Below are 72089 nucleotides of genomic sequence, written 5' to 3' on the forward strand. Positions count from 1 at the left end.
GCTTGAAACACCACGCACCATTCCTTCTTAGTTCCCGAGTTTGCACGGCAACACTTTGACTTAAAATGTAACTCCACTGAGCCGCTTTCAATACTAATGTAAAGGAGTAGCAGAGGTGAACTCCACTAACACAATTCATGGCAGTGTGCCTTTATTTATTTATTAAAGGTGCAGCTTTCACTTTGAGCTTGCATTTCTTTGTTCAGAATCAGCGCCACTTTCATGCCCCCTGATTAGTTAATTAAATACTATTATTTTTGTGTTTTCCTTCATTACAGAAAATTAAAATAAACACCTGGCATAGTATGAATGCAGCTCATTACAAGGAGAGCCCGGGTGCTTAATTTTGTGACACAGAGTTTATCATGATTATATTGTACACTATTCCGGTGTGGTGGGACTGGCTGACTCACTCCATTGTGGTTATGAAGATGAGCATCCAGATGCCCTGTGCAGAGGAACAGCTGCCTGTTCGTTTTCACTACACCCTGGCACCGGCTAACTCTCTCTCTATACCCTCCCAACTCCTTTTTTTTCCGCCTTCATCGCTATCGTATCCCTTCAACTCCGATCTTAGCACATACACATTCCAAAAGATCAGGCCCTCCCTCCCACTCGCTGGCTCCCCCTGTAGGGCATGGCTGGTTATCAGCAGCTCTGGTGCATCTTCAGGTACCCGAAATCGAAATGTATAATCCTATTCATGGCAGACTCTGTACTAGAATCAGCTGCCTAACCAGTGATGTGGTTTTATGTCTTCTAACATTGTGACGCATTCGACTCATGTCCCGCGTTCATTCTTTCCAAGGAGAGCCAGTCACTTTCTTTCTCTGGTTTCCGCTCGATTTTCTTCTACATACGGGATGCTCCATTTCCTTCTCCATCATGGGTGTAGGATGACCATTGCCAGGCACTATTATTAATTGATATATACAATGCTGCAGGGGAGATTGTTCTATGACCTTCATACCCCCTCACCCTTTCCCTCACCCTCACACCCCCTCACTCACCCTCTCTCACCCTCACATATACTCACTCACCCTCACCCCCCTCACCCTCATACCCCCACACCCCCTCACTCACCCACACACCCTCACTCACCCTCACACACCCCACTCTCACACACCCTCACCCTCCCTCACCCTTACCCTCACAACCCCCCACCCTCACACACCCTCACTCACCCTCTCACCCTCACACACAATCTCACCCCCTCAGCACCACCACATTATCACTCAGCACCACAACATTATCACTCAGCACCACCACAGCACCACTCAGCACCACTACAGCACCACTCAGCAGCACCACAGCACCACTCAGCACCACCTCAGCATCACTCAGCACCATCCCAGTATCACTCAGCAGCACCACTCAGCATCACCACAGCACCACTGAGCACCACCACAGCACCCCTCAGCGCCACCCCAGCGTCAATCTGAGCAACCATTCAACAACAACTGGTTTAAATATGTTCTCTCAATGTTTCAAGCTTTATTACAAATGTCACAAAAAGATGTTAATATTTCACTTCTGTTCTTGGATTTTCGTCACAATAAAATACACTGAACATAATCTTCACAAAAGTTATTTACAAAAGTTTAAGCTATTGCCATTATAAATTAAAATCACTTTTATTTAAGTATTAATTATTTAAAACAATTAAAAGCCATTGTAATTTGTAATATCAATACATCTAAGTCACGAAAATACAAACATGTTGCATTACAAATACTATAGGTGTCACATTTGCAAAAGTTAAAACTATTGGCATTGTAAATGACAAAGCTATTAATTTAGCTATTTTCAAAACCAACACATAAATAAAAAAAATTGTCATTTACAAGACCAATAGCTAAAACTTTCCTAATGCGAGACCTATTGGCAACGCCAGTGCTTGTTATTTTAACGTTCAATATAAGGACTCTTTGATAATGTTTTTTAATACAAACAGTATTCCTTTTGACTATCCTTCATATTTTTATTTTATCTGTCCTCTACTATGCAGCACACTTAGTCAGTCTCTGACGCAGATTGAGGGCCTCATTTATGAAAACTGTTACATTGTTGCGATAAAACAGCGATGCGACATGCCATGAAGCAGGCATAAGGTTTTGACGCAGTGGAGTCCTAGATGACTCGCAGTGAAATCTCATAGATTTCAATTCAACACCTCTACGACCCTTTTTTGCGTGAGAACGCCCACCCTGTATACATTATACCTGGCGCAGGTATAATGTGCCTAGATGCGTAACCTTGTAAATATGGTGAAACATGGCACATTATTTATTCTGTTGCTTCATCACTGAAAAAAGTGATGCAACGGCAGCGCAAAAGTTTTGAAAGGACTTCACAAATAAGGCCCTGAATTGCAGGGGTGGATAGCATAACATTTCTCCACTATGCTCTGCACCCTACATAGGTCCAAAGGTTGGTACTTACATACGTCATAGGCCGTGATGTGGAAGGCCGGAAAAGTATGAGGATTAAATGCAGAATATAACCCTAGGATGAGATGTTTACCAGGGGAGGAAAATATTTCATATTCTATGTTTATCACTTGGAAAAGAGGCATCACGTGCACAATCGATGTTTAGCAAATCAAATTATGGCTGTTTTGCCCTTTCCTCTGATAAATCGCACTATGTTTCAAATGCCAGACAGAATATATCAGGAAGCAACTGCAGTAGTGAGATCAATTGTAACTTGTAAATATTATGCCCCTGCAACTCTTTTTTGTGTAAACGGAGCGAAATTAGACCCTCAACTCGGAATCAGGGCCTTAGTCTTTGTTGATTAGCTATACAGCCAGAACGTTATAAAAGGAATGATATAAACTAAATAAAAAAATAAACGCTAGCTGCATATCTTTCGCAGACATTGTTACACGCATAAAACCAGTGCACAGACTGTATCATCTACATATTTTTGCTCCTGATTATCTTGACATGTAATGTTTTTTTTTTAAAGTTTTTGTCTATTGCATTTTTTCTTCTTTTCTTCGGCATTTGGAGGTCATTTCTCTCACAGTAGCACCATTTTCAGAATAGGCCTTTCCTTGGACATGTATTTCTTTTGAATAACAATAGTATGACCTTCATTCCAAAGACAATAGGCTGGATAATCCATAAACCATTGAAATGCCTACATTACCGCTCTCCCGCTCTCCTGTCTCTGTAGTAGAAATTTGCAGTTCGCTAATATGTAGAAGATTAACATTGAGACCAGAGCCGTAACTCCAGGGCACTTATTGTAATATGATGGTGATTTAATCCACTCCCTCTGAGAGCAGAATTCGAGAGCTCAATATTCACATTCTAAAGCGTGGAAATGTATTTTGGTTCCACTGGACATACTGAAAGTTACATAGGGGCAATGACTGGAAATATGTGCTCGCGTTTAACCTTTTGCAAACTTACCTTCAGCTTTATTTTAAAAGCTTTTTGATATTCCGTTTTTTATATGCTCAACTTGCTGACTTTGTTCCTGGAGAAAACTGCAAGACTTCAGGTACTTCTTTATTGCAAAGGTCACTGCATCAGTTAAGTCCAAAGGTCAACGCAATTTATATGACCAAATGATGTGTATCAACAAGAAAAGGTTGCCCTCATCATACTTGCACAGTTCACAACACACAGGTCATTCATTCGATACCCTCCTCTTAGTCAAGCAAGCTCAAGGCCTAAATGGTTTCCGTAATAATCGCTTTGGTGAGAGATTTTGTCTCAATAAAGCACTAGAATAGTAAAATAGCCTATGGGGAAAAAAAAGAACCTCCGAAGTCCAATGTGAATATTGAGATGAACGCCCCTGCTTTTTTAATGAGAACTGAATGTGAGCAAATGGTCGGTAGCGAATACATCGGTAATACCAAATTGATTTGTCACCTAAAGCTTCATACGGTGCTTTTTCTAAGCACTGAAAAATTTAGAGATGTTATCATTACCTCATTTATTGTTACTAAATGTACCCAACTTCGAAAGGTGGAGTGCTATTTGTGTATAGCAAGGATATGAACCTATCAACACACTGTATTGTTGCCCCCCCTCCTTACCTAATGAGCAAATTGTCTCCATCACCATTCCTGACCACCTATCCAAGTTTACACAAATCCCCTGGTTCCTATATGGCTTCCTGAAACACTTATGTCCTGATTTCAAATTTGGCAGTGCAGTGCTGGGTCCCCCCTGCCGCTGCACCGCCAAATCCTCGGTCAGGCCGCATGCCAGATTGCTTTTTATGTCTGCTGGGCTTTTTTTTTTTAGTTCCCATGGTGGTGCCTCAGAAAATGGGCACCGCAATGGGAAGGCCAAAAATAGTTCCTGCATGGAAAGTCTGTATAGTCCATGCCGTTCAGGAACTGGTGTGCATGAGCCTCCTTGTGCGCATCCACATGGCTTGAGGCACCAGGGGACCCTGTAGGGCCCACCTTGTTTCCTCTCTGCCACAGTTTTCGTGGCAGTGGAACTGCAATAAAAAATATGGCACATAGGAAACTTGTAATATGCTTGGGGGGACCACTGCGGTCCCGCCAAGCATATTACTGCCTCACACCGCTGCACCATCGTCCAGGGAATGGGGGTTATTTGGCCTTTGTGGTAAGGCAGTGACGGCCTGACTGCCCTCATTTTAATAGGGTGGTCTGGAGACCACCACCACCATGCCCTCGAGAGTCTGGCTGTCCATGGACCAACAGACTCGTAATCAAGCCCTTAGGCTTTGCCTATTCTAGAAAAGGAGGAAATCTGTCCTCATCACTTCCTTTATGTTTTTGTTGCACAGGAATGACTACCTATCTTCAATTGGCTGCAACATTGACACCTTTACATTGGGGAAAATGTAGGGCCAGATTTAATAAAGGATTGTATTGCCCATTGTTCCGGAAGGAACAAGAAGAAATGCTGGTACCACTCTTCAGTAACACAGCAACCGACCGTTCAATGGCCTTAGTAAGCCTCAGAGTCCAGTGGAAATCAGCATGTCTCACAGGCTTCCAGACATATTGTGCCATAGCACATTTTCTTTCTTTGTGGCTACACACGGGTATACCATATGATCCCACGTACGACAAGGATAATCAGAATCCCTCTTTTCGTGCATTATTTACCTTTTTATGAGTCCAGGAGTGCCGGTTGTTTCTTTCATACCATTTTGGCCTTGAAAAAGTCCATTTGACGAAACACATGGCGACTGTCAGTGTTTTGTATATGTGATTAAGAAGAAAGGAATAAGAAAATAAAGAAAAAATAATACATGATACAGACTTCCTGTGATTACTGTGTTGGTTACTGCCTTTGAAACACGATGGACTAATTTTTGTGTGCCTCGGCATATGTGTTTAAGTTTGTAACTCTACAGAGATGTCTATCTCTAGAGTGTATCTCCTTCTGGGTGGCAGGAGATGTATTGCCTTGAAAGCACCACCCTTTACTATACAGATGCCCAAACGATGTCTGGGCTGACTTCAATTAATAGGTGTGCATTTGTAAGTGGTCATTTCCACCTCTGTGTGTGTATCTGAATCAACTTTGCAGTCCATCCCTAGTCTTCCTTTTTTCCAGACTTGGTGGTCCTCTTCGATGTAAATTGTACCTAGAAACTCCAGGTACTGTGTGATCACTGAACAGAGGCTCCTGGAAAGCTTGTGGTTCTGGTGGGAAAGCCTCGTTCAGAATGTCGTAGTTCTCCTTGTCTGTTTGTGTCCAGATCAGCTGTGCGTCACTAAAAGGCACAAATGTGTGCACTTTCAACGTCTGCTATTCCCTACTTGACCCACTGGTCATAAGGCAATGGCAAAGGTATTCTTTTGCAATGGGTTGCATGGGCCCAATTTTTTCGATCAGCAACTTTCACAGCCATCTGTCTAGCCAGCAGAACCAGCTCAGGACCTTTTCATCTGGGCTCCTAAATTTTCTTCCTCTGAAAGTTCTTGAAGAATACAAAATCAGCAGGCTGGATGTTGTGGCCAGGTCCCTCTGGTTTAGGAGGTAAGGAGTCTTGCACCTGTTGGTGAATAAAATGCAAACTTTCCGATAACTGCCCAAGGTATTCAAGCAATGCAGGATATTCAATATCTGAATATTTCTTAGGCCTATGGACGCCCCAGACATTCACTGAGCATCCAAACACTACCTCAAATGGAGATAAGCCAGTTCTAGAATGTGCTGTAGTTCTAGTTGACAAAAGAGCCAATGGAAGAACAACTGGTCATTTCAATCCTGTCGTCTCCTGAATTTTTGCCATTTTCAGTTTGAGATTACTGTTGTACTTCTCAACAAGACCTGCTGACTGCGAATGATTGACAGTATCGAATTTCTGCTTAATGTGCAAGCCTTCACATATTACCCTAATCACTATCCCATTTAAATGAGACCCGTTATCACTCCAGATAACGAGGAAAATACTCTTTAACCCCTTCGGGGCTGATGACGAGCTGAGCTCGTCATGAGCGTAACCTGCGCTACGCTGATGACGAGCTCAGCTCGTCACGTAACGTGGTGTTTTGAAAATCGCAGCGCGCAGCGGGAAAACCGCTAGCGCGCATGCGGTTAAGGAGTACTTTTGCAGTTGTGATGGCCATATTGTCTTTAGTGGGGTATGCCTCAACCCATTTACTCAACATGCATATAACCACTAGGACATACTTGAGATTCTTGCAATGTTCCAGCTCAATGAAGTCCATTTGAAATACTTCAAATGGGAATGTAGGTGGTGCAAAGTTACCGGGTGGTGTAGGAGTACCTTTTCCTGGATTGTGCCTCATGCAAATCATACAACTTTTCACTAAATGTGCACCAGTGTTGGAAATATTATTGTTACACTAAACCGGGGCCAATAGTTTACAAATACCTTTTGCAGTGATATGAGCTGGACCATGAGCCATAGTAACCACAGGGAGCACATATGCATCGGTAACATTCATTTCTGTTGTCCAGACAAATCAATCCAACACCCTTCTTCATCTAATCGTGCTGTACTCTCATGCCACACCGCTAATTCTTCCATCGTGGCCTTACTTGGTATCTCTTTCACAGTCTCAACCGAATTTTCAAAAATGGCGTTCTCGGGATCCCATCTAACTGGGCCTGCAACAAACATTCTTTTCAGCTTCCTTCGAGCACTTTCCTTGGCTGTCTGATCTGCGAGCGCATTCCCTCTGCCCACATCATCTGTCACTTTCCTATGGGTGCTACACTTCACAATTGCCATTTTCTTTGGGAGTGTTAGTGTGGATAACAATCACAATATTAGATGTCCATGTTGTGTCTTAGGGCCATAGGAAGTAATGAACCCTCTCTCCGCCCACAATCTCCCAAAGTTATCTGGACCCCCGAATGCATACTGGCTATCTGTGTAAATATTGAAAACCAATCCTTCACTCCATACACAAGCTCGTATAAGGGCTACAAGGCCTGTCGCCTGAGCTGACTGATAGGGGACTTGTGATGTCTCTACCACTGAATGCAATGTAGTAATAGACATTTGTCATCCGAGTGGGATGGGTATGCCCAGACGTGGGTCCCGTGCTCTCCATGCCACTGGAGTCAAGCTATTCTGGCTGATGAGGGGCGAAGCCCCGAAACTGGTCCTAGGATGCCTATTTCCAGTCCACGGAGGACCTGGCCTGGCAGTTAGGGCTGGACTGTTCCCATTGGGCACAGGGTCAAGACTGATTTGCATATGGCTGGGTTCAAACTGAAATCATATGGTGAGCAAAAAATTTTTGGATTTAGGCCCACAACTCTGTACCTGGGGTGAATGCATGACATTGTTCTGTATGTTGTCCATCAATTGTTCTTTTGCAATGTTGTAATAGCATAAGCTGTGGTAGTGGTGCCATCTGGTAATTTAAAACAAGAGCCATCAACATGTAGTTCTCCCTGGGGATCAGATAAGGGAACATCAGTCAACTCTACCCGCCCATTCTTCTCTTCCTCTGTTCGGAAAATACAGTCATGTTTGTTGACTGCATCATTCTCAGAAGGGAAGGGTAGTAACGTGGCTGGATTCAGAGTGGCACATCTTTTGATCGTAATATGCTCAGCAAACAATGTCAATTCATAGCTGGTAGACGTGCACTAGTGAGCTGATGTGTCCTTGTTTTATTAAAAAATGTATCCACAGCAAGGGGTACCATAACTGTGAGGTCAGTATCATGTACAAGTCCAGCCGATTGTCTAATTGAAGTGGCCACATCCGCTCGCAGACAGCTCAGGAGGGCCCTTGAGACAGGATCGAGCACAGCAGAGAAATAAGCGCAAGGTTTCTGTCTATCGCCAAATATTTGGGTCAAGACAGAAAGAGCACAACCAGCCATTTTATGGACATACAACGCAAACAGTTTTCTATAATTAGGTGTGCCTAACACTGGAACAGAGCAAAGTGCAGCTTTTAATTGTTCAAAAGATTACTGACAATCTGGGTCACTATTAAAGATTACTGCGCCAGCCCTAATTGTCGCTGTGCGCCAGATTAAGTCTGTGCTTATGTGTGTTTGCATATGTGCGCTAACACAATATGCGCACAGACGTAAACGCACATAAATAAAGAGTTCAAAGTCTGGGCCAAACACAGTTCAAAGTCTGTGCCAACATCATGACGGCATTACAGATCGATCCTCTGTGATGGCATACTTTGCCGCACAGCGACAATTAGCGCTGGCGCAGTCATCTGTAATACGGTCCCTGGCATCAAAGGCAATGGCTCATGCACTGCTTTCGTTGTTAGTACAAGCAAAGATTTGGTGCACTGCTTTCATTGTTAGTGCAAGCAAAGGTTTGATTAGTAAAATTAGGGATCCACTGGGGACAGTAAGAAGTGATGCCTATAAAAGCACGCACATCTTTTTGAGCTTGTGGAAGGGGCATTTTAGTGATAGTACTGATGCGTTCTGGGGTTATCCTCCTTCAACAGAAGGTGACCTAAATAGGTGACCTTTTGTCGACAGTACTGTAATTACGAAAGGGAGACCATAAGTCCATGACGTACCAAATGCAATCATAATTTTACCTTACTATCCTTGCAACCTGGTACTGTTTCAGAAGCAATTAGCAAATCATCTTCATACTGCACCAATACATTACCTTGAGAAAGTGAGAGTGAATCCAACTCACCTTTTAATTCTTGACTATAGATGCTAGGACTTTCAGTATAGACAGAATCGGAAACTTTTGCCAGCTAGTGTAAATCCGAACAAATACCTTCTATCTGGAAAAATAGGAATGCTAAAGAACGCATTTTTTTGATCAATCATGAAAAAATAACTTAGCGATAGATGGAATCAAGGTTAAAAGTGTAGTGATATGAGGAACCACTGGGAATTGTGGAACTACTATTTTATTCACCTATCGCAAATCAATCACAAAACGATATCCATCATCAGCTTTATCAGGGGAATCTGAAAGCGCCATGTTTAGGACTGGAAGAATAGGACTATTGCATATAATTCCTGCAGTCTCTCCAACAACTCTCTTGCCTTTTTGATCCTGAACAATTTGAAGAAGGGCCCGTTCTCCCACCTGTGGTATTTTATACTGAGGAATGCAGGGCAATATGGCATTGTCCTTAACCTGTATAGGGGATCTAGTTGTATCATTGAGTCATACTGCAAATAACTTCTCTTTTTATGACAACAATCAGTTTCTAGGATTTCCAATGGTTCAGTGATCTGGCACCAAAACAACGGACTCCCCATCCTCCTTCTTCGGCACAACTTTCGGCAATATTATATTATAACTTACAGTGCGTCTCTGATGTTGTGTTTCTTGTATTATTGTGCATTCCATACCACATGGTATCTTGATGAATGTTTTGAAATCACTTGATTACCCATGTTTTATGTAATGGTTACTTACTGCCTCCTATTTGTCTACTATAGCAGACGGTAATACCATACTAGAGATGTTTTATATTTTGTAATCAGGACTTACTTGATTATTGTCTTTCACCCTGTCCTGTATTGGCTTAGAGGGTATCTCCTTTTCTGGTTTTTCTACTGAAATAACACCTTTATCTTCAGATCCATATATTTCTTGTCATTTTTGTCTTTCTCTTCATTATCACTATGCTCGTAATATTGGGCCATATTTAAAGTCACAGAGGGGGGGGGGGGTGTGGAAGAAGTGCTCTCAGACCCTTGAAGTCTAGATATTATTTCAGGAAGCAGATTAGTGACAACCCTTTCAACAAATAGACAAACTCCTCCCTCCATAGACATATCCTGCCCACTGTAATCCAGAAGCGTTTCTTCAAACCGAGTAAAATAAAACAAACAAACTTTCATCTTTCTTCTTTCGACAGTCTGTCATTCTGTCCCAACTAACTTTCTTGGGTGGAATAAGTGTGTGCATGTATGCTATTATACTGGTGGGATAGGCAAATAACTCAGCACATGGTTTATCTCCAGGCTCCCAATCCCGGTCCCAACACTTAATCGCATCCCATGTGCCTCCCAACTCAGTGACATGGTCTTGGGTATGACCTTCTCGCCAAATATCAACTGGAACTAGTAGACCACAAAATATTTCAATGTCAGCAAGGGTCTTTACAATAGAAGAGGCAGCCTCTCTCATCTCTTTATAGTAGGTAGTAGGATTTGTTCTAGGATCTGGCAAAGTAGCCTTAAGGGCCAGAACTTCACTCCTTTTCCCCGAAGTATAAGCTCATTGTTCCTGAAAGCTGGCAGCCACAGCCGGTCTGGTAACCTCACCGTGTTGGTCCACCACTTAAGAAATTGCTGGGTGATAAATGTGGTGAACTTGTCAATCAATCAATCAATTCAATTTCAACTTTAATAGGTTTCAGCATATAAAACCATAAAGTTATCAATACATCAAAATATCATAAAAAATAAACACAGTTCCTCACAAATAAATTACTCTCCACCATGGTCCGTAGTAATCCACAACATAAGGTGCTCAACTAGATACAAATAATCTTAACCCTTAATTTAAGAACCCACCGGCTGTGTAAATTTATCCCAGGGCTTAATCATAGTTAACATTTAATCGGGGCAGGCCCTGGCCTTCACCATGGATTTCAGGTAATTAAGGACAAAAAAGATAAATTCATCCTGCAGCAGTTTTCAAGACAGGAGAGCTGGGCAAGCCTGCTTAAATTTAATCTTTAATTGAACTTCTCACATTGGGAACTGAGTGATTTGAGTGGGACTCTTATCATGTAGTCTGCTTCTATAGGAAAGCAATTCGGAGAAATTCCCGAACACTTGGTCCGGTTCCATGTTAGTTACATAAACACAGTCTCTAATATTGAATAATACTTGGGGAGCCTCCGTTTTGGTATGTGAGTACCAAAGGTCAATCAGTGCAGCAGACATATACTTAAGGGTAGGTTGCTGAATGAAAGATTCAAAATCTCGCATGACCCGCCAGATATCCTCAAGACTGTACATTGCATTATGAGCCCACCATATGGCCTGGTCTGCAATTACTTTCTTCTCTTTTTACCCCACCCCAGATCACCTTAATGGACATAATTGTTCTCTAAATTTGGTCTGATCTCTCTCTTCCGGACCAAGCACCGGTGTGTCAGTAATCAGTGACAATGGAGGATGAATAACTGGAATGGGAGTAACAGGTATTGCTGTAGTCAGATATTGTAACGAAAGAGAAGGAGTAGGGGGTATTTTAACAGGGGCGGCAGGTGTGACAGCTGTAGAGGCGGATGCACCTTGTGCAAGTTGTTGCGGAACAACAGGGTATATCCGTTCTGGAACATATGGTGGCGGGGTCAGATATCTAACAATGCCTCCATAAAAGTATCCCCGTCCTCCTGAGCCATTTAGGACCTATCAATTTAAAACAGAAATCTCCTGTCTCCACATTCTACCCCTTTTTCCTGCTTCTCCTTATCATAAGTGACAGCCTTCTATATAAGAGTCTGTATACCATGCTTTCTAGCATCCTTCTCCATCTATAATCACCTCTGTTTGGCCTCCTCCTGCTAAGTACGAAGGGAGTCAAACTTGGACTGTCTACTACACCTTTTAACCCCTTCCACGCTCATGACGAGCTGGGCTTGTCATGAGGTAGCCTCCTTGCACGCTCATGACGAGCCCAGCTCGTCATGTAACATGCGTTTTTAAAAATATCAGCGTGCGAGCGGAATTCCGCCCGCACGCATGCGGTCAAACAACTGTTCTTGTAGAAATCTCATGTATTGTTTATCAAAAGAGCCCGTCAAAGGCCACTGCAACTCTGCATTGTCCCTCACATATTTGTACCATAACATACTAAACATAATAGGGCTAAGGCCATTTTTTATATACATGTCAAAATTAGAAGTACCCTCTAGAGGTGCAGACTGGGATTCTGCTAACCGTGCATCTGTAGAAAAACAACAACAACACAAACTCTGAATCTCACTAAAACCTGGCATTGCTAATAAAATGAAAGCAAAATTGTTATTTTATCTAGCAAAGTATTTGCAAACACTTCTCGCCAAAACAGTCCTTAGACTGAAACAAAACTAAATTACAGTGGTACCACATCAACATAGAACCGAAACAGACTCACCAGATATCAGAGGTACATATAAACAAGTACTCTGCTGCCGACTCTTCAGACCAAACAGTCAGATCAAGGGTTTTCCATTCAGGACCCCAGTCGGAATTACCACTGGGCAAGACACCCGCCGGTGGGACAGAGGCAGCAGCTGCGAGAATTATTTCTCCTTGTTCAGGTATCCCTGATCTGTCAGTCCGACCTGATGATGCCCTCTGTGGAAAATGGAGGGGTCGTGGCCCGAAGGAGTGCCTGTTAGGGTGCCAACTGAAGAAAGTGACCAACTGAGGGCCACCTGGGTCTCCATTGACCACCTTTCAGCCTTCCACACCAAATGAAGAGTCAGAGAGATAGTGGAGAATATACACAAAAAACTAGTTATTTGTATACACTCAGAGCTGGGTCCCATCTGCACAGTCTCGAGAGAGTGCTACAGAGGGAACTGAGGAACAGTAAGCATAAAGATACATTATGTACACTGCATGGTTAGTTAAGAACACATCCACAGTGGAATTTTCAAAGCAGATGTTGCTGGACAATGAAAAACAAAACAAGGGTTTCTGCTTTTGTATCTTGTACTACCCAGACAGTCCAAGGCCATTTCACCCTGGGCTGCCAGACAGGTGGGAAAGTGGCTTTATCTAGTGCGAAAGCTATGCACTGGGACTAACAGTCCTTTATTGCAGAAACAAAACTTAGCAAAGGGTATTTCTCGGAACTGAAAAAGATTCGTTTTGAACATCACACAAAATGGAGTCTAAAACAGAAAATGGTGCAGCGGATGCTAATTTATACATGGTATTACTTGAGCATCAATGGGTCTAATCTAACAAGGTTGAAGAGTAAAAGGTGGTAGCCCCCTCCAAAAGCAGGCGAGTTAGACATAGAGTCCACAGAACATTTTTGTTTGATTCAGACACTGAGGTAAATGATTCAGAAGAAGAATATCGAAATGGTGCCAGTGAGCCTACTAATTTGTCTGAGAGTAGGAAGCAGCAGGATATCTTTGGTTCTCAAAGGAAGATTAAGGGGAAGAGAAAAGGTCTCGATTTGAAGTGGGTCTTTGTTCATGCTATGCCACCTCTCATAGGGGAAGTTAAAGGAGACTCTGGGGTCTCCCTACTGTGAACGCTACAACTCTGGAGCTAATCCATCAAACAATCATGACGCATAGGGAGTCGATACGCACATGTAATCGCAAAGCCAGTCTTGCAACTCGCAAACTTGACAACACAGTAGAGAAAATGTCCAAAGTATTCTCTTCAATTGTGGATAGATCAAACTGTTTGGAGGTGAGGACTACAACGTTGTAAGCAGTTGTAGACATAGCTAAAGGTCTTACTGAAGGTCATGAGTCATGACTGAAGGACATTCAGTGAAAGCTGGAGGATCAAATAAATCAGCAGAGTAGAAATAATCTAGGGCTTCTTGGGATTCCAGAGGGAAAGGAGGGAGAGGACACAAGATCTTTTCTGATTGATTTATTCTAGAGGGCCTTCCTGGAACTCCAGAGATGGAACTGGTCACATGGGATACAGTGGGTTCATTCTTTCCCTATAACTATAAAACAAGCTAATCAGGACCCGGCAAAATCTAAAGCAATATTTTTTTTTCCTGTAATTTCTTGTTACATCTGTTTTCACTGTTGCACTTTTTGAAAAAGCATGCTTAGATGTAAAACGCACTGTGGATGACTGCTCCCTCTTTGCTCGTCCGGATTTCTGCCACGCGATGGCAGAACGCAGGTGGTGTCTTAGACAGTTGATTAAATCTTTCCAGGATAAAGGGGCACAGGCTTTCTTGATTAATCCTGCAACGCTTAAAATTATCTGGAATAGCATGACTCTGGAATATACAACAGAGATAAAGACCAAAGAATTTTTGGTGAACAAGATGTCGAAACTGCCACATGCACTACATTTAGCTGGTGTGGTTTAAGGGCACTAGGGTGTAAATCGGCACTGAATACTGAAAGTATTGTGTGGAGTGTGTTGCTAACACAAGTAATAAGGTAGAGATCGTAGAGCACAGTTGGCTTTATTATGTTTTATGAAGTGATTAAGTGTAATGGTGGTGTACAAGGCAGATGCTCTACTTTGTGGGAGCGGGCAGGGGTGCTCAAACATCAATAATGGACCATGCTTGGTCTGGCTGCTTCACATGGGTGGGGGGGCAGGGAATGGGGAGGGAGAGAGTAGACAAAGAAGGGGGTCAGGGTTGGACACAGCAAAGGGAAGGATGGGGGAGAGGGGAGTGTAAAGAGATTTAAAAGGGTATAACCATGATCATGTGCAATATAATGGAGATGCAATTTTGGAGTGTCAGGATTGATTTGCACAGGGTGACTGCTCAGGTTGAGCTGTATTTGATTGTTTGTGCACATGGATAAACTGATTATTTTCACAGTAAATGTTCGCATGCTGAACAATAGGAATAAAAGGTTAGGAGTAGCAGAAATACTTATTGTTTGGAGGCCGGATATAATCCGTGAGCAAGAAACTCATATTCCTTGGGCAAAGAGGGATTTACTTCAGGTTATGGGATATTCCCTAGCAGTGTGTACCTCTCAATTTGTTAATACCAGGAAGGTAGCGATACTAGTTGAGAGAAGTTTGATTGTGCTCAAACGGAAGTTGGTGGATACACTTGGCCGATGGGCGATCATTGAATGCCTGGCAATGGAGTTCCCATTTATGGTATATTCGATTTATTGCTCCAATTTGGATGACGTAAGACTGTGGGATGAACTGACAATTGAGCTGGCTGGGTGGCCAACCCCATTGATAGTCTGTGGGGACTTTAATATAAACCTAGAAGCAGTTATGTTAGATCAGAGAATAACTAAATATCTGGAGAGGAATCAGCAGGTAATGAGAGCATTAATCCTGTTTAAGGAAAGCAACAGGTTAGTAGATATCTGGAAAAGGAAGAACCCCTATTTTCCAGCTAATACTTTTTTCTCATTACCTCATCAAAAATATGTTTGTCTGGACTATTTTTGGGTGTCTGCGGGGTTGGTGGCCAAAGCAGCCATTAGGAGACTGCCAAAAGTCTTTTCTGATCATAACCCTTTACTGCTGAAGCTCACAGGACTAGGTAAGGGCAAGTGTATTGGCAAATGGACATTTGACCGAAAATTGCTTTTAGATGAGAACTATGTAGAGGATTTGAGAAAGTGAATAGTGGAGTTCATGAATGTTATGTTATGTTATGTTATTTATCTTTTGTATAGCGCACGGCTACTCAGAAAGAGTGTCCCGGCGCTTTTAGTAAGGAGGGCTGCATCATAATAACATAACTCAATTAAAATAGAAAAAAAGACAGAAGGCCGAGCGAACACACAAAAAGCGGACTACTGGGAGAACAGCCAGGTTTTAAGGCCTTTTCTAAAGGCAAGAAGGCTGGTAGCACCCCGCAGAGTGAGCGGCAGAGAGTTCCACAACTGTGGCGCTATTAGTCCGAAAGAGCGGCCACCCAGGCGAGCTCTCTTCACTCGCGGGATAACCGCCAGGAACAGAGCTTCCGACCTCAAAGAGCGAGTCGGGTGATAAAAGGCCAGTCTCTTTTGGAGATACTTTGCTCCCACCGCGTGGAGGGCCTTATAGGCCAGAGTCAAAGCCTTAAAGGCAATCCGCTTCCGGATTGGAAGCCAGTGCAGGGTCTTCAACAGACCCACTGCACTGGTCCGTCTGTTAAATCCAAAGATAGCTCTCGCGGCAGCATTTTGCACCACTTGGAGCCGCTGCAGCAGATACTCTGGCAGGCCCAGGTAAAGAATGTTGGCATAATCTAACCTGGACCCGATTAGAGCCTGCACCGTCAGCTTCCTATGATCCTCAGACAACAGGGGGAGGAACCTCCGCAGCATCCTCAGGAGGCCAAAGCACATGCCCGACACCCCGAGGATCTGGGATTTCAACGTTAGTTCCTTATCCATCTTGACCCCCAAATTCTTAGCAATTTTGGAAGAACAAGACGGAGGGACATATTGAGGGGCCACCAAGCCTGCCAGTCTGGCTCTGTATCACACCCAAAGAAGAGTACCTCTGACTTATCGGAATTGCACTTGAGGCTGTTCAGTTGGAACCATTGAAAAACAGCCCCAAGGCAATCCCGGATACTCTCCCCGTCAAAGTCTCCTCCTCTCTTGCACGAGAAGAGGAGCTGGGTGTCGTCGGCATAGGATACGATCTGGGCCCCATACGACTCCGCCAGCGCCGCCAAAGGGGTCATGAAGATGTTAAAAAGGGTCGGGCTCAAAATAGAGCCCTGTGGGACCCCGACTCCCAGAGGCGGCATCGCGGCGGAATCTGGCGAGGCCCAGACCGTTTGCCGGCGGCCAGCTAGAAAGGAGGAAAACCAGCCGAACACCGTCCCCCGCAGACCTATCTCATAGAGTCTAGCGAGCAGGCCATCATGGGGGACGGTGTCGAAGGCCGCCGACAAGTCCAACATCACCAGCATGGCTTTGCCCCCCGAGTCCCGAACTCCTTTAATGGTTTCTGAGACCTCAAGGAGCGCAGTCTCTGTGCTGAGATGGGGACGATAGCTCGACTGGGTGGCGTGCAGGATCTCATTGGTCTCAAGAAAATTGGAGAGCACCACCTGAACGTGCTTTTCCACAATCTTCGTGAGAGCCGGCAGCAGCGAAATAGGCCTATAACTGGCAGGGGCCTTCGGGTCCAGGCCTGGCTTCTTAAGCAGCAGAATCACCATCGCCTGCTTCCAGGCCTGCGGGACCACTCCCTGGCTCAGCGAAAGGTTCAACAGCGGATTCGCCAGCGGATTGATCACCTCTGCAACTTTCACCAGAAATATAGCAGGGCAAGGGTCCAAAGGCGAGTCCGATTTAAGATTGCCCATGAGAGCTAAAGAGGCAGGGGCAGAGATCGGAGGAAACACATCCAGCGTCAGACCTGGAGAAGCCCGCGGGAACAAGATGGCCTCAGAATTAATCTGGCCCGTAGATACAGCCACTGGAAAGGAATCCTGTATAAGTTGGATCTTGCTCGTAAAAAAATCAGCAAGGTCCGAAGCCCATGAATCAGATGGTCTTTCATCTGAGGTATTGGACCGTGGGGAAATAAATTCCCTCACAATGGAGAAAATCTCCTTGCAGGAGTTGGAGGCGGCTTCTATTCTCCCTGCCAGGTAGGCTTTTTTTTCCCAGGCGAATGTCCCGGTGATAGGCCTTAACCGCCGTCTTATAGGTCAGTTTGGCTGCAGTATCGTATTGTGCCCGCCACGCTCTTTCGGCCACCTTACACTGCTGCCGCATAGCCAACAGTGCTGCGGTGAACCAAGGCGCGGAGACCCGTTTCGGTGTCAGGCGAGGTGTCACTTCCGGGGCAAGATCATTTAGCCTGTCTAAAAGCCACGCCTGCAAGGCCTCCAAATCCCTCTCTAGGTCGCCTGAGAGGGAGCAGGGGTGATCCACGGCAGCCTGGGCCAGCATCACTGGGGTCACTCGATGGTATGCCCTATGGACACGACCCTGCTGCTGTGAAAAAGCAGCAGCCGGTTTAACTATGCCTTTGATCGAGAATTTGGCAAGCAAGTGGTCTGACCATAGTACCGGGATGATCTCAATCACCTCAAGAGGGGATGATGAGAATACCTGGTCAAGAGTGTGCCCCTTGTCATGCGTAGGCCCGTGCAGATGCGGGAGCAGTCCCAGCGGGGCCATAACCTCAGAGAGTTTAATAGCGGCAGGGTCCGATGGGTCATCCATCCGGAAGTTGAAATCCCCCGCCACGATGCAGTGATCCGCTTTCAAGGCCAGCCCCAACAACACGGAATCAAGATCTTCAAAGAACATTCCGGGTGGACCCGGCGGTCTATAAATCAACAATCCCTTCACTGATTGATGCGGAGACAGAGTGATAGAAAAAGCAAGGGACTCCGAGCCGCGGATATCCTCCACTGACAAAATAGCGCAGGGCATGCCCTTCTTCACCACCAGTGCCACACCGCCACCCCTTCCCTTAGCTCTATCCTTCCTGAAGATGTTATAATCAGGCGGGATGGCCGTAGCGACATCTGGGTTGGAAAATTCACCCCACCACGTCTCAGTAAGCATAAGACAAAGTGGCTTCACCGTATCTAGAAGCTCAAATATGTCTTGTGCGTGTCTGCACGCCGACCTGGTGTTTAATAGCATGCAGAGATATCCAACACTGACGGTGTTATTGTTGGAAAGCGATAACTGAGCGCGGTTGGGGCGCCAGCCACAGCCAGGGCAGTAGGACTTACCTCGGTGACGTCCGGGGAAGACCGTGCAACAGCCAGTGGCTAGATTGTCGAGAGAGCGAAGCTCCCCAGAGGTATATTGCAACACAGGTGACCCGGGAGGACACATACCTGGTATCAGAGCCCCATCCGCCGCCCCGAACGCCTCCGGGACGCTGACGGGCGCAGACAGGCAGGACTCTGGCTTGACTCAGGCGCGAGTCAGGCGCCACCGCTGCGCGTCTCCGCTGCGCGAAGGGAAGCGAGCTTTAAATGCAGCCTCACCTGGTCTCCAACCGGAGCACTAGAGCGCTGGATCTGGAGGAGCGCTGGAAGGACAGCAGCCCCAATATGGCGGCCAGGCGCCACGAGTAAGCAGCCAAAATGCGATTAACTCCACTCTAGAAGCGGTGGGGGGCCCAATTATGATGTAAGTATGTGGGCGCGGCGGCGGCAATAAAAACAGGGGCAGAATAAAATAAAGTAACAAAGATAGAAAAAACGGTAATTTAAAATACAAAGCGCAGCGCGCCTGCAACAATATTAAGCACAGAATGCAGCACGATGAAAATTGCAATGTCTCCTTACTAGAGGACGAGCTGCACTGCCAGCTCGCCTTAAATGCAGCCTCACCTGGTCTCCAACCGGAGCACTAGAGCGCTGGATCTGGAGGAGCGCTGGAAGGACAGCAGCCCCAATATGGCGGCCAGGCACCACGAGTAAGCAGCCAAAATGCGATTAACTCCGCTCTAGAAGCGGTGGGGGGCCCAATTATGATGTAAGTATGTGGGCGCGGCGGCGGCAATAAAAACAGGGGCAGAATAAAATAAAGTAACAAAGATAGAAAAAACGGTAATTTAAAATACAAAGCGCAGCGCGCCTGCAACAATATTAAGCACAGAATGCAGCACGATGAAAATTGCAATGTCTCCTTACTAGAGGACGAGCTGCACTGCCAGCTCGACTTAAATGCAGCCTCACCTGGTCTCCAACCGGAGCACTAGAGCGCTGGATCTGGAGGAGCGCTGGAAGGACAGCAGCCCCAATATGGCGGCCAGGCGCCACGAGTAAGCAGCCAAAATGCGATTAACTCCGCTCTAGAAGCGGTGGGGGGCCCAATTATGATGTAAGTATGTGGGCGCGGCGGCGGCAATAAAAACAGGGGCAGAATAAAATAAAGTAACAAAGATAGAAAAACGGTAATTTAAAATACAAAGCGCAGCGCGCCTGCAACAATATTAAGCACAGAATGCAGCACGATGAAAATTGCAATGTCTCCTTACTAGAGGACGAGCTGCACTGCCAGCTCGCCTTAAATGCAGCCTCACCTGGTCTCCAACCGGAGCACTAGAGCGCTGGATCTGGAGGAGCGCTGGAAGGACAACAGCCCCAATATGGCGGCCAGGCGCCACGAGTAAGCAGCCAAAATGCGATTAACTCCGCTCTAGAAGCGGTGGGGGGCCCAATTATGATGTAAGTATGTGGGCGCGGCGGCGGCAATAAAAACAGGGGCAGAATAAAATAAAGTAACAAAGATAGAAAAAACGGTAATTTAAAATACAAAGCGCAGCGCGCCTGCAACAATATTAAGCTTAAGGAGTGGTATGGGACTCACTAAAGGCTACTGTGAGAGGGGAGCCTATTACCTTTGTTGCTCATTCCCAAAGGATGCAGGAGAATGAGATCAGGGAGGTAAAAATGGAGTTGACATATCTACAAATGGGCTTGACACAGGCAGGAAAAGATGGGCATGAGATTTAGCAGGCAATTGTTATTTAAAAAAAAGGCTATAATATATGGCATGTCTGAAGCATACAAGTATAGCTATGAGGTTGGGAAGATGTTGCCTCTCCGTACTTGGCACCATGAGGTGGGGAAAGTAATTGAAGTAATGGAGGAGAGGGATGGGGTAGGTATTACTACATTGGATGGCATAGTTAAGATCTTTGAGGAATATTATACACATTTTTATACTGAAGATAGACATCTCTTGGAAGAGCAAATAGATGAATTCTTTGGAGGGGGGAGCGATAACTTAAAAAAAGGGGAAGCAGTGACTTTACATTCTCTCATCACATTGGAGGAGTGATGGGATGCCTTAAAGGTATTGGCCATAGGTAAAGTGGCAGGCCCCCATTAAATTCCACTACAATTTTATAGGACGTTTTTTTCAGTTCTTGCTAAAGACTTGCTGGATTTGGTCTGAGAGACTCAACAGGAGGGGTTCTACCTAGCTCCTGGCAAGGGACTAATATTACATTTTTTGGAAGAAAGGAAGCACTCAGAGAAGCCAGGGTCGTACAGACCAATATCCCTGATGAATGCAGATTCCAAGATATATTCAAAGATCACGTCTGGGGAACATTATTGGATGGTTAGTCTGACCCTGGCAGCATGGGTTCATTCCAGTACGGGGTACATCAGATCACGTAAGTCTTGCTATAGCTTTATTTGATATAGCTGCAAAAACAGCTACCACCTTGGCCATGATTCCTCTTCATGCTGAGAAGGCATTTGATCCCATAGGCTGGAGGTACCTCTGGAGGGTTCTCAAGCTGAAGGGATTTAGGCCTCAATTAGTGAAGGCCCTGCAGGATATATTTGACTATTCTATGCTCAACTGCAAATTATGGGCCAAGAATTAAAAAGGATTCAGATCTTGGGGCAAAAGGCAGGGCTGTCTTTGCTCCCAATATTGTTTGCTTTGTATATCGATCCATTAATAAAAAAGATAATGGGCGATCCGAAGGTGCAACCAGTCAGGGTGAATGGTTAAATACTAAAATATTAGCTTATGTGGATGATATTGTGTTATTAACAGCTAAACCTCAAAAAGGTTTTTCGGAGGTGGAAAAACACATTAACAGGGGGAAAACTCAGCTGGTTTGCACAAGTGAAATTTAATTAGTTGACAATCGTAGGGTAGATAATGCCACATATTTGGGAGTGAAGATTACGGCACAAGTGGACGCAATCTACAGATTAAACAGAAAGCCATTGCTCTGGAAGATCATTAAGGATTTAAGGAGGATTGACAGATTACATTTAACTTTGGTTGGCAGGTGTAATGTTTTAAAAATGATGGTCCTGCCTAAAATGTTGTTTTGGAGCTTGAGGGGCAGTTACTCAAAAAACTATAATCAATATGTACTAACCTCTTGTGGCAATATTCATGGGCCAGACGAGCACATAAATATATGGTTCTCCAAAAAGACCGGGGAGGATGGGCCATGCCCTGTTTTAGGAAATATTACTGGGCTGCATTGCTGCAGTGTTTGGGAATTTTATTCATCGACAAAGGCCAGGGAAGCCCACATTGCTCGTCAAGCGACCCTCCAAGTATATATGAATGAGTGTTAGGTGAAGCAGCATCTGGTGTTTTTTTAGGCAGATTGAGCCTAGTTACCATAAAAAGGTGAATTCTAAGGCATTTGGGGTAGTTGGGAAGATTTTGCACAAGATTAACAGAGTAATGAAGATTGCCAAATTTAACCGCTACACCCCACTGTGGCAGTCACCATTATTTATAACCATTTTTCATGATGGGACATGCAGGAGTAGGGGTAAAGCAGGAATAGTCTGAATAGGCAATCTGTATTGTTGAGGTAATATGTGCTCTTTTTCAGATTTGCAGCAGGATTTTGGTTTCAAAAACTGATAATTTTTTACATTTTTGCAGATTAGAGATTTTTTTTCAAAGTTGCCGGTTGTCATGTTTCACTTGGGAAAATACCTCTCGTGGATTTACTGTTACCCACTGCTGTTAAGATTGGACAGATCTATACATTCTTGAATAACATGGCAAAGAAAGAATTAGTCTTCTCATATAGGAGCATAGAGGGAACACAAAGGACCAAGGTTACCCTCCACTCAAAGTATTATCAATAACAAAACCTGGTCCTGATTGTCAGAGGTGTTCACTGTAACATCACCTGTCAACTAGTGGGTGTAGATATACTTAATCCACCCCCCATGTTCCTTTCCTTGGAAGGTTGTACCTCGTTTATGTACTGCTAAAACCTATTTGTGTGTCTAGGTCTGCCTAAGCTACCACCTCTCAAGCACTACGCTTAGTGTCCTGGAAAAAATGTGCATGAGGAAGGAAGGAACCTCACGGGAGCAACCACCAGAGAACTACTGACTGGTACTCGTCAGTTTGTTCCTCTTATCATCATTGTCTCCTTCCAACCAAAAAGCAATAGTAGTGAAAAAATGTGTAAGTGATGCTATAGAACTCAAATGTGCTCGTAACTACTTACAACTATATTCAACCAAGAACCCCCCCAAAAGGGTAAGAAAACCGCTATTCAATGCTCTACCCTGCTAAAAATGAGTTAGATGCCTCTAGCTAAGTGATACTTGTATTTGTTGTTGGGTATCTACTCCTATTAAAACCTATACTCTCCAGTTGAGCTTCGTTTTAACCTATGAGAAGCCAACATGTCTGTCTTAATTGGTCGGCAACGTCTTCAGGGCTGGGAGTTTTTTCGCACACCGCTCTGAGTATCCAGCGCTTAAACCTCGTGGTTCCCACCTGCTAGCATACCTATGGCCACCGGTATGTCAGACTTCAGTACATATCCTCTTTAGGTGTTAACGGTCGCTGTATGTCGGCCGTAACCTTAGATAGGCTGTTGCTCTACCGGGCTCCCGTTCCCAGCAAGAAAGAATTAGACCAACAGGGTCACAATGAAAGTGCTGTTGACTGCAAGTCTGAAAACCCAAAACTATGAAACAATATTTAGGCTATATTACATTCTGCCAAGATATTCAGTTGGGGTCGAAGGACAGATGATAAATGCCCTCGGTGCAGAACTGGCCCTGCTGATTTGGGGCATATGTTTTATGGCTGCGTTAAGCTGAGTCCATTAAGAAAGGGTATCTAGTAATATTGGTATAAGGTGTTCAAAAAAAGGTTTATTTAAGATTATCGTTGATGTTTTGTGGGATAGATTCCTCAATTATGGCTGATGAGGGCAGCTGTATGTCATGTTTATATCGGTGGCAGTTGCACTTCTATTAATAGCAACTGGTTGCTAGAAGCTCTGTACAACAGCAAGGGGAAAAAGCCAGGAAATTGGGGACTCAGATTTGGTCCCCTTTGACAGACTAAACTTCCAAGAATTATGGCAGTAGCGATTGGTTGTCTTTGAAGACTTTATTTTATTCTGAGAGTGAGCTGTTAAAAAATATTAATGGAGTGATGCTCGTAATTGGTAATTTTTCCAAGGATGAGATGTATAGGTGGTTAAAAAATAAATATGGAAGGCATCAATAAATTATTGTTCATTAATGTATTGACCTTGTCCTGATGGTAAGAGGCTTCAGGAATTATGGTACTATGTATAATTTTGGTTATGCTCAATAAAACTTTTTTTAAAAAGAGATACAGGTCCTCGTATTTGGAAAGAGTGAAGAAACCAGTGGTGGAAAATCCATACCTCTACAGAAAATGTATCCATGGACATTTTGCAGTGCAAGACAGAGAGGAAAGTTTCAATGCTGTGGCTCCAAATATGAGACCGGAACAAACAATTTAGAGATCACAGTAAGGCTCCATGGGAATTGTTGGTCAAACACGTAAAAGTGTATATGTTGCTCAGTGGCAGTTAGCTTACCATAAAGTCTTTCTATTTGCAATGTTTTAAGAGAGATAAATTCAAAATTAATGGACCATCATGAAACTGTTCCTCACCTCGAACTTGTGGGGAAGAGACAGGAATGTTTTAATAAACAAGTTGAAAGCCTTATTTATTTCATGCTGCAGCAAGGAAACCCCTTTTTAATGACTGAGTCTATGCGACTAAACAACTTTGGGCCAGATGTAGGTAAATTTCATTTACCGATTCTAAAATACCGAATTTTACCAAATCGGTAAATGATATGTAGCTAATGATTCGGTAAATTTTACCGTATCGGTAAAATTCGGTAAATACCGATTCAGTATTTACCGAATCGGTATTCCCTATTCATTCCTATGGGCCTGGAGGCCCATATGAATGAATGAGAATTACCGATTCGGTAACAACTGAATCATTAAAAGGGGGTAGACTTACAAGGGTAGCAGGGTGTCACATTGACACCCTGTTGCACCCCTGTATAGTGCATGGGTGCACATGTGGCACACATACATTCCCTAAGGGCATATATGTCTGCCACATGGCACAGTTGATAAAAGCATAACATTGCTTTTTTTAGGGGTTTCGATATTTACCACCAACTTGAAGGTGGTGGTAAATAACAAATCCTTTTAAGTGAAAAGCACTCACTTGAGTGCTTCCTACATTAAGGATTCTGTAATTTACCGAATCGGTATTTAAGAATTCAGTAATTTACCGATTCCTTAAATTACCGATTCGGTAAATTACAGAATCCTTAAATTAGGCCCCTACATCTGAAAAGCCTAATACCGGTCGGTAACGGCTGAAATTCGGTAATTTCTGCCGTTACGGGCCAGTATTAGGCTTCCAACATCTGGCACTTTGTGACCAAACAATATGTGGATAATGATATAAAAACACATCTACTCGATGTCCTGGAACATGGATTGAAACTATACCCAGAACTGAAGCAGGCAGGATTTAAATTGAAAGAGAAAAAGCTGTTTGATCACTAAGCTAAACTTCTATGCTTTAATTGCCATAGTAAAAGTTTTTCAAGCCAGCCACTGCAAAACAGGTTACAAAAACAGCTTTCACAAGCACATAGAGAGTAGGATGTAGCAAATGAAAGGGGTGAATTTCTCAAGGACATTCTGTCACATGATCCTCTTCCAACAAACTCATTCTTTGATGGAGATGCTATAACCAAACTAGTGAAGCACAAACTCGTACAAGAGCTTGAAGAAAAACTTTGAAGAATTTCAATTTGAAAAGTTGTCCACATTGAAAACTGCTGTTGTTGTGGACTAAATGTCACAAGAATAGTCAAGATATCATCCTTGCAAACCTTCGGAGAGGTTGTTCAGACTGTTCTACAGATATCAAAGTAGTATACACTTTGCAAGAACTGCACATTGTCTTTGACAGTTATCTTGAACTATCTGTCAAAGAATGTGGGAGAATGAGACAAATGTGGAAAAGTGGAACAATTGATCTTGCTTGCATCAAAAATTTGACACCTCTAACTGTGCAACTTGATACATTTCTGGTCATCAGCATCATACAAGATGAACTTGGAGATCTTAACTCGCCAAAACATTGTTGATGCTTCAGTGAACACTAAATTTCCAATTACTGCAAGTGGAATGATTGCCACTGAGGAGTTGGTGCCTGCAAAGATATATTCATATGATATATTCATATTGTTCAAGATCTTAACAGCAAATTGGAGGAAGCTGACCTTCGTGTTGTGCCACATGTTGAGTGGGTTGTTAGATATGGTCCCAATTGAGTCATTGTGCTATCAAATGAAACATATGTTATTATTGTGCTACTTAGATTTGTTGCAATGTTCTTCAGTCAAGAAATGTCAGAGATATGGATACATTAGGGAACAGACAAGAAAAGACACCTAATTCTGCTTCATATTCTGTACAAGAAACTTGAACCAGATATTGCACATATTCTAATGGTGATGACGAGAGCAACATTGGGAAAAAGCTTGGAGCTTTAACTGCTGAATCCGTGGAGTTTCTAAAAGGATTTTCTGTGACAGGAGAAAGAAATGGGACTTTGAAGACGTAGAAAAATACCTTGTGCAGGAGAGGAAAATGAGTTCTGACTGTAACACATTTGATGATCTTCGGTACAGTGACTTCAATATATCAGTCTCGCTAAGTAACCTTTTACCAACATCATTTTCTGTGTGTGAACACGTTAATAGTGAATACCACTTGATCAGAAGCAGTGTAAATGTTTTGGATCATGCATATGTATAGAAAGATCCTTATGTATTTGGTTGGGAAGATTTTGATGGGGTGCTAAATCCTATGAAATCTCAAAACTCTCAACCGACCGAAATTACATGTACATGTACTTGCAAAACCTGTGCTACAAAAGTATATCCCTGTTGATATGCTCTTCTCAAATGTTCAACATTCTGCAAATGTACCACGTGCGAATGCTGAAACAAGTAAATAAACTGAACCTAGAAAATGTGTCTAAAACTGGAGTAATAAACATGATTTTTTTCATATTCAGATCATAAACATTATTTGGTGTATACATAAAAAGATTAAAAAACATTACTTTTTGTTTCTTTTCTATATATGTCTCTTCTTCCTCTAATATAGCAGCCATTTTGGAAAATAGCGAAAGGGTTGCTTCGAAAAGATATTTTCTGTCTCCATAAGAGTACTTGACCCCAAAAAGCCTATGTTTTTACACAAAAATTAAGTATATAGGTCTCATGGATCCTGAAATATTACATCCTCACTGCAACACATTTGCCAATTTTGAAAATGTTGCCCAGATCAGCAATGTTTACGCAAGCTGACCTACTCATTAATGATCCTGAAACACAAATCAAAAATGACAATCCCTGGACAATGAACATATATCAGAGGGCCAGGATTAAGTGTGCCATGAAAAGAAGCAGATGTTAGAAGCTGAGGTGGGTAAAGTGACAATTTGACCCGTATAAGTTGGGAGACTGCCTGTGAGATTACACAGGGAAGTCATTACATTTAAATATTCCAGTTGTATTCATGGTGGACTGTAGGAAGGTGCCCATTTTGTATGGTTACACCCCTACAATGTTTGCTCTAATGCTGATTGTTATGACTCTGTAAGTGCACTGGAGCTTGCTGTCCATCCCTCAGTACCAGTGTTCTTTCCCTAAAACTGATATATGTGAATTTGTAACCCCAATTGGCAAGGACTTTAACTCCCTTATAAGTCCCTAGTATATGGTACCACTCGTACCCAGGGCATGGGACGTAAAGGGATCACTAGGGCCTGAAGCATTGTTTGTGCTACCCTGAGTGACCCAAGTAAACATATGACAATAGTCCTGCCATTGCAAATGGCACGAGCAGTGAAAACTGCTCAATTACGACTTTGCCCTCACCATGTGTGGCAAGGTCAATACACTATTTTTAATATATGCCAGTCACCACTTAGGAAGGCCTCCTGAGCCCAGGAGGAAGGTTGCATTATCTTAAAGGTGAGGACATATATATGTAAGCTCATACGTCCCTATGGTGGCCTTTTCCATTGGGGCTTTTTATAAGCAGTCATTGGTCCATAGTATAACATAGACTGGCACCTGGGTACCCTCAAGGTCACCAGCTGCATTATGGCACCACCAAAATATGTAATTTTTGGTATGAAACAATGTGCCATATTCCCCTGACACAATTCTTGTGTCGAGGATAATGTGGCATGCACCCATGTGGCTATCTTAGAGGTTGTCCATCTAGTACCCCAGCATTTCCTGTGCTCTAGCTGGCAGCCCACAGCTGCTGCCACCAAGACAGAAATCTGACCCCATGCCAGGAGGTGTGAGCTCTCCATGGAATCAGACGTAATGGCCTGGTCACACCTCCCTCCCTGACAGGTAGGCTAGTGAAGTGGCAAATAAAGGTGGTCAGCTTCAAAGCTTACACTGCCTGTGATATGAAACCAGGCTGCCTCCTAAGGGTAGAAACAGTCCTCACCATGCACCCAGGCACATTTGCACAGAGGCAGGTGGGAAAATTATGAACTCACAAGTTGTAAACCTCATAAGGCTAGCCATACCTCTAAAGTGGGCTACTTGGTCTTATAGCTTCGGAAGGTTTCTGCATAAATGCATAATAGAGGGTAGAAAAGGTGACACCGGTTGTGATCACCTCAGGGGTGGATTTGCCGCTGTGGCTAGTAACCCACTGTCACTTGCACTCACACTCCTAATACCCCTGAATCCAGCATTTAAGGTAGCAGGACCTCAGTTCTGATCTGACTTTCAACAAAGGACACAGAAGAGGCCTGAGTCTGTGACAATAGGAGCTGCACAAACCAAAGGTGTGATACGCTGCACCTGTATCAATGTCATGATGGCAACGTGTCCTGGACCACAGACCAGGTTCACCAGATAGAAGGACCTCTTTGAGAGTCAAATGCTACTCCAAAACCCACTGGACTAGTGGCACTAGTCCCCTGCATATCGCAGGTAAACACAACGTACTGAAACAAAGGATTTGTTGACTATCAGGCCCTCTGAGGGCTAGCTCAAAAGTCAATCAACAGCATTTGTAAAGCACAACATTGTCACCCCTAGGGGTATCTGGGAGCTGTGTCTCCTTCAAAGATCCAGGTCTTGAGTCTCTTTCTGAAGTTTCCCTGCGAGGGGGCCATTCAGAGCTGGAGGAGAAGGGCGTTCCAGATTTTGGCAGTAATATAGGAAAAAGAGCGACCTCCGCTGTGGCTGCGACAGATGCAGAGAGTGTGTGCGAGGGCGAGTGTAGAGGAGCGCTGGTGTCTAGAGGGTTGGTGGAAGTTCAGTCAATGGTTGATGTAGATGGTCAAGTGCATTGTGGGAAACATAGTCCTGACCTTTAGGAAGTATCAGGGAGCTTCCATTTTACCCCGGATGTTGAAATTATTTCTTGCTGATCTTACCGCTGCCAAGGCTTGTTAGGGATAAGTCCATCATTCACCACCTTTTCTTAATTCTGCAACTCAAGGGAACACCACAAAACCTTAACCCGCTATCAGCAGTGGCCCCATTGTCGGTTTTATGCACCTGTTTCCTCTCCGGTACCATGTAAGGTGTAAAACTAGTTACCAATGGCTCCCAGTCAGGATAACCTGCACCCGGGCTTCTTGAGCCAGGTAAAATTGAATTGACTGTCATGACTTGGTCCTGGAAGGGACCAGCATCACCTTAGTCCTCCTTCGTTTACAAGTAGCTCGACCGGAAAGTAACCAATTGTGACTAGTGCTTTTTTCCATTGATCCCTATGTTAAAGTTTTGCAGTATTGATTTGCACTGAATAATTTTTGCTTCTAAAATCCATAACCCCGGTTATACTTATCCTGTTGACTTTGTTTTGGTGTCTAAAGTTATATAACAATCAGCTTAATTTGTATTTATTGGTGTCAGATTTCATTTGAGTTGTGTTCTTTACTTATTGTCCAATTTGGTATTCTGAAATCTTAGCACATGTTCCTCTAGTAAAGCCTGACTGCACTGTGCCACTCTCCCAGGATTGAACTAAGGATTTATTATTGTGAATCCAAGGACCATCTTTGGGGGTATTGTGAGAGAATTGCATAGTGAAGCTGTTAGAAATGGGGGTCTTTACTTGGCAGGGGTATGCACCTTGTCCAAGTAGGGACCATTTCTTCTAGTCAGGGTAAGGGGATTATACACATGAAATAACCCCTGCTTACCCCCTTAGCAGCTTGGCATAAACACACAGGCGTATCCGAAAGGCAATGTGTAAAGCATTTGTACATAACCATAGAGCAACACAGTGAAAACATTACAAATGGACACCACACCAGTTTAGAAAAATAACGTATATTTATCTAACCCAAACAAGACCAAAGTGATAAAATTCCATCATGCATATATCAAAATAGCACTTTGCCCAGTAACCAATTGTCATAATATCAGTTAGTGCAATGAAGTAAAGACTTATATGTTACGCAAGTCATCAAAACAACCCAACTGTAAAATAATATGCAGAACCTGCAGTAATACTCATTACCCTATCACAGCAAGGTATGAAACAACCTACATCAGAATACCAGGTATAAAATGCATGCAGTAGTGAACTGAACGCAGACATAGGAATTACCATGCAATGTAGAGCCCAGCACTCCTGGGCTTCTATTACCTTGTATCTGGTAACTGGCACAATGCGTAAGTTGAAGGGGAGCCAGCCTACCTAATTCCGGAGTTATGATAGTTCCAGGGACAATTCTCTCTATGCAGCAAATTCCCAGTCAGGCCCCATGTTTCTCTGAATTAAAGGTATTCCTCCCCCCAAAGGTTGAAATCGATGGGTAGACCTCACTAGGTCCTCTGTGTGTAGAGTGCAGCAGCCCCCAATCGTAATTGGCTTCTGCTTCACCAAAGAATGCCCAAAACAATGGGGGGCCTCACTGGGTCTCCCTACCTCAAGCAGCATAAGGCAGCTGTCTGAAACCCTGCCGCACAGAAGGAAGGCTGTTAAGCTGAAATGGAAAGGACCGCCTGTGAAGGAGGCACAGCATAGTGGTCTCACCTGAGGCTTCAAGGCAACCAGCTCAGAGGTGCCGGTGGTGTTGGTCCTCCAACATAGGCTTCCCTCAGTGTCACTCAACCAGCATGCTCGAGTGGAGAGGGCCGCTGAGGGGTGTTCTACAGCCAGTATCAGGGTCCCAGACAGTGAGGTGGGGGTGCTGGATGACCCTTTTCCCTTCAGCCGCATACATCGCATCCCTCCTTTTCAGAAGGGGAACTGTATTCACCACAATGCCTTGACTTAGGGGGAAGGAGACTCGCTTCTCCATGTCGATACAGGCAGAAGGCTGGTGTGAGGGCACAAGTGTTCTCTAGCACCTGACAGCTTGTTTCCCCTGTGCCAGATACACAGCGCTCCCCTGGCACTTGACTGATGGATGTGGGGAAGCCAGCACCTGCAACCTAGTGTAAAGAGCTCACCACGCACTTCTTGTCAAAGTAAAGGACAGTCCAGTTCTTCTGCTCCATGTGGAAGCAGCCACTGCAAGGCGACCCACCCCACATGCATCAAGGGGCAGTGCTCCTCACACAGCTCTCACAGCTCTTCTTCCCGGCAGGTTCCTTTTGAGCCAGCACGGATCTTGGGAAACTTTGTATTCCCTGAGACTTTCAACAGGAGGCAAGCTCTGCATCGAGACCTTTTCAAGCAGGATACCACAGCAGGGCAAAAGGTGTCAGTCCTTTTGCTCTGCCCACAGATAGAAGCAGCAGCTGTGGGACATCCCACCCCTCACACATAAAAGGGTAGCACTCCTCACACAGCTCTTCAGCTCTTCTTCTTGGCAGGTCCTCTTGTTTCCAGAAGTGATCAAAAGCTCTAGGGCCAGAGCCCCAATTTTATGCCACATTTCTATTTGAATGTAGCACAAAGAAAAGTTTCTTCTGCATACATGAACCAGTTATGCCTTGCTCAGGCCAGGTTCACTACGGGAGGTGGAGACAGCTTTCTACAAGGCAGCCTTGGACCATTCAGGTACAGGTGACAACTCCTCCAACCACTCTAAATGCAGAAAAGCCTATTGAGCCTGGCCATGAATCAGGAAATGCAGGACACACCTCAACCCCCTTTGTGACTGTCTAGAGTGAATGCACATCCCCTTCTTCTGTCACTCCAAACCCAGACAGTGAATACACAAACAGGGAGAGGCCCACAAAATGGTAAAGCAAAACAAACGCCTACTTTCTAAAAGTGGCATATTCAAACATGTAATTTTAAAACCAACTTCACTAAAAGATGTATCTTTAAATTATGAGTTCAGGGAACCTAAACTCCATTGGTTTATATTGTCACAATGGAAAGTTACACTTGTAAGATGTTGGAAGCCATGTTAACCCATGGGACAGACAGCATTGTAATAGTGAAAAATTAAATGCACAGTATTTAATTATCAAGATATGTAACACACACCAGTACATGTACTACCTTTTACATACACTGAACCCTGCCCAATGGGGTATTTGTACCTACATTAGGGTGTCTTACATGAAAGAAAAGGGAAGGCTAGGGCTTGGCAAGTGTGTGCACTTGCCAGGTCGACAGAGGAGTTAAAGACTGTGCACGCAGACACTGCAGTGAGAGGTCTGAGTTATATTTGAAAGGCTACTGGTGTGGGGGGCACATTCTGTGCTGCAGGCCTATTAGTAGGATTTGATTTACAGACCCTGGGTACACATGGTGCACATTGCTAGAGATTTACGTGTAAATCAAATATGCCAATTATGGATAACCAATCAGAGTCACAATTTACAGAAAGAGCATATGCACTTTAGCACTGATCAGCAATGGCAAAGTGCCCAGTGTCCTAAAGTCAACAAAAACAGGTCAGAAAACTAGGAGGCAAAAGGCAATAAGTTTGGGTATAACCCTGCAAGTAAGGCCAGGTCTAATAAACGCCTAACCAGCATCACTGCATGATACTTCCCTTCCCATAGTGGGCTAGCCAACAATGGACCTTGGAAGGTAACTAGCATTATGAATATTTGATACAGGATAGAGAACAATTAACGCTGGAGGTCTCTTTCTGGTACTGGGAAATGGTAAGCAGAGAGGACAGGAAGCAAATGCAACCACATTTGTTTAACAAATATCCTCTTCACCTTTAATAACAACATATATCTACAACTACAACAAGGGATTGTGGTGGGAGCCAATTTTTACCGACCGTAGGCATGCATAGTAATGGGAGCCATTAAAATACATTGTTTATGGAATTAGAGATTTGAAAACCAGAGTGGCCACATCAATGTCTGGGGATGCTACATTAATGATGTATTGTTAATTTGGCAGGGTGCACTTTCCACTTTGAAGGAATATATTAAGGAACTATCAAATAACAAATGGCTCATAACAGTGACATCATCCATTTCTAAAAAAGAAAATCGAATATCTAGATCAAACTCTTTGTGTGGAAAGCAACCAACTGCACAGTGAAATTCAACTGAAGACCACTGTATCTAACTCGATTCTACATGCTGTTAGTTGCCACTCAAAAAGCACCATTTATAATATTCTCAAAGGAGAATTTTGGCAAACAAGAAGACATTGCATATAACCGGTAGACTTTCAAGAACAATTTCAAGCAGTCATTGATAGATTAACCAATAGGAGCTACAATCCAGCAAACCTAATTCAGACTATGCGAGAAGTCTAACAGAAGAATAGAAGTAAACTTCTAGAAGATAAACCATCACCATTACGGTTCACCACACAATACTCTAATGGGTATTATTATCTCAGAATGATACTGCACAAACATTGGTCATTATTCAGCAATCATCCCCAAATACAAATTAGTATGGAACCACATCCATAGATGAGCTTCAGAAGAGCACCAAACCTACGTCTAAAATAATACCAATCATTTTTTGTGGACATAATACATAAAGGAGGCACATTTTTGGACAAATCAAGAGACTTTTACATGGGTACTAAATGTTCAGTCTGCAGACTTAGCAAAAACAAAACTTTTGAAAATAACACAAATGGCCATAAGCATCACATTAAAGAGTGGATCAATTGTGATAGCACCTACATCATATATGTGATCACATGTACTTGCAATAAGTCAAACATGGGGGGAGTATCACCAGACAACTTAAACATAGTGTTCACAAGAGTATTATAGACACATCCCAAACATTGCCAAGGCATTACCTTTGGTGGAACACTATGAATTGCACCATCAACACCAATTCACTTTCACTTTATTTGGAATCAAAAAACATAAGATCAATCAGCGTGGAGGAAGTTGGGAACTGACTCTCCACAAACGAGGAAGTACACTGGAACTCAGGCATGTTACTGTTAAGCAGGTTCTGAACAAGGATCTTGAACTTCACAACTAGTTGCTATGAGTCATAATATTTCAAATAGTGTTTATGTCAAAGCAATATGCAGTGTTTAAACCAAAGAGAGGGGCTCAATGTAACCCAAAGGGAAATAGAGCTCCAATATACCGTTAAGTTAAACAAGTTTTTTTCCCATTTGGGAGATCAAAAGATCTCGAATTCAGATAGTCACGTCATGCTGTCAATCACCTCATGCAGTCAAATACTCACACTCAGTAGAGAACTAAACAACAGATTGTTTTGGGAAATGCTCAACACAAGAAAAAAACCTAATTTATAAAAATATACACCTTTATTTACCATAAAAATACATGAATCCATATACAGTATCAAATAAAACCTAACACAATAAGTTAAAATCACCTAACGTGAGGAGGGAGAAATATGGGACAAGACCATGTATTTAGTCTTTGATGTATGTTAATTTGGTAATTCTGTTAACAACCTAGGGGAGAAATGTTTTTCTTATACCCAATTCTTAGTTGACAACTCCAAATTTAATCATTGTACAATGCGTCGACACGTTTCGGAAGCTCGTGATGGTTTTAGCCTCCTTCTTCAGGACAGTGTATATAGTTTTCCTCCCAATCAGTATTTCACCTATGCAAATGCATCTGGGTGGTTAAAGCTTAATCCGGACATCATTTTATTCGGGGTGGATTATTGGTAAAGTCAGATCTCCCGCATATCTGTTTGAGTTTGACAATTAGTATGTAACGGAGCTTTTCAATTGGAACGGGATGTTCAGTACCGAGTTTCTGTGTCCTCGTTCTGCTCCTTAAGGTCTTTATCTTATATTTGAACCTTTGTCGTCACTTGTGTTCTATATTTGCCAATCTGTTTTACTGCTCCCTGTACTGTAAGAGGAGACCTTTCTTATATAATAATTTCGTTGCACCCGGGTATCTGACACTCATGGCTTTTTAAATTTCCAGGCAGATATCCCCGGCGTGCTCCACCTGCGTCTATGCGATCGCCATTAAGGTTTGGTAAAACAATATAGCAATATGCAGACCAATGCATTCATTTGTTATGAGAACGTTGTATATTCATGTACAATAATGAAGATGCATTGTATATGGCAATAGACTTCTAACATTTCAACACTGAGCTATTACCTGTAGAGAACTTTAATGTTTTAAAGCATCTCAACATCAGATTAGGAGTGACCACACTAATGTTATAAACTTGACAAACACACTCGCCCCTAAGAGATCATAACTTTATTTTAAACTAGGTAAGATTTCTCTTTAGCTACCATCAATAATAGACCTACTATCTCCATACCTTATCAATATCTTTTCTCTAGGTAGACCTACTCATATAAGTCTTCTCTAAATCACACGAGGAGTGTTTTTTCTGTAACTAGACTATTCCAATATGGCAGTTAGAATAATAACTTTCTAATTTTCTTGGCAGGTCACCCAGATCTATTTCAAAGAAATGCAGTGCAGACAATATTGTGTGGTTTCACTGTAGTTTGACAATATTACGGTCAAATACAAATTCGTATCATGTGTTTTATTCCTGAGTCCCCCTCTACCCTCCATTAGACCTATTCAATGAAGGTGTTCTACACAAACTACAGTAACCTAGAGCTATTTTGACCTTTCTTCTCAATCCATCGAAACTCTCCATAGGGAATTTGCCATATTACAATGTCGTAGTTAGAATTCTTCTTTTCGTGTCTCATTCCAGTGTCAAATTTGTAACTCACATTGGATTTATTCCAGGCAGGCCATCCACAATTGGACAAAAATTATTTCATAAACCTCTTTATCATCTTTGGGTTACAATTTGGATAATCTGATATGGCTCCCATTCAAAAGCACATTTTCTAGTCGTTGGTCTTTAACACTAACAAAGGTCTGGGTAGTCATATTTGGGTTTAAACAATGGCATATATTTTAGACCACAACAGATCGTTTCTGGAAGGATCACATAGACATAGAATCAATTACCATTCTAGTATGACGGTCAAAACATTTCTCTTATTGAATATTTGTTCCTGTGTCCCCTTTCACTCTTATTAGACATATTCCAGAAAGATTTCCCACAAAAATAATCTTTGGGTTACAATGTGGCAGGTTGAATGTGGCACCTGTTCTTAACCACATTTACAGTCACTGGTCCATATCACTACCAAAGGACTAAGTACCCCTATTTGGTTTTAAAAACAGTGCTTACCTTAGAAGCCAACAGATCAATTTCCCAAAGGACCGCAGAGATGTAGAGTTCATATAGGGAATTGTGCCCATGACTGGTAAGTCTTCTCCATAGACATCTTGCTCTTCTCATATTTCTACCGTTGTTCACACATTCTATTTAGAAGTTGGAACACATGCTGCTTAACAAATGCTTTTTCCTCGAGTTTTGGTTCAGTTTAGACTACATTCTACTTTTGGCAGTCATATTTACCAATCCAGCATTCGACTTCCTGCTGACTGCATGTTTCCCCTGTTTTTCTCTCTTTTTTCCTTCTTTGCAGTCACATTTTCAAGTTCTTTCTTGCTCATTCACTACGGTTTATTTTAACTTCATGATGAGCAATACCACATTTTCATAGGGTTACAAATTTCTTATCTTATAGTTTCAATGCAAGAATTCAGGTAACTAGGTATTCTGCCAGTGCACCTAAGTAGATAAATATAATAAAATAGCCCGTTTTCATCTCACTGAGCCACACCAAAGGCCCAGAACTTGAGGGACACCACTTGGGGGTTAGGAACTCACTGCAGCGTAGTCCAGGGGTTGTTGCAGGATGTTGGGGAGCATTTTATGTCCTTGAGGATCAGATCAGGAGGCCAGCAGACTAGCCCTTGGAGTCACTCTTGGGTCCTAGGTTCAAGATGAGATTGCAGGTCTCAGACAAGAGAGCATCAGACAGCTGGTCAGCGCACAAAAGAGCAGCAGTTTCTCAAAAAAGCTTCCCAGCAGAGTGGGAGTCCTTTCAGCACCACAGCAGTCCTTCTTCCTGACAAAGAATCCACAGGTCCAGAAGTGCACTAAAGAATTGTGTCTGAGGCCCTTCGTTTATGCCTTGGTGCCTGAGTTCTGAAAGGTGAGAGAAGCCTCTAGATTGTGGCTTTGAAGTGCATGGAGTTTCCTGCCTCCCCTGCATTGCTCCAAGGTCACTGAAGTGACAATGCAGGGTCATTAGGCCCTTTGCGGGAAGGCAGGACATAGTCTATTCAAGTATAGGTGGGGCTGTGTCCAGCTACTCCCTATGATCTTGCCAATGACGGCCCATCTAGGCACACCGAAGCTCCATGTTGTGTGTGGTTGTCTAGGAGAAATACACAAAGCCAACTCTCACCCACATCCAGTCATGTGACCCAGAGACAGGCCGCAGACACCAAACGGCTGTCAAGAAGATGCCAACCTTCTAAAAGTACTAGAAGAAAACGGAGGAATGCATTCCGCTTTTATCCTTAACCTTAAACAGCGTAGACCAATCTTCAATGTTGCCTTTGTTTGCGTGCAAGCCAGTAGTGTGCTATGTCCAGGTAAGTAAGTAAGTAAACAAACTTTATTCGATTTCTGTACAAGAGAATCGTAAAAGCACATCATGAAATACATAGGTATTCAACATTTAACAAACGTCGGCTCCTTACCCGTAGAGATGAAATTGTAATGCAGATAGTTTATCACACTATTATCGACTTCCTACATTTTATCACCCTTTTCAGAAAATGTGTTAAAATCCATATCATAAATTCATTTTCATCATAAATTCATTTTCTAAAAATTGTAAAGCTAAAAACGCCGGTCGGCATCTTCTAAAAGCAAGCTTCTTTAAAAGTGGCACTAACCATTTTTTCCTTTGTAGGTTATAAAATTTATAAAAAAAAGCCACATGAATTGTCGTTTGCTCGGACGTGTTATCAAAGGGGCATAACTGCATCACCCCTACTCATTCATTCATATTGGGGAAACTGATTATAAAGTGAAATATGTCTAATCGAAATTTTGTTACCAACAGTCATATTGGCCACGCACTAAAATGAGATAAAGTTGGATGCTGAAGGTTGTTACTATCATCTGATGGTGCAATACTTACTTAGCAATTTCTTCTGATAGTCAACATGATTCAAGTAATGATAAACATTTAACTTTCAGCTCCTGTGCTTGCCTCATTATAAAACTCAGGGTATCCTAGATCACACAAAAAGTCCTGGACACATTTTAACCATTTCATTTTTAACACACCAGTCATTCCCAAAACATTAGTTAAAATCTCCTGATTCAAATCGGTTTCCTCGCAGCTCCATATCCTGTACCAGATCATAATTGGTTCTATTTTAATTAAATCTGTTAAGAATGGAACCCCCAGTTCCGTGTGACAGACATATGATAATGCGCTACTCAGGAGGGCCAGGATATATCTTAGGAACTGATTCTCAACCGTTTGTAAAGGTTAGATGTTACAATGTCCTCACACTCACGTGCCATACAAAGCTGTCGATACACATTTAGCCCTATAGATTTGTAGTAGGACTTGCAGGGGCCTCATTCCTAATTTTTTTGAAAACTTGACTAGGGCTGCTGTAGTTTTCATAAAAGCAAGTTTTCTCATCTGCACGGCCTGGACCCATATATCTTTCTAATCAAATAATATTCCCAAATAACTAAAACTATTGATAAAATGTATTCCTTGTTTGTCAATGAACATATCTCTGCATTTATTACTACCTGTGCCACACCTCATGATAAACGTTTTTGATGTGTTCAGCCTTAGACCTAGGGCACGTGTAAATGCTGCAAAACCATCCAATATTCTTGATAGGCCCACTTGGATGCAACAAATCAGGAAGGCATCGTCTGCATATATTATTGCCGGTATAGCTTGCCCTTTTATCATGGGGTAGTCTTGTCCCGCTTTCGTCAGTGCTTGTTCTAAACCGTTTGCATACAGATTAAAAAGAAAGGGGGCCAGCACGCACCCTTGCCTGACCCCCTTCATAATTGGAAAAGGTACTGCGCATTCTCCGTTGAGACCATATCGAACTCTGCCATTGGCATTCTGGTAAAGATGTTTCAGGAAATATTAAATAATATTGTTCACCCCCAAATCCCGTAGGACTCCCCACAGCCTCTCCTGTATTACGCAGTCAAAGGATGCGGTTAAGTCAACAAACGCTAAGAATAGCCTTTCTTTCTTTAGACAAGTGCATTTACCAATAAGAATGCTCAAGTTAAGGCTTTGTTAGACGGTGCCCAGTCCCCTACAAAATCCGAATTGTAAGTCTGATAGTATTTTGTTTTCCTCGGCCCAGTCTTGTAATCTCTCTAATACTATCCGCCCCACTATTTTCGTCGAGGTATCTAACAAAGATATTGATCGGTAACATGTGGGATCTTGTCTATTTCCCTTTTTGAAGATGGGAACTAAAATGGATTCCGACCAAGTCTCTATGTGCTTAAGAGAGCAACTGGTCGTAATTACTTGTGTGAGTATTCGGCCTCATAGTTCTAAATTGCTTTTGTATAGATCTACGGGAATCCCATCGGGCCAGGGCCTTGCCCCCCTTTCTTGCATAATTGCCCTGTTTACGTCATCCAAAGTAATTTGGAGGTCGTTCACGATTGCCAGACGTGGTGGTATACTTTCGTCACCTCCCTTGTTTAGAATTTCTACAGCATTTACGATGTTGTTGTTACTTAAAATTTTTTGTATAATGTTCCACCCATTGCTCTTCCATGATCGGTATTTCAGTGGTAGGGGTGTCCTCCGGCTCCAGGAAGGGTGCCCTTACGGCCCTCCAAAAGCCCGTCCCGTCCTTGGACTCAGTGGTTTTGTAGAGGGTATGCCAGAGCTCTACTTTTAACACCCCTTTATGCCTTCCTCGCCTCTCTTAATGCTATCAGGTTTCTAGGGATACTATGGGACATTCTTTTCAAAGCAGAGTATGCCTTTGTACACTTTGAGTCAAACCGTCATTTGGGCTTTCTCGTAGCATTGGACTTTGGTAACCATAGGGATTCATTGATCGATCTTGTAATGTGTTGATCAATGTCAGCCTGTCCTTTAAGGTCATCCAGGACAGACAGGATCACAGATTCGGTGGGATGTGCAGGATGGAAACCCGCCTGATGGGTGTCCAAAAACTTTGATGCTTCTAAAAATGAACTGAGACAGGATGCCACATGAGTTTCCAATAATTGTGCTGGAAACTGAAGCAGTGAAATGGGTCGGCAGTTTTCCAGCTTATTAAAAACTAAACCTTGGTTTTAAGTGGAATAACTACCGCTTCCTTAAAGGCTGATGGTACTGTTCCCTGAGACAGGGAAAGATTGAATACCTCAATAAAGGTATCGGGGAAAGCCCAAAAGATTGCTTTCTTTATGTTAACATGGCATTCCTCCTTAGGGGAGCCGGATTTAACCTTCGCTACCAGTTCCAGAAAGCATTTCATATCTAGCATGGGAAAGGTGTCTAAGAACTAAGGATTGGGGGGCACCTCACTGTCTTCAGTATTATTATTGCTGCAATAGAATTTAGATTTTTTTTTCAACAAAAATGAATTCAGATTGTTGCATAGTTCCTGGGTGGCTTTAACTGGTGAGGCCACAGAGCTAGGATTGGAAAGTTCTTTCACAATCCTGAAAATGTCCTGGAGCTATTATCAGATTTGAGTAGTTAGTTGGTAAAGAAAGCTCTTTTTTCCTCCACAATAGCTATTTTGTACTCCATTAGTTTTGCTAAATATTTTGTTTTGGCCTCTATGGAGTATAATTGCTACCATTTATGTTCGGCTTGGCGTACTTGAAGTTTTAGGACTCCCAACTCCTTAGTAAACCATTTGGACGCTTCATGTTGCTTAAGGCGAGAGTATTTAGTCTGAAGGGGAGCATGGATGTTAAATGCCTTTCTTTGCCATTTGATAATCTGCTCGGAGGAGAGAGTATCCAGGAACGCTTTCAGATCAACCCTGTTCCAATTTCTGAACGTGCTTCTAGAGGAGAATGACTGTTTTAATAGTGACAGAATATTTAGTTTAAAGCTAATGATATAGTGATCTGACCAAATGCAATCTTGAGTTATCAAGTTGTGTATGGTAACATTAGTAGACAACACTTGGTCAAGAGTGTGGCCTCCAGTGTGCGTGGGGAAATGAACATGTTGGATAAGATTGAGGCTAGTGAGGGACTCCGTAAGTTCCTTAGACAAAGTTCCCTCATCTGCCTCATTGGCCCAATAGATCTGATCACCTACAACCAAAACTTTATCATAGTCTGTAGACAGGGACGCAATATGATTTGCTTGAGCTTTGGGAAAATCTGGCATAGATTTAGGGGGTCTATACAATATCACACACAAAAGGGTACTGCTGAGTAGGTCCAATATGATTACTAATGAGTCAACTGATGGCAGTTCAAGGTGATGCATAGTGGAGACATGTAGTTGTTTTTTTATAACAGCCGCCACTCCACCCCCTCTTTTCCCTGGCAGTCTGTTGGTGTGATAAAGCAAATAATTGTCCGGAAGAGCTGTTAGGATCTCAGGGGAAGATTCCTCCATGAGCCACGTTTCAGTCAACAGTAACAACTCAGGAGAGTCAGTAGTCAGTATGTTAAAGATTTACAGCTGATGCTTGACCATTGAGCTCGTGTTAAGATACATCACATTCAGATTTTGAACTAGTCGTTTGTTCTGGCCTGTATTCATAACATATGTGGGCGGGGCTGTCAGGCTTAAGAGTTGTTCACCTATGTTAGTGGTGAGGGTGTGAGGTCTAGGATTACGGTATAATATCTCCAGGTTTTGCAATTTTTGTAGCAGATGAGTTTCTAGCAGTTGTACCTTTTTAGATGTCTTATTTTTAAGACTAGCCGCTGAGTAATGATATTTAAGGGCAGAGTGGCCTGCCTCATGCCCTGGCCTGGCGTGGACGGGCGCAGACAGGCTTGCCTTAGGCGCGCCTGCAGCACGTCCGATGCGCGCTCTCTCCGCAGGCATGAATTTAAAGCCTGTCCCAGAAGGGACCGGACGGGCACGGACGGGCACAGATGGGCTTGTCTGGGGTGCGCCTGTGGCGTGCCTGCACGTGCCCGCTTCAAAGACAAACATGCAGGTTAACCCTCTTATTGGGTGGGAAGCAGTATAGGGAGTGACCTAGTCACAGCCCCGGTAACACCTACATAAAGAGCAGCAAGTGATCAATTTCAGTTTTCAATTTTTTTTTTTTTTAAAAGAACGACAAACGTGCAGGTTAAAAAGCAAGAATAAGCAAAGTGAGCAGGGTCACATAAGAATCTGCTAAAATGAGCGCTGGTGCCGCAGGCATGAATTTAAAGCCTGTTCCAGCGAAAAAGGGCTCCGCCGCCCTCCCAGCTGATGTTCAACCCTTCTATTGGGTGAGAAGCAGTGTAGGGAGTGAACTAGTCACAGCCCCAGTAACACCAACATAAAGAGCAGCAAGTGATCAATTTCAGTTTTCAATTACAGTTTTTTTTAAAAGAACGATGAACGTGCAAGTTAAAAAGCAAGTATAAGCAAAGTGAGCAGGGTTACAAAAGAATCTGCTTAAACGAGCGCTCACACCTCAGGCATGAATTTAAAGCCTGTTCCGGCATCAAGGGCTCCGCCCCCGTCCCAGCTGACATCCAACCCTCCTATTGGGTGGGAAGCAGCATAGGGAGTGACATAGTCACAGCCCCGGTAGCACCAACATTAAGAGCAGCAAGCGATCAATTTCAAATTTCAATTAAAGGTTTTTTTTTTTAAACGACAAACGTGCCGGTTCAAAAGCAAGAATAAGCTCAGTGAGCAGGGTCACAAAAGAATCTGCTTAAACGAGAGCTTGAGCCACAGGCATGAATTTAAAGCCTGTTCCGGCGTCAAGGGCTTTGCCTGCTCCCAACTGACGTTTAACCCTCCTATTGGGTGGGAAGCAGTATAGGGAGTGACGGAATCACTGCCCCGGAAACACCAACATTAAGAGTAGCAAGTGATCAATTTCAGTTTTCAATTATAGTTTTTTTCACAGAACGACGAACGTGCATGTTAAAAAGCAAGAGTAAGTAAAGTGAGCAGAGTCACAAAAAAACTGCTTAAACGAGCGCTCGTGCGGCAGGCATAAATTTAAAGCCTGTTCTGGAGTCAAGGGCTCTGCCCCCCTCCCAGGTGACGTCCAACCCTCCTATTGGGTGGGAAACAGTATAGGGAGTGACCTAGTCACAGCCCCGGTAGCACCAACATTAAGAGCAGCAAATGATCAATTTCAGTTTTCAATTACAGTTTTTTTCAAAAAGAACGACGAGCGTGCAGGTTAAAAAGCAAGAATAAGCTAAGTGAGCAGGGTCACAAAAGAATCTGCTTAAAAGAGCGCCCGCTCCGCAGGCATGAATTTAAATCCTGTTCCTGAGTCAAGGGCTCCGCCCCCTCCCAGCTGACGTCCAATCCTCCTAATGGGTGGGTAGCAGTAGAGGGATTGACCTATTCACAACTCCGGTAGCACCAATATTAAGAGGAGCATGTGATCAATTTCAGTTTTCAATTACAGTTTTTTTTTAAAGAACAATGAATGTGCAGGTTAAAAAGCAAGAATAAGCAAAGTGAGCAGGGTCACTAAAGAATCTGCTTAAACAAGCGCTCGCTCCGCAGGCATTAATTTAAAGCCTGTTCCTGCCTCGAGCTCCGCACCCCACCCAGCTGACGTTAAACCCTCCTATTGGGTGGGAAGCAGTATAGGGAGTGACCTAGTCACAGCCCCGGTAACACCAACATTAAGAGCAGCAAGTGATCAATTTCAGCTTTCAATTACAGTTTTTTTTAAAAGAACGACGAATATGCAGGTTAAAAAGCAAGAATAAGAAAAGTGAGCAGGGTAATAAATATAATCTGCTTAAACAAGCGCTGGCACCGCAGCAATGAATTTAAAGCCTGTTCCGGCATCAAGGGCTCCGCTCCCCTCCCAGCTGACATCCAACCCTCCTATTGGGTGGGAAGCAGCATAGGGAGTGACATAGTCACAGCCCCGGTAGCACCAACATTAAGAGAAGCAAGTGATCAGTTTCAGTTTTCAATTACAGGTTTTTTTTTTTAAATGACAAACGTGCCGGTTAAAAAGCAAGAATAAGCTACGTGAGCAGAGTCACAAAAGAATCTGCTTAAACGAGAGCTTGAGCCACAGGCATGAATTTAAAGCCTGGTCCGGCGTCAAGGGCTTCGCCTGCTTCCAGCTGACGTCTAACCCTCCTATTGGGTGGGAAGCAGTATAGGGAGTGACGTAGTCACAGACCCGGTAGCACCAACATTAAGAGCAGCAAATGATCAATTTCAGTTTTCAATTACAGTTTTTTCAAAAAGAACGACGAACGTGCAGGTTAAAAAGCAAGAATAAGCAGAGTGTGCAGGGTCACAAAAGAATCTGCTTAAAAGAGCGCTCATGCCGCAGACAGGAATTTAAATCCTGTTCCTGAGTCAAGGGCTCCGCCCCCCTCCCAGCTGACATCCAACCCTCCTATTGGGTGGGAAGCAGCATAGGGAGTGACATAGTCACAGCCCCGGTAGCACCAACATTAAGAGAAGCAAGTGATCAGTTTCAGTTTTCAATTACAGGTTTTTTTTTTAAATGACAAACGTGCCGGTTAAAAAGCAAGAATAAGCTACGTGAGCAGAGTCACAAAAGAATCTGCTTAAACGAGAGCTTGAGCCACAGGCATGAATTTAAAGCCTGGTCCGGCGTCAAGGGCTTCGCCTGCTTCCAGCTGACGTCTAACCCTCCTATTGGGTGGGAAGCAGTATAGGGAGTGACGTAGTCACAGACCCGGTAGCACCAACATTAAGAGCAGCAAATGATCAATTTCAGTTTTCAATTACAGTTTTTTCAAAAAGAACGACGAACGTGCAGGTTAAAAAGCAAGAATAAGCAGAGTGTGCAGGGTCACAAAAGAATCTGCTTAAAAGAGCGCTCATGCCGCAGACAGGAATTTAAATCCTGTTCCTGAGTCAAGGGCTCCGCCCCCCTCCCAGCTGACATCCAATTCTCTTATTGGGTGGGAAGCAGTATAGTGAGTGACCTAGTCACAGCCCCGGTAGCACCAACATTAAGAGCAGCAAGTCATCAATTTCAGTTTTACATTACAGTTTTTTTTTAAAGAACGACAAACCTGCAAGTTAACAAGCAAGAACAAGCAATGTGAGCAGGGTCAAAAAAGAATCTGCTTAAACCTCCCAATATGACCTCTCCATCAACACTGAGTCAGAAATAAGTGTTTAGGCACGCCCTGCGACCTAGGCCTGAGGCAACTGATTGACAGATCACATGTGGTGTGGCACGTTACTAGCAGAACAAACACACGAACGGGAAAAGCCCAGATTAATCTAACAGATAGGCAGCAACAACAAAATGCTCCAGGGATATTGTTCCCAATTAACGCACATGGATGGCGGAGCATCCGTTATCCAACCATCATAAATGTACATGCCAAATTAAGTTAGGAACACATAGCCAATCATAGCACAGCACACACATCACACACACTGATCATGTGCTCCCCATGCTGGACATACGGACAAGTAACTCACTAGCCCTAATTGTGTCCATGCAAAGTTGAGACCCAACTGCATATGTAATCAGGTGGGAGTAATTTATGACTCCATGACTAGGCCCACATTCCTCTTCCTAAAAAGGATCTATGAATTGTTTATGATGCTCCAAGAAATGTATATAATGGTGGTTAAATTGTTTGAACTCTCAGACAGACCGCAGACCTGCTTCTATAACTTTTCTCCCATCTGAAGTGTTTGTCTTTATTTTTTCAAGGTAAACTCACATTCGAGCAATAGTCCTATACGTGTTTCTCTGTTAAGGCCAAGTTCGGTAGCAGCATGTCAATACACATGCGGACATTGCCAGGTTTCTTGGGGTTCTTTGCTCCGGCGATTTTTTCAAGGTAAACTCACATTCGAGCAATAGTCCTATACGTCTTTCTCTGTTAAGGCCAAGTTGGGTAGCAGCATGTCAATACACATGCGAACATTGCCAGGTTTCTTGGGGTTCTTTGCTCCGACGATAAGTGATACTCATAGGGTGCAGCAAAGTATGGCTTCAATTATGTCTGCTTCTTCAAGTTTCCTCAATGCCTACTCCACTTTGGGTCTAAGGTTAAAGGCCACCTACTGGATGCATAATGCAACTCATTGCATCATCATCAATGTGCAGATGAATTATTCTGCTTTTCAGCAAATTCAATTTTCAATTACAGTTTTTTTTAAAAAGAACGACTAACGTGCAGGTTAAAAAGCAAGAATTAGCAAAGTGAGCAGGGCCACAAAAAAATCTACTTAAACGAGCGCTTGCGTCGCATGCATGAATTTAAAGTCTGTTCCGGTGTCGAGGGCTGCGCCCCCCTCCCAGCTGATGTCCAACCATCCTATTGGGTGGGATGCAGTATAGAGAGTGACCTAGTCACAGCCCGGGTAGCACCAACATTAAGAGCAGCAAGTGATCAATTTCAGTTTTCAATAAAAACATTTTTTAAAAGAACGACGAACGTGCAGTTTAAAAAGCAAGAATAAGCAAAGTGAACAGGGACACAAAAGAATCTGCTTAAAAGAGCGTTCACGCCGCAGTCATGAATTTAAAGCCTGTTCCGGCATCAAGGGCTCCGTCCCGCTCCCAGCTGACGTCCAACCCTCCTATTGGGTGGGAAGCAGTATAGGGAGTGACCTAGTCACAGCCCCGGTAACACCAACATTAGGAGCAGCAAGTCATCAATTTTAGTTTTCCATTACAGTTTTTTTTAAAAGAACGACAAACGTGCATGTTAAAAAGCAAGAACAAGCAATGTGAGCAGGGTCAAAAAAGAATCTGCTTAAACCTCCCAATATGACCTCTCCATCAACCCTGAGTCAGAAATAAGTGGTTAGGCAGGTCCTGCGACCTAGGCCTGAGGCAACTGATTGACAGATTACATGTGGTGTGGCACGTTACTAGCATAACAAACACACGAATGGGAAAAGCCCAGATTAATCCAACAGATAGGCAGCAACAACAAAATGCTCCAGGTAGATTGTTCCCAATTAACGCACATGGATGGAGGAGCATCCATTCTCCAACCATCATTAATGTACATGCCACATTAAGTTAGGAACACATAGCCAATCAGAGCACAGCACACACAGCACACACACTGATCATGTGCTCCCCATGCTGGACATATGGACACGTAACTCACTAGCCCTAATTGTGTCCATGCAAGGTTGAGACCCAACTACATGTGTAATCAGGTGGGAGTAATTTAAGTTCCATGACTAGGCACACATTCCTCTTCCAAAAAAGGATCTATGAATTGTTTTATGATGCTCCAAGAAATGTATATAATGGTGGTTAAATTGTTTGAACTCTGAGACAGTCCGCAGACCCGATTCTGTAACTGTTCTCTCATCTGAAGTGTTTGTCTTTGTTTTTTCAAGATAAACTCACATTCGAGCAATAGTCCTATACTTGTTTCTGTGTTAAGGCCAAGTTGGGTAGTGGCATGTCAATACACATCCGGACATTGCCAGGATTCTTTGGCTTCTTTGCTCCGACGATCAGTGATATCCATAGGGTGCGGCCATGTATGGCTTCGATTATGTCTGCTTGTTCAAGTTTCCTCAACACCTTTTCCAATTTGGGTCTTAGGTTAAAGGCCACCTACCGGATGCATAGAGCAACTGATTGAATCATCATCAATGTGCAGATGAATCATTCTGCTTTTCAGCCAATTCCTTAAAGCAGAGGTGTGAAACTATCAAGGAGCATTGCCATGTTGGTAGTGTGGACACTGAATGCCAATTGTAACTGTTCTGCCATCTGACAACTAAATAGCATTCCGGTGCCTCCCTTTGTAAACCTTCACTCATGTCGACTTTGTGACATTGGGAATGTCCATTGTAAAGACACCAGCAAGCAGAAATGGCATGGTTGTGCTGAAGATAAATACCTTAGTATTTGTTTGGTGAGGTGGTGGTCAGTCCAGAATGGCCTGGAACTGGGTCTGGGCTAGGATGTTGATCGAGGCCCCACTTGTCAATCAGCACTGGCAGTGAATGTCCTTCTATTGTGATGGTACATTGGTTTGCGCTTCTACTGTGGAACTTCTCTGGCTAGACTGCCTGTATTACATGGACTAAGCCTTCAAAGTCATCATTGTCCATGTCTCCATTTTCCTCCAGTATCGCAGGGACTTCCACCGCTTTCTTGACTTCATCTTCGGCCCCATTCACATTGATGTTGAGGAACACACCTTCAAGAAAACAATCAGTACACCACACAAGGCAGTGGTCTTTATGAGGATACTGGCCTCCACATTAGTGGCAGGTTTTGAAATTCGGTGGTGGCTTTGGGCATCCATTGTTTTTTCTGATATGGTCCATGAGACCTGGTTGACAAGTTCCATCTTCAACGAATTATGAAGATAGCACCCATGTGAGCAGATTGTGTTTTTATTAGCTCTTTGGAGTGCTCTAGCATTAGGATGTTTGCCATAGTCATGTTTGGAACCTGGAGTATCTGCCCCCTCGGTTTCCTAAAGGAGCATCCTTAAATGAATTGGAGGTGAATTTCATTATCTGCCTCAGGCAGAGTGCACGTTCTGGTGAGGGCCTTAAGTTATGCATGGAAAGTGTCGACTGAGTCTTTCAGAGTAAGCGCTTGCAGTCTGGATTTGCCAGCGGTTCAATATGCACCGTGAGCTTTGCATACATTCGGGGTGGTTCCGCTATGGTGACATTCACTGATATCTTATAAATATTGACCTCTATAAGGTATCGAAGCATGGAATGCATCATGTCCTCCTTTTTGCCCACAGTTGTGAAGTAGGTTTCCAATCTCTCCACACACATTTTCTATTTTGTTACGTGGGAAGATGCAAAGACTTCACCATTAATGGTTCCATGATAAGGACAAATGCAATGTTGGGAAAAGTGCAGACAATCTAAAGTTGATGCTTGATGTTTTGGTGGGAAAGAAAAACTAGGTGATGTGGCATAGAGTCCGAATGTTGTACAGCTGTCCTTTGCTTCCCTTCCTTATGATGTAGTGAGATGCCACAGTGCTGTAAGTTTCTAGCCTGAAAGTGCAGGCATGCGAACGCAGCCAATATCTCCCCCTCTGGTGGCGTAGCTGTTCGTGATCCCAGCTGGTTGAAGATACAGGTGTGTGGTCATTACCCCCTTGTTGGTGCAGATGGTTGTTGGAGAGAAAGAGGGGAGGCATGCAGCACACCTAAACATGGCAAACAGACATGATGAAAACTCACCTTCAGGCCACTTGCAGACCACAGCACGCACTTCAGGCCAGTCTGCCGGAGGAGAGAGGGCTAGGTTCTTGAGCCCTGTCATCTGGCTTCATGAGGCATCTGCGTCAGGCCTTGATGTCGATTTTTATCAGAGGGCACTCCAGGCAAGCCGGCGCCATCGTATGCAGACTACCTCGTGCCCTTACGCAGGAACGGGGCCCTTAGAAAGGGTGCACCACATGCCAGCAGGTGTGCCGCACCATGCTGTATGGCAGAGAGTCTCAGGGCTAGAGCGGCAGGCATAGCAAGGTGGCATACCTGCAAACTCACATGGTACCACCGTGTGACACACAATATCAGGTTATCCAGTCATTTGGTGACAAGCAGATATCACACGGTAGCAGCGAAATGAACTGAAAACCACTGTATTATGGTTCTTCCAGCTTGTTTTCCAATGCTTTGAACTGCCGACATCCATTAGGGGGTGTGAAAAACTCCAAGGCATCAGCACCAGCCTCAGCCAGTTTTTTTGGGGGGGGAAGAGGAGGGGGCTTGGGGTTGGGTTGAGGTTCAAAAGTGCCTCAATGGTACTTCACAGCATTAGGCCATGCAGCTTTCAAGCCCCTGCCCCCTCCTCACACTGTGAAATTGTTCTGCAAATTGGCAGGTATGAAGTGGGCACACAGTAAGGCACTGTGCTGGTGCTGCAGTCCTTGCTACTCATTGCTAATTGTTGCATTGTCCCTCAGGGCCTGATCCCTTGAGTGTGCATTGTGCGGGGCAGCAGGTGCAGGGACGAGTGATATACAGGACACCAGACTGCTCTGTGATTAACTGCGAGCCACCAGCTTGGGTTCCCTTTATTTACTTGGTCCTAAGCAACATGGAGGACTATCCAATTACTCAACACCTGTAGGGGCAACTTTCAGACCACCCATGCAGTATCTGAGGGGTCTTGTCATCGACGTCTCTACATCATAGCTAGGCTGTCCTGTTTTCAGTTTCTATTTTTGGTAAATTCTGGTGTTTTTTTTTTCAGTGTTTTCAATATCTTAAAAAACAGTTGTTATCAGTGGTTACACATTTTCAACGCCACTAAAAACAACAGAAGAAGTGTTTTTCCGGTGTTTATGGAATGTTTTGCTTTTATAATTGCTTGCTCTCTGCACTGAAAGAACATGGTATATAGACAGTGTAGGTATAGTGTATATGAGGTCCAAAGAGATTTTTGCAAATTAATCTCATTGTAGCACACCTTACAATACTTCTTCAGTGAGTCTTGGTCATGTGCGCTCGCGCTTTCCTTCCCATGTAAACTTCTGTGAAAAGGCCCTCTCAGCATTCATAGCCCCTTGGGCTGAGAACCGTCAGCTAAGGGGCACAGTTGGGATGACTCTTTCTTTGATGCCACATAAAGCACAAAATGATAATTATTAGCATTTTAGTTCTTGGGCATAAGAAAACAGTGCACCAGAATGGACTTAAAAGTCAATAGCATCCGATGCTTTCAGCATACCATCTAACAAGTGGCAAGGATCTCCTACAGCGAATCACTTCAGCTCGGGTATCAATTTTGACAGGTCATCACACACATTTTTTATATACGTAGCTGAATCACTACAAATACAAACAATATCACTTCAATCTTTGTTGAACTTGGAAAGAACCTTTTTGGCAGAGCATAATAACAATGTGTTCCATGTTTTCCAAAAGCCTGGTGTCACGTTTTCACCATTATCCCAGATGCTTGGTGATATATATACTTGTCACTATACCTTGCATTTAATGTTTAAAGCCTGAGGTGTTGGCAATTCACCTACTATCAATACTGACCCACTAGAAACTATGGTCTGATGTTTTAAGGGTGTTTACCCATTCTCTGTGGGTAGATGTGATGACGCATATTAGGAAAGATTTTTATGAAACTAGCCATTTTACCTAACATTGAAAGAATCAAATGCAGTCAAAATATCAAATGTGAATTTGATATGTCCTGATTCTCTACAGTTTATAAAATATTTAAACTAAACCTAAAACGTGAAACTAAACCCAGCATCTTTAGACCAAAGGCAAAAAAATTGAAAAAAGTACAAAGAAAGAAAAAAACAAACTCAAGCTGAATAATGTTAGCCAGTCTTTCTTACTGCTAGCTTGTATAACAAAGTTACATTTTATTGACCCCTTCAGTAAGAACAAAATGATTCTTTTCCTTTCTGTTTCCTTTCTTTGAATGGCATTTAGTTTGTGGTTGTGCAGGTGTTTTTTCAGTGTTTATATGTTTTCACCGGTGAGGGCTATTTTTCTTTCAGTGGGGTTTTATCAGTTTTTATAGGTTTAAGCCTAAAACCCCACAGCCTAATCATAGCACTCACCAACTCAAAATGTTTTCCGCTTGCACTCATATCAACTTTCAGTGCAAAATAAGTTTTGCTCATGAAAGGTGATCACAGCTGCTATGTATGCCATTTTGCATTATGCGTGAACTTGCATAAAATTATAGTAACTCAGGAACAGTTGGTACATTTTTGATTATTACCATGACATAAGTACTGTTATATGTCACAAAGTACAGATGCTGTTTTCTGATTCTAAATTTGTGGTACCTAGCCAATATAAAAACTAATAAAAGATATATTTTTAAATATTAGTACAACTCGAATGTGCAACAAAAGTTTGGCCGGCAGGCCGGAGCACGATAAGACAAGTCAACAATTATTATAGTGGTTTGAGGATGGTGATCTCGCTCTGTGAGCGGAAAAATGCTGCAGCTTTCTACTAAGGGTAACATATCTATATTGCATATAGTGTTATCAAGGTAAGAACAGGTTGTTCCATTGGTTCTTGACCAGTTTGGTGGTGTGTCTTGTGGGAAAGTACAGTTCAATACTTTAAAGCCCCCAGTGTTGAGTTGTAGGACCAGGAGCTCTCCTAGTGGGCAAAGTTGACAGCCCCTCACCTAGTTTGTTCAAAGATATTCGTTGGGGTCCACATGTAGATTTTATCTAGATCCTCTAGGTGGTTTTGGGAAAGGTTAGTGTTGAAGTCCCTAGTTAGTATACAGTCTGCTTGGGGGTAATTCCTGGCCAATTAGCACAGGATCATTCTTTCTTGCACTCCCTTGCACTTGGGCTGACATAAACGTCAATCAACAAGAGGGGGTGCTGTGATCTCAATTTGCTGATTTTGATTCCTTGCAGCCACCTCTGTTGAAACTTTTTCAGGTCAAAGCTCTCTTGCAGTTTACTGAGGTGTATATGGACAGACCACCCTTTGATCTGCCAAGCTTATGCTCTCTCAGGGCCGGCTTCCAATGCTTGATGAATCCCATGATCGATCAACTCTGCTCAGCCCATGTTTCCTGCAGGGCTATTATATCATGACCATTTAAGAAAGCGGGTTAGTTGAGAGACTGTAATGTATGTGGGAGGCCATTGATATTCCAGGAGCAAAGAGTTATCAGTAATGGCTTGCAGCGCAAGGGTGATGAGGGATAAGTTCAGTTAGAACATCCATGGGACAAGAAAGAGAGGAGCCAGTTCCAATTGTATCGTGAAGGGTCGATTGCTTCTGTTATTGATTCGTTGCTGATTATAATTGTGCGCCCCAGAGCATTTTTATGAAATTGAATAAGGCTCCTTCCTGGACATCTCTGTTGGGGCCTGAGATTTTTCCAGAAATGTTGGATAGCCAGTCACTTGAAAGAGACTGTTTTTATTAACCCATGAGTTAAATGCCTTGGATCTAGACAGAATTAACTATACCAAAACTGGAAAGACAAAGTTCGCTAATGTATCATGTTTATAGTTAGGAATCCCTTAAGGGGAGAAATTCAATTGATGTGATATCACCTGGCTCAAAGTCACTCAGCTCTGGGACAGCCGTCAGTAACCTTAGAATGTTCTCCCTGTTTAGAATATTGTGGGGATCCTGCGAGTGACATTCCAGAGTAAAAAGTAGCTTGGTACTTGATTACAGAGATACTTGCTGTAGAAGGCCGTGTGTCTTGGGCAGATCCTGGACTGGCTGGGTAGGCAATTGTATGAGGTATAACTGACTGAAGGCTCGGGATTGAAAAGGCATTGTAATCACCACTTGGAGCTCATCCTTCCTGACCTGTGAGGGGTCACAGTTGACCATAATGAGGAACCTGGATTGATCAACAGGGAGGCCTTGGTTTTTGCACTGTGGCCTGCAAGAGGTGACATTGACATTGCTGTTTCTTGGCTTGCACTGGGTTGTCTGGGTGGTTGACTGTGCCCTTTGCCAGGGGAACCTGCTGGTGGTGCATTAGAGCACTGCTTTCAATACGGTGTCACATACTGTGCTAATTAACACACTCCGGTTAAAAGGCATAAGGGGGCAAACCTTAAACTGTCTCACTGCCTTCCTTGCTAAACAAACCTTCCAAGTTTTATCTCAGTCAGCCTGCTCCGAAACCCACTCTTTTGCCCATGGAGTTACTCAGGGTTCTATCCTCAGCCCCTTGTTATTTAATCTCTATGTTACACCACTGGCTGAGGTAGCAGAAAAATCAGGACTATCCCTCTTTTCCTATTCCGACAATTCTCAAATTATTTTCTCCCTGTCCTCTCACAAAACTAATGATCCATCGACTCTCAAAACTGGCTTAAACAAAATAGCTCTCTGGATGCAGCAACATTTTCTTAAGCTAAATGGAGAGAAAACTGAGATTCTGGCATTGGGAAAGAAAAAAGATCTATGGAACCTTCAACATTGGCCAAACGAAAGGGGTGATCTTCCATCTCCTTCCTCCCAAGTTAAAAAGCTGGGCATCACAATCGATGGCTCACTTAGCATGCATCCTCAATCCATCAAAGTTGCAGCAACCTGCTTCACCATTCTCAAATGGTTAAGGAAAATCTGTTGGATGCTACCGGAATCCACCAGAAAAACGCCGCTGTTAAACTTCTGTGCAGAGTCCCTAAAGCCACCTCCATTGCGACCTACAGACGCAAGCTGCACTGGCTTAAAATTGAGAACAGAATTAAATTCAAGGCACTGAGTTACATGCACAAAATTTAATCCTGCTGTGCTCCTCGCTATCTCCAGTCCTTGGTTAGTCCTTACCTCCCTTCACAAAATCTCCGTTCTGCCACCCAAGGGAGTTTTATTGTCCCTTAATTCAAACTAACCTGGGCGGCAAGGCCTTTTCCTATCATGGTCCCGCAATCTGGAACTCCCGACCCACAATACTCCGCAACAAAACTAATTACACACAGTTCCGCAAGTCATTAAAAACTTGGCTTTTCAACAAGTAACTGCCTTGTCCACCTGTCTTTCATTCTTGAACCATCCTATGCACAGGGAAACCCTCTTTGGGTAAATGTTGTGCACTATAAATTAAAAAAAGAAACTAAACTAAACTAGAGTCAGCAGGCACTTTGCCCTTAGTATGGTCAAGGGTCGGTCATGTGATGACAAGTGAGGGGCACTTTCCATACCATTGGTCAAGGCAGATCCAGTTCTCGAGTTTGCAAACAGTGGAAACAGGTTGTGGGTGGAGGTGCAGTTGCTACTTGTCTTGTTTTTTTGTTTGTAGAGTCTTTTATATTCCTCTTGCTGAGGGAGTGTGACTGCTGGAGTCCATCTGCGGTGGTGATTCCAGAAGTGATCTGAGCCACTGACATAGTGTCCATTGCCGAAGGTGGCAAGGGTGGAGCCCCTGCCAGCTCAGGAGTTGAACTTATTGATTGTTAGTATGTACTCACAGGAGGACAATCAGGGTCTACTCATGTCCGGTATTGGTAACGTTGGCGGTCACAGATGGATTAGTCATCAGCAAGGGGCTGCAAGTTCTGGACTGGAACTGATGGACAAAATATACACGTCAGTGATTTGGATGTTGTGGGCTGCAAGAGTTTTGGGAGGACATGCACAGGCAGTTTGTTGCCACTGTCTAGGACTATCAATCAGTCCTTGATTTTGGACAAGATGGTGTTGAGGAAGGTCAGAAGAGAGGCCAGACTGTCTATAATAGAAGAACAGCAGTAGAAAGACTGCATGAAGTTGGTCGTGGTGTGTGCTCTGAAAATTTGTTTATTTAAATCGTCAAGCTTGCAATCAATCCCTGCCATGAAGACAGCTAGCAAATTCCAGAGGTTGACTTGAAGGTCAAATTTATCGGATTGATAGTTTAGTGCAGAAACAGTGGACTGAAGTGCCTGCAACAGTTGAGTCCAGATTCCTTTGGGGAAAGCTGTAGACATTTCTGGAGCAGGTTTGCTTTGCGAGCAAGGGCTATGGGTGCGCTCTGTAAAAAAGAGTGACAGTTTCAGAAGGGATTAATTGTTTAGTTCCATGCCACCTGATCTTGGGGTCCTAACTTTACTACTCCTAAACGGAGAAAAATCCTAATTTTAAGACTTTTGATATTCAAAGAAGGCATTTAGGAGTCCTAAAGTTAGGAGTCCTAACTTTACTACTACTAAACGAAGAAAAATCATAATTTTAAGACTTTCGGTATTCACAGAAGGCATTTAGGAGTCCTAAAGTAAGGAGTCCTAACTTTACTACTACTAAACTGAGAAAAATCCTAATTGTAAGACTTTCGGTATTCACAGAAGGCATTTAGGAGTCCTAAAGTTAGGACTCCTAACTTCTGTGAATACCAAAATGAGTAAGTGCCTTCTGTGAACATCAAAATGAGTAAGAGCCTTCTGTGAATACCAAAATGGTAATACATTTAGCATTTTGTCTTAAGTTAGTTCTGTGCTTCCTGAGCATTCCAGGCTAAATGGTTTTGCAGGTGAGAGTGGAATTATCAGCCTGATTCATGAAGCGAAATAGCGCCCGCAATGGCTGCGAAAATGCAATTGCAGGTGCAAAACACGGAATCGGCATTCAAGTACGAAATAGCGAATTCGCAAACACAGAATAGCGATTTAAATAGCGATTACGCTATAATAGTCGCAGACTCCGGGTAGTCGAGCATTAGCGATACGGAAATAGCGACCAACCACGGAATCTGCGAAATGAATAGCGAAACGCAATATTGTCTCAATCGGCATTCATGAAATAAATACAATAGCGAAAAAGCGCAAATTCGCACGTTTGTGCGGCGCAATTTAAGGACAACTCAAAGCAGGTGGTAACCATAAAAGCCATGATTAAGTAAAATTTGAAAAACTGTTGGCCAATCCCCAACAGGTCCAGGCCTGACCAATCACACATAAGGACATTCAGCAGCAGCATTAGGCGTTCCACAATGCCAGGGATGTACATGGTGGTGAGGCGGCGAAGGCTACAGCGAGCAGCACGGAGGAGACGCATGAGGCAGGAAAGGATTTACCGGCAGCGGGTCACCTTGCTGGGCCAAACCAGAGAACAGATTTATGCTAAATACAGGCTGAATGGGGAAATGATCACCTGGCTGATACAAGAACTCGACCCCATCATGCAGCACCCAACAAGGCGAAACAATTCTGTGCCCACACATGTGCAGGTATTGTGCAGCCTGCACCTCCTGGCCTCCGGCAGTTTGCAGGGCATAGTAGCCTCTGCTGGGGGGATATCCCAGCCCACCATGTCACGCTGCCTCCACACTTTTGTTGACGCCATGCTCAGCCAGCTCCACCGCCACATCACATTTCCCACGAGCCAACAGGAATTGGACCTGACAAAACTACAATTTTACAATGTCGCCCATTTTCCCCATGTCCTCGGCTGCATAGACTGTACCCACGTCGCCATCTGCCCACCAGCTGCCACGGAGTATATGTACCGCAACAGGAAGTCCTACCACTCCCTCAACATACAGATGGTCTGCAATGCCAAGACCATCATCACTGACATTGTGGCCCAGTACCCAGGGAGTACCCATGACTCCTTTATCTTCAGGCACAGCGGACTCCACACACGACTGCTCAGGGGAGAGTTTGGGGAAGGACACCTACTTGGTAAGTACACTTTGTCGACAATGTCACATTGCTATGAAGTAACTGCGCTGCACAGGCAATCAACATCTGCTCCTCTCATTCAGGTGACAGTGGCTACGCCCTACGGGAATACCTCCTGACCCCTTACCTCAACCCTGCCACACCTCAGCAACGGCGCTACAATGTTGCGCACATCCGGACAAGGAACTGTATAGAAAGGACATTTGGCCTGCTCAAGAGCAGGTTCCGTATTCTGCACAAGACAGGTGGGGCGATGTATTATAGTCCTGCAGCTTGCTGCCGCATTGTGGCTGTCTGTGCAATGCTTCATAACATTGCAACCAAGCGCCGGATACCTGTTGACATCTCAGGCAGTGAATCTGAGGGGGACGACCGGCCACCAGCACATGCGCACCATGCACGCGGGGGAACCCAGCTGAAGGCCACGGACGTCGCAACCACATCACAGCGAACAATTTCTAGCCCACCCACTTCCCCCAACCCACATATCACAATTGCATGCAAAATGTAATGATTACACAAGGCTAATGTGTGCAGCAAAATAAATGTATTTGTTTCATTCACAAGAAAAAAGGTCATGGTTTCAACTATTTACAAATTACAGTATTCCTGCATACTGCAGTGTGAAGAAGGTTCTTGGCAGGCTTAGCGTCAGCCTGTGGCAGTGTCCCTCAGACAGTGTCAAAGGCGCCTCCGGCGCGTAATGCCCAGGCGCCTGTGAGGCTCATCCTCATCCTGGGCAGCTGTACCAGGCGTTGCCCTGGTGCTGCGCCTAGGTGGCGGGACCTGCGTGGCAGATTGGCTGCTCATGCTGGAGGCACCCTCACTGGCATCGTCTCCCCCTACAGTGGCCGGTAGCACAGGTGTGTGAAGTGCCGTCACGGCGGTGGTTAGGTGCTCCAGGACACGTGTTATGTCCTCGCAGCACTGGACCAGTTGGTGCTGCTGGTTGAGAGAGCGCCGCGACAACTGGGTGGTGGCATTTGCTGCCACATAATTCGACCTACTATAGGACGACAGCCGGCTCATTAGCTGGTGGTGGCGCCTGCTTGCTACACTGCGGTGCTTGATGAGCGCAGCAGTGTTATCCTCCATGGCTGCAGTCATGCGGCACATGGCCGCCGTCATGCGGTCCATCTTGTCTCCAACTCCCGCCACATTGCGGCCAATTTTGTGCAGCTGGAGCTGGATGGCCCCTTGCTGCTGCGACTGGCGCTGGTGGATTCTGAGCATGCGCCGCTCGACGCTCATACAGGCATGGAGATGCCCATTGCCCCTCCTGCTGATCGGCCGCTGTGTTGCCGCTGTCGCAGGCCCAGATCTCGTTGCACGAGCTGCAGGTGGTGTCGCAGCAGGTGTTGCTGGTGCGGCAGGAACTGGAGGCACATTGGTGGGGTGCCTGGCTCTGGCTGCCGGTGGGCCGGCAGATCCAGATGCAGCTACGGTGGGGGGCCTGGCCTTGGCTGCGGGTGGTGCGGCAGATCCAGATGCAGCTACGGTGGGGGGCCTGGCCTTGGCTGCCGGTGGGATGCTAGTTGCAGGGGCCACAACGGTGGGGGGCCTGGCTGCTGGTGTTGGTGCAGCGGCAGATGCAGGAGCAGGTATGGTGGGGGGCCTGGCTGCTGGTGTTGGTGCAGCGGCAGGGGCTGGTGCCTGTGTTTCGGGTTGTGAGTCCTCCTCCTGGGCCTCCTCATCAATCTGCAGCCTCTCGCTGTCGCTGCTATCTGCGCCACCTGTGAGGGTAAGTGGATACTCATTAGTTGCATGTGACTGTCAGACGTGCAGATGTTACATGCATGCTGGGTGACATTCCCTGGATGGCTGTGGATTTGCGTACTTTGGAACCTTTCTGGCTGCATTGTGGTACTACTACATTGTGGACATACTACATCTCCCACAATGCTTCAGGGCATTTCCTGATGCACAACATAGGCATGACTAAGGGCCAATGAGTGAGCCTATTTGGTCAGGGACGGTCATAGGGGACAGGGTCGCAGTCGCATGCCACTTACCTTGGGTGTCTTGGGTGGGGCGGGAGGAGTCCAGAGGGGTCACACCAATGCACGCCTCCCTCTCCAAGGTGTTCTCAACCTGGTCCTCCAGGGGTGTGTTGGGTGGGACTGTCGGTCCGCCACCTCCAGTGCCCGATGCCTCACCAAGGCGCTCCGCCACCTTCTCCTTGGCACGACCTCGGAGGTCGTACCAGCGCTTCTTTAGCTCCTCCAAGGACCTATCGGCCACACCCACCGAGTTGACGCTGGAGGCTATACCCAACCAGATCCTCCGCTTGTCCTGCTCTGGGACCTTTCTGGAGTTGGTACCAAAGAGCCGGTCATGGTTGGCCACCACCCCTTCAATTAGGTTCTCGAGCTCCTGCTCTGAGAACTTGAGCTTGCGCTTTCGTCCTGCGCTGTTGCTGGGGCCAGGGACAGGTTCCTCAGACATGGCGGTCGCTATTTCAGGCGTTTCTGGAGTCGCTATCGCTGGTTAGGCGTCTGCTTTCCGACGTGCTCACTCGTAGGATAGCGTCACTGTGGTGTTTGGGGGTGGGAACTGCCTGCTTCCTGGATGTGATGTCATCACGGTGCTGGGAATGCGTCTTCCCGTTTTCCCGATCACGCGAGAATGCGAGTCCCGGTCGCAGGTAGCCGGGAATAGCGATTTTTCTGCGTTTTTAGTTGGTCGCTAACGGCTTTAGCGCCCGCGTGCGAGTCGCTATTTTTTCCCCGAAAAGTACATGAATGCCGTTTTGCGTTTCCTCAATAGCGAGTCGCTATGATTCGCTATTAGGGACACGCAAAACGGCCCGTACATGAATCAGGCTGTAAGTTCCCAGATGGGAGGGCTAAAGGGGCAGTCCGCACATGTCTCCGATTTTTACTCAGATCAGGGGAGGCTACCAGGTGTGAATGAACTCTGGATTGGCGACCTTGCTCTTCGCAATTAGGAGATGATTTAGGTATTTCATTCAGCGACTCGTATGAGTGGACTACTCCAGAGCGTTCAGAATGAGGTGCTCTTCTTAACATGGCAACTTGTGAGTGGTTGTGGAGTGGTGCTGCCACCTAGGGGAGATTGATGACAAAAGCGCTGATTGAGAGCCGTTGAGGTCAGTGTGCCATCTGCCTTCTTGAGTGCATCCATCTCGACTTCAGCCTGCCCGGCCCCCAAACTGGTGACTCCATTGCTATCTGGGGTAATCCCTGTTTGCAGAGCAGGGTACAATATGTCCTGATTTTTTAGTTCTTGGGTGCTTTCCTCAACTGCCCTTGGCTACAGTGGGTGGAGGGCACACCCCTGCCTCTTGATAGGGCACTTGCACTATCTACCATAAAGATCTTTTTGAAGAAGTGCAAGAGGGGCTGCTGACCTTCAACTGGGAGATGGGGGAGGGAATGGACACACAGTGCTGAGGGACCCTGAAGTGTTGAGTTGTTTTGTCCAGTGAAAGCAGGTAAGGGAAGGAAGTTGAAGTAAGTGGCTCATACAGTGCCATGAAAAGGTATTATAAAAGGTACCTTAGAAGGTGGGCACAATGTGGACGCACTTGGCTCGTTACTTGCTTGCTTTCTCTAGGGCTGATGTTGCCTGCTCTAGGAAAGAGCAACATAGCAGGCTCGGCAAGCTTGGCAGCAGGCTCCACACAGGCTCCTCTGTGAGTACCTCATTGTACCCTTACAACTCCAGTGTTGTTGTTTATGTGGCACTACTTAGCCGTTGCTGGCAGTTGACGTTGGAGCTGACAGGGTCCAAAAGTGGTGCACAGGCAACGGGGACACCGATAGGCACGGTTCAGGGGTGAGCACACCTAGGCTACAAGCGGCACCGGATCCTGGTTGAGCCGCTTCTACGAGCTTATGGCTCAAACCAACTGAAGCGGGGCCTAGGCCAATTACACCTGCTCTTCCACTGTTCCTGTGAATATTCCTCCTTCATATCGCTTCTCAGTTCTCTGTGCTCTCTGTGCCAGTTTCGCTCTGTGCTCTCTGTGCCAGTTTCCAACTTCGCTCACTGGTTGCTGCCATTTCTTCTTTGGTCACTTGCTCCCTTCTGCTCACTCACTGGCTGGCTGGGGTATAGCAGGGTCAGCAGCACTCGATAGCGACTTGAGCGGGCGCTGCAGGGGGCTGCAACATGGGTCTACACCACTGGCACCTCCCTGTGTTGGATTCTATTTCAGGTGATATGAGGCAGTGTGAGGTTGTGGGAGGCGTTGCGGGCTACGAGGAAGCAGTAAGTAGGAGTTGTTACTGCCGTTACCACAGTCTGGTGTCACCACAGCCTGCTCCGCTTGGCTCCCACAGCTGCAGCTCTTTCCATACTCCTCCTCCATGCACCTCCTCCTTGCCGTATAACCAATCAACCTGATAAATAAAAATCCTGATGAATGAAAACACTGTTGCCTTCAATGAGGAATACTGGAATTTCTCTTACAGACTTTCAGATATGGAGGAGATGGTGATGTCATAGAACTTTAAATATAATTGGTCTTGGCTTATTTTGATGTGGTTTAGGATGAGAAGGGACATGGGGCCATATGTATCAACAAACCCTTTTGCGATTCCTAAATAGCGATTTTTAAGGAATCGCTATTTAGGAATCGCAAAATGGTATGTATGAAGAAATTCGCTATTTTTTAGCAATTCCTTAATCTTCCTTATTTGCGAATTCGCACATTGCGAATTCGCAATTAAGGAATAATTTCCAATGCATTCCTATGGGCCAGGAGGCCCATAGGAATGCTTGCGAAATAATTCTCAAATTGCGAATTCGCAATTTGCTAATCGCAATTTGAGAATGATTTCAAGGGTGCAGGAGTGTCTCAAAGACACCCTGCTGCACCCCTTAAATGTACATGTGTGTGCATATGGCGCACATACATGCCCTATGGGCATGTGTGTGCATCACATGCCACCTTCAAAAATGCCAAATTGGGCATTTTTTGAAGAATTCGCAAGTTACCATCAACTACAAGTTGGTGGTAATTTGCGAATTCTTAACCATAATTCGCAACCCAAAAATGCTACATACATAGCATTTAAGGAATCGCAAATCTTTGCTATTCCTTATTTTGCAAATATTTCATACATCCCAAAACATGCAAAAAGGCCGTTTACGATTCGCAAAGGCCGAAATTCTGCGAATTTCGACCTCTGCGATTCGCAAAAGGCTTGATATATATGGCCCATGGTGAGCCTGACCATTTTCAAATTGTTCTGGATATGTAATATTAAGCATTTGAGGTAGAGTGGATTCCAAATCGAGTCTGCAGCTTTGACCTTAAAAATTTTCAGGGACATACATAGGTCATATTGGTGATTTTTGTTTTCCAAACGTATAATGGACGCTTGTATAGGAGAAATCTGGTGGAGTAAAGGAGTTATAACAAAAATTGCTTTTGAGTTAATCCTTATTTTCATGTCATTATCTGAGATTTTCGTGAAAAGATATGCAATCTATCCGTGGATATGTTTAATGTCCGGACAGATAGCGTTTATATTAAGGTGAATCATTTGGGTTTCTTCCAAAAGTTTGGTCAAGAACACACCTTGCAATTCTACTACTTTGGATTTGGTTGGTGGAGGGAAAGCAGTTTGCTTTCTTTTATTAGTGTGAGCTAATGATGCTTTGGCTTCCATTGTATTGCTTGCAAATGAAGAGTTATTAATATAATACTTGGCGTGGTTGATTAAAGAGAATGTATATAAGTAACACCAGTTAGAACAATCAGGTTGAACTGGACAAATACTAAGTGCTGCAGTGTCCAGAGAGTACAAAAGATTAACGTTAGCTAAGTGAATACGTTTTAAATAAAGTTGGAGTAGGAGGTATTACTCTTATAATAAAGTTGTATGTGTATAAAGCAGCAGGCAGACTGAGAAGAAAAAAACATTTGTAATGAGTACAAGTTCATCAGTGCCAGTGTTCAAACAAGCTGAACATCAAAGGCAAATCCCGTTTAAGCTCATATGAGTCAAACCCTTTAAGAAGGAGTGAGATGAAGGAAGAGGCGGGTGTGACTGAAAAAATCAGAGGCTGCTAACCACTCTTTTCAGAGAAATGCGGGTTGCTGTGTGAGGAGGTCAAACAAACTCTTTAAGTGAGCCTCACTTCTGCAAACAAGCACCAAAGCAAAGAAAACCTTTACCGCTTGATCCTAGCCACCCTCTAATATGATTTCCAACATCCAGAAATGCAAAAAACTCCTCAGCCCTGTCAGAATTGTCGTCATCTGGAAGGAATGAGATGGAGCTCACAGCGCAGCAGCCATCTTGAAGCATGTGCGCTACTGTCTCCCCTTTATGCTCATATCTATGTTCTATTCTAGAGTTCCAATAAATTTCAACAACACAGGGCCTAATTACGATGTCGGGTGGACGTGGACTTGGGACGGATTGACCTCCGGTCGGGGGTCCTGACACCACCATTACAATGCGACCGCATATAGTGTGGCCGCATTCTCCCATTTCTCCACTTTCATAAACCGGTCGTTGCACAAGCTCCCATGGAGAAATTAGAAATTCTGTTAATCCCTGCACCATTTGGCAAGCATCTCAAGGTGCCTGCCACACAGTGCAGTGATTTACATGGGAGAACCGGAGGGCATGGAGGAATGGGGGCCCTGAATGGGAGCCCTAATGTTGCTTTCCGACAGGCTTTCCATGTCGGAAGGCACAACATGGATAGACTGTCAGAAACTGACATCGTAATCCTGACAGCGGAAACACCGTCCTCAGGGATTATGTTGGGACCTCCGACTGGCCGATGGGCTTCTTAAGCCAGAATCCAGCGGAATGACCAGTCAGTTTCAATTCTTACAGCCTACAATGTTATTAGGCGCTAGGAATTGAAACCGGAAATGTCGGTCAGAAAGCATCTGACCTGCGGTCGGAGGCTTTCCTACTGACATCATAATCGGTCACCTAATCTGAATATCCTTATAAAAACAATTACTTATTTTTTTATTATTATTTATACACACATATTCATAAAATATGTATTTTTGTTATTTGGAAAGCCTTACCTTGTGTTGTTATTTAGTGTGGTAGTTTTAAAACAAGGCTTCCCAAATAACAAAATACACATATTCTATAAAAATGTGTGTATAAATAATAATAAAACAATTTGTAAATATTAATCTAAAACTAAAACAAATTTACAATTCTTTATTATTCAGACTGATATGTAAAAATTGCACAATTAAATATCTCAATATAATAGTCAATTACATTTTTAAAGGAAATATTATTTAAAAAATCGTAAAAATTATATTTTTACCTGTGACATTCTATCTACAATAATCTTGACATCAAGATATTTTAGGCATCATATTTGTGATCTACAATGTTTTTGAAATTACATTATAGTGGAACACGATTTAACAAGTGGTTTGTAGCATATGGCACTTGGAATACCGCTGTTCCGGATATCCGTAACAATTTAACTGAGTCCAATGCATGCCCCACTGCATTAAACATCTGCTGAAAACTAATGCCTGCACATTTTGAAGCAAAGCTAGTGCTTGTTTTCATTTTGCTCCATTGAGCCACAAATTGAAATTGCTAAAGATAATCTTAAACTGGATATGGTCCAAGGGAGAAGGTTTAAGTCAAGGATTGTGTCCAAGAATTCAGTGATGCTTCCTATAGGATTGCCAACCCCTGCCAACATGAATAGGCTGTTCAGATTCATTGTGCTGCAACAATTGCTTTCTTCGACGATTTCTTCTACTCTTTTCCTTTTTAAAAAAAGATGCAAAGGCTAGCTATTATTTTATGGAAATAATGTTAGAAAAAACAGGTTATTTATTTGGCTATTCTATCTACATTTCTGTGCATAATGATTGCATGATAATTAAATTAGGTAAGTACACTTCTTAGAAAATAAAGCAACAACAAAAGCACGATAATGATTGACATTTGCAGAATGTTATTGTCTGAATTAAAAGAAGTTAGTTTTGCAAGTTACTTTAGATTACCACTTTCTTTTGCTCAATAATTATATTTAATTAGAGTTGAACACTACTGTTTTATGCTGGTTGATCTTAAGCCTACTCAGAATCTGACAGCATTACTGACAGATTCCACCTTTCTGGCTGCATGATGTACTTGCAAATTTTCTTGTTCTGCTACACGACCCACATAACTCAAAACTATGAATTGCACAGTAAACAAAAGCAAAATGCACAAAGAGAGCCCTGATCTACCAAGGAGGATATCTGGCTGCTCAGCAATCATTGCAGGGTGTGATTGAAAAAAGTTATATTGAGAATAGTAGCAATAAATCTGACTTTGAACGGATGCAATGATCAAGTGATTTGCTTGAAATGGACAAACAACATACATTTTCAGCATGCAGGGCTATATTGAACTGCAATTTTCACAGGCTAACCAGCGCCGTTTGGGTCAAAAACTTGGACTTCATTTATGAGACACGAGGGGATGCAGATACAAACCCTGGCTTGTACCTTGCAACCCCTGGCACTATCTTTGTGATCCATGGCCTCAGTGGTGGCAAAGATGATGGCAAAACCAGAAAGTGAACAGTGCTGTGATGCACACTGTTTAACTTCTGAGGCTGCAAATTGAACATTGATCCAAAGTATTAAACAATTGAAGACTGGTGTAGGAAGCCATTTTGAGGTTGAAAATGCTGGGATTTCTAAAACTACTTTCTAATATATACTAAACCCATTGTACTATCATTACTATTCCCGCTCCAAATTTACCAAATTGAGAAGTATTGAAGAACTTTTGCAAGATAAGATTTACTGTTTCCATTTCAAACTTATCTACACTGGGCAAAGTTTGGACTTCGGGAAGGCCAGCTTTATTATTCTCACGCCAAATGTTGAAACATTCAGAAACGTATTGGACTTTGGGAAGATCAGGTTTACTAACCCCACTCTAAACATAGCCACATTTGAGAATGTGTTAGACTTTGGGAAGTGCAAATTAGCTATTCTCATCTCAAAGTTAGACATATTGGAGAAAACTATGGACTTTTAGGAAGTCAAAATCACTATTCCCAGTCCATATTTAGCCACACTGGTAAACTGTTGACCTTTGGGATTTTTAAATTTACGATTCCCCCTCCAAAGTTTGCCACCTTTAAGAAAGAGTTGGGTTTTGAGTAGGTTACATAAAAAAATACTATTTTCCTTCCAACATAGGTATAAAGGGAATGTGTTGAATGTTGGAGATGTCAGATTTACTATTCCCACTCCAAGTATACCCACAGTGAGGAGTATATTACTGAGAAATTGGGTTATTAGTTATGGAGTAGACTATTCACTTTATGCAACAAACACAATCCTTGTCAGGGTGAATTACTAAAGTCAAGAAATTACCTTGGTCTTGGCTCAACACTATGGTAACCATGGCACATGGCAAAGGCCCTTAACTTAGAGGTAATGTTTAAAGTATTTATGCAGTACCCAAAACAGTAATAAAGTCAAAATACAACATAATAACAATCCCAAAGCAATTCGTAAAAATAGAGTGCAATTTAATAAATAAATAACATGATACAAAAATGCCACAAACCTAATAATGAGAACAGCAATTTTCAAAGTTTTAAATAAAAATAGCACCAAAAAGCATGAAGCAACAACTATGGTACACTAGTCACAAGGACTTGGACATAGACATGATTTGAGGCCGACCATGATGGAATGTGGGACGGTTACTGTAATCAGGTTTGAACAAGCTGAAGGGTTCGCCTTTGGATTTAGTCTAAATAATGTAATCCCAAAATCTTTAGTGGTTCATAGCAGCAAGCTATAGCTCCACAAGGTCAGATAGCCAGTGGATGAAGTCTCAGTTGTGTCTCTGTCTTTTTATGAGTAAGCTCAGAGTAGAAGAAATTTGAATTTTGCACCCAGGAAAAAATCTTTTATTTAATAATTTTCATCATGTGTTAAAAACATTACAGCTTTTGATAGCCATAAGGTTGACATGTGTTTGTCTGGCATAGTGATGTCACTAATCTCTTTGCAATACTAAAACATCAGGTGGACAAATCCTGGATAGCATACAATTACAGCAAGGCTACATCGTTCGAGAATAATGCAATAGAAGTGCATTTGGAACATTAGGGGTACATTTCAGAAAGGCATGCAGCACCATATTACTTACATCTCACGTAAATCGCACGTCCCGAAACCTCAAGCAGCAGTGGCGAAGCAGAAAACCTCAGAGCATAGAACAATGATAATGGAATGTCCAGAAGGGGAGTATCCCACCCATCCGAGTCTCGCATGAGGAGATAGCTTTGGAGAGGACCCTATATGTCGTTGGGCCTAAAAGCATGTGGAAGCTTTTCAGCATAAGCAGTCAGTTGCTTCTGACAATAGAGCAGGTCTTCTAGCCAGTCCTTGAATTTCGGAGCTCGTCCCCTGCCCCACCTGCAGGCTACCCTGCGCTTGGCCAGTAGGAACGGCATGGCAAGGAACTTGCGATATGACTTGGGTATCTGTGCGGTATAGCCCAAATGCGCCATCAAGGGATCTCTCTCCAGTGTGCTATTCATCATTTTCTCAAGTGCCTCAAAGACTTGCTCCCAGAACTCCTGTACCTTTGGGCATTCCCATGCTGAATGTATGAATCCAGCTCCTGGCCTTCTACATCTCTTACATTGATCATTATCAGAAAGTTTAAATCTATAATTTTGGGCAGGTGTATAGTACAGGCGGTGCAGGAATTTATAGTGTATTACCTGCAGTCTACAACTAGCACAAATTTGTGAAGTTTGGAGACAACAATATGTCCATTGTTCGTCAGTCACCTCCCTCTCTAGTACCACATTCCAGTGTGTGTTTGGGTTGGGCTAGTAGCCTCCGTTTGTTGTGTGCGTATGCTGTTATAGAGTCCAGATTCTAGGTGTTTTCCATCAAGGACCCTAACATTTGGTGTAACGGGGTAAGGTTTGTGGGCTCCCGCGGGAAGTCTGGGATAACCGACCGAACTCCCTGTCTGAGTCGAACATATAGGAAAAAATCTAGAAGCTAGGGTTGAATCCCCTGGAATAACTGGTCTGAAGAGCGGAATATGCCATCGTGAAAAAGGTCACCCCATTTAGTAATATTAATCCGTTCACATAATTTGTGAAATCCCTTTTTCTGCAACAGTAGCACGCAGGGATGATAGGACAGTGGAAGCCGCAATGAATGTAACAAGGGGGAATCAAGAAGGTCTGTGATACGGTTCCATGTGTCAACCATGCCTGTGACCGTGGTGGGTGATGTTGGGCGAGTTTGAATTGGGGCATGTATCATACCATCCAAAGGAATGGGGTCAGCGAGCCAATCCTCTGTAGCCACCTGCGGCATGTATCTGGAGGGTTGATACAATAATAAGCATAATGAGCTTAGCTGGGATATCAAAGCCGCCTTGAGCATAGGGTCTCGTGAGTGTGTACCATTTGAGCCTAGGCTGCTTACCTCCCCAAAGCAATCTAAGTAATTCAGTGCAAAGAGCTTGAAAAAAATAGGGACCAGGGTTGTTACGTATATTCATGAAGAGATATAAGAACTGCTGGAGAACAACCATTTGTATTAGGGAAGCGAGGCCTGTGAGTGAGAGAGGTAGAGAAATCCTGCAAGTAACATTGCTGGTAAGTTGTGTGATAGCCGTGCCATAATTGAGACGTATGATGTTTTCTCTGTCTCTGTACAGCTGTATACCCAGGTAGCGAAGGTCGGTATCGCACCATTCCAATGGGAAGTCGGGAGCAAATCTAGTAACCGCAGGTGTCAGAGGAAAAACCTGAGACTTCCCCCAGTTAATACTAACCCCGTATAGCCTACCAAAGACAATGAATTCCCGTAATAGGGGGTTGATGTTTTTTTGAGGATTCCTAACATATAGAGTAACGTCATCTGCATAAAGGGATAACAAAATTTCATATAAGCAACAAAATAAAGCCTTGTCCTGGTGGCGTTGAGGAAGCCTGGATGCCAGTGGCTCAAACGCTATGGCAAATAGGAGTGGAGATAGAAAGCATCCCTGCTGGGTGCCTTGCGTAATGAAAAACAAGGGGGAAAGATGACCATTGATCAACATTTTGGCAGTAGGCTGTTGGTATAGTAATCTGATCCAGGAGATGAACAGAGGAGGGAAGCCCATACGCTGGAGGACTCAGCTGGATCCTTCAGAGAAGGAACAACATAAACTCTGTTTAAAGGAGTATAAGCTGGCTATTGTAGAGGAAAGAAGGGCCTATTTCTCAAAAAATCACTGCCTCCCTTACCTCTCCTAGAGATCTTTTTAAAATCATTGATTCCTTATCCTCTCCTCAGGCAGTTGATTCCATAGTGGAATCTCAGGAGTTGTGCGATAACATCTCGGTCTTTTTCCATTCAAAGATCGTGGACATCTACAGCTCCCTTGAATCCCTAAATCTAGGTATGGCCCCTCCCATTAATGCTGCCCCTGTCAGAGGCCAGAGCTTGTCCGGTGTACACCCCTCGAGTTTCCTGTCCTTCCCCCTTCTCACTCCTGAGCTGATGAATCAGCTCTTGGATAACATTAAATCGGGCTCTCCGTTAGACTCCTGCCCACTTAAAGTTTTGAAGGCCTGTCGGGAGGCAGTCATCCCTCCTCTCATGAATGTTATGAATCGCGCAATTTCGGAGGGAGTGTTTCCATCTCCTTGGAAGATGGCGGTTGTTAAACCCCTTCTAAAAAAATCTACTCTAGACCCAGGGGTTTTGAAAATCTTCCGCCCTATTTCCCTCCTCCCTGCTCCTGCAAAGATGCTGGAATCTCATCTCAATTGGCATCTTAGCTCCTTCCTCCGGGATTCTGCCCTTTTGGATATTTCCCAGCATGGCTTTAGGAGCTCCCATAGCACTGAGACCGCCCTTACGGCAGTTGTTAATAACATCCGCTCCCAGGTCTATAAGGGCCATACCACTCTTTTGGTCCTGTTAGACCAGACGGCGGCTTTTGACACCCTATATCCATCTATTCTGACAACCCGCCATAGGGATATAGGGGTCGGAGGTCCTGCACTGAGTCTGCTGGCATCTTTTCCTAATGAGAGGGAACAGAGAGTAAAGCTGGGCCAGTTTCTTTCTGCCCCCAAGCCTGTGCATTGTGGGGTCCCTCAGGTCTCTTCCCTGAGTCCTCTATTATTCAACATCTATGTGACACCTCTTGCCAGGGTAGTTAGATCATTTGGGCTGAAAGTTCTGTCGTACGCTGACGACACCCAAATAATGGTTTCCCTTACACAGCCCGTGAAGGAATCGGCTCTGAACTTCAGGAACTGCATGGAGGCTGTGTCGCAGTGGATGGTACAGAACTTCCTGAAGCTAAATGGGGAGAAAACGGAGGGGCTGATATTTGGGGGTAGTCAGGATATTTGGTCAAACGATTGGTGGCCTGCCTCTCTTGGAGACTTCCCTCCTCCCCGCCAGTTTGCTAAGAACCTAGGGGTGTTAATAGACACTACTCTTTCCTTTGACCGTCAGGTCAGTAGGACTGTCTCCACCTGCTGTGGTGTTATTAGGGTTCTTAGAAAAATTGTCCATTATCTCTCCCCTGATGCCCGGAAACAGGCCACCGTGGCATTAGTTTCCTCAAGACTGGACTACTGTAATGCCCTTTATGTGGGCATTAACAAAAGCCTTATACATCGTCTTCAGATGGTCCAGAACACGGCGGCAAAGATGGTCCTAAATTTACCTAGACTGGCCTCAACCACTGTAGCCCGTAGAAGCCTACATTGGCTTCCCATTGAGTCCAGGATCTCTTTTAAGATTCTCTGTCTTGCCCATGGGGCTCTCCACGGTACAGGTGCTGAGGGTCTTGGGTCACTTATACATCTCTACTCTCCTAGTTGATCCCTCCGTTCCTCTAATAAAATCTTATTGAGGTCCCCAGGTTTGTAAGAGCAAAGTGGGGAGGTAGAGCATTCTGTACGGTTGTACCGAGGTTATGGAACTCCCTCTCCCCTGAACTTCGAGGGCAACCTTCACCCGCTTTGTTCCATAAAGCATTGAAAACCCTTCTTTTTTTCTGAGGTATATCTGTAAATGCTCTTATTGGTGTCTGTAAATTACATGACCAGCTTAGGCGCCTTGATGCCCTTGGGCTAAGTTGCGCGATGAAAGACTCCCTTCATTCATTCATTCATTAGTACCCCGAAGAGATAAACCCACTCCACAGAGTCAAACGCCTTAGTGTCATCTAAAAAAACTGCAGCTAGTGGGAATTCAGGTGTTACGTTCTGGAGCAAGAAGAACAAGGTGCGAATGTTATGGGTGTTGGCTCGCCCGGGGACAAAACCTGACTGATCAGGAAGGATAAGCTTATCCATTAAAAGAGTTAACTGGTTAGCCAGGACCTTAGCTAATATTTTTTTGTCACAATTTATAAGCAACAGCGGTCTGTAGGAGTTGCAGGAATCAGGGGGCTTGTCGGATTTCAAGAGGGTTGTAACCAGTGCTTCCCTCATCGAGGGGGGAGCAGAACCAATTTCTAAGGATTCCTCATATACTTCTTTAAGAACTGGAGCCATAATATCAATATCATTTTTATAGAATTCAAAGAGATGCCGTATAGGCCCAGTGCCTTCCCATTTTTCAGCTGCGTTATCACCTCTCTGATTTTGTTCAACTCAAAAGGGATGCATAGGAATTCCTTCTGTGTATCGCTTAGCCACCCAAGTTCCACATCTCTCAGGAAGC

Source organism: Lissotriton helveticus, chromosome 7 (assembly GCF_964261635.1).
Source record: "Lissotriton helveticus chromosome 7, aLisHel1.1, whole genome shotgun sequence".
In the NCBI taxonomy this organism is placed as follows: Eukaryota; Metazoa; Chordata; class Amphibia; order Caudata; family Salamandridae; genus Lissotriton; species Lissotriton helveticus.